Source organism: Halichoeres trimaculatus, unplaced genomic scaffold (genome assembly GCF_033239565.1).
Source record: "Halichoeres trimaculatus isolate MK-OKI-2021-1 unplaced genomic scaffold, fHalTri1.1 fHalTri1_scaffold_51, whole genome shotgun sequence".
Taxonomy (NCBI): domain Eukaryota; kingdom Metazoa; phylum Chordata; class Actinopteri; order Labriformes; family Labridae; genus Halichoeres; species Halichoeres trimaculatus.
Genome location: NW_027437230.1, coordinates 66924 through 139012, shown reverse-complemented (window position 1 = coordinate 139012; position 72089 = coordinate 66924). Strand labels below are relative to the sequence as shown.

The 72089-nt window shown below is 41.8% G+C and overlaps 1 protein-coding gene and 4 long non-coding RNA genes across 5 annotated transcripts; 4 read left to right on the top strand and 1 right to left on the bottom strand.

Annotated features, from left to right (window-relative positions):
• The first annotated feature begins 401 nt into the window (after positions 1-401).
• LOC141786590 (uncharacterized) lies at positions 402-3088 on the top strand. The gene is made up of 4 exons (XR_012597854.1): positions 402-482; positions 734-761; positions 1052-1185; positions 2966-3088. It is a non-coding gene; the product is annotated as an uncharacterized LOC141786590 (long non-coding RNA).
• Positions 3089-8653: 5565 nt separating this feature from the next.
• On the top strand, positions 8654-13738 carry LOC141786588 (zinc finger MYM-type protein 1-like). The gene is made up of 3 exons (XM_074665188.1): positions 8654-8680; positions 11774-13060; positions 13295-13738. The coding sequence occupies exons 1-3, from the start codon at positions 8654-8656 to the stop codon at positions 13736-13738; spliced, it is 1758 nt and encodes a 585-aa protein (XP_074521289.1).
• Positions 13739-38558: 24820 nt separating this feature from the next.
• On the top strand, positions 38559-39547 carry LOC141786586 (uncharacterized). The gene is made up of 3 exons (XR_012597852.1): positions 38559-38603; positions 38818-39206; positions 39445-39547. It is a non-coding gene; the product is annotated as an uncharacterized LOC141786586 (long non-coding RNA).
• A 13461-nt stretch (positions 39548-53008) lies between these two features.
• On the top strand, positions 53009-53753 carry LOC141786587 (uncharacterized). The gene is made up of 3 exons (XR_012597853.1): positions 53009-53095; positions 53331-53442; positions 53558-53753. It is a non-coding gene; the product is annotated as an uncharacterized LOC141786587 (long non-coding RNA).
• Positions 53754-54537: 784 nt separating this feature from the next.
• Positions 54538-55635, bottom strand: LOC141786596 (uncharacterized). The gene is made up of 3 exons (XR_012597858.1): positions 55475-55635; positions 54854-55130; positions 54538-54724 (listed from the first exon to the last, which is right to left on the bottom strand). It is a non-coding gene; the product is annotated as an uncharacterized LOC141786596 (long non-coding RNA).
• Positions 55636-72089: the final 16454 nt, after the last annotated feature.

Genomic DNA, 72089 nt, shown 5'->3' with positions numbered 1-72089 from the left:
TGAGATCTTTGGTGCAAAACAAATCTGAAGTCTCAGTAAAAGATGCCCAGAAATTTGCGTATGTGTAACAAAAAAAATTGCATTCACAAATAAAAGTGCTTTAAGAGTTGTGTAGTTGAAGAATTATTTTTTTGCATACCTGAAGATATTTTTTTTCTGCAAATACATTTCAACAATTACAGGTCTTCAGATTTATTTTTTTGCAAGTGCACAAATCCACTGTTGCGAGTGCTCACACAGCAATTTCTGCACTCTCACTTTTGCTCCGGTTTGTCTGAGATCTTTGATGCAAAAGTAATTTGAGCACTTGCAGGATACAGAGGCGGGGTCTGTTGGAGAATGGCTGCTACTATGACCAATCAGAGCACGGCCCACCTTGGCCAATCAGAGCGGGGCCACCCTGGCAGGTCAGAGCGCTTGCGCGTGGACATGGAGTGAATCTACCAACAAGACCCTTCGCCGCCAGCATCAAGTGATTTAAGGTATTGCAAACCATAGTACTTTTAACTTACAGGATAAGTATGCACACTGGTCGCTCAGTGAGCAATGTAAATAGCTAAACATGACCGCCTTGAAAGGATTAGCTTCTTGTGTTTGCTATAAACTTAGCAAGCTAACAAACAAGTTCATATAAATTAGCCTCCCGTTCCCGTTAAAAACACCCCTGGACATATTGAGCCTCTTTGCTAGCATGAACCATGCCTCACATTTTTTTTTCTATTTTACCATGTAGAAAATGACAGCAGGGTGGGTCCTCTCAGGTGAGTACATTATCATGGCCAATGTTCTGAGACGATAATAGCTAAAGGTTTTGTTAGCCAGTCATATCGAAGTATCTCAGGACTTATCTGGGCATAATCAACAGATTTTTAAGACCAACTGACCTATCAATAAAAATAAAAATGCCATACCATAATTAAAGCTCATAAGAAACCCACAACCACGAGAAAACTCAAAACCCAAACAACCACATTATGAGTTATGCAAGTTAAATGTACTGTACATTGTAATATTAAGTATCAAATAATATACAAAACCCTTATCTTTCTAGAGTACCACTGAAATTGAGGCTGCAGTACGTGCACTTCTGAGCACAATTAACAGTGCACAAGCTCAGCCCTTCACCTCTGGGCTTGTCACTCCCAGGACTGGAAGACCAACCAGTGTCCATCAGGAGATGTAACGGCAAGTGTCCACTATATTTAAATCATGTTATTGTTGTTTTATCTTAAGCTGTGAAGAAATTCTCAGATACACACTTTTATTAGGGGAGATTGGGGACAGTTGCAACAAGGGACGGTTGCAACAAGCCTTATTTCTCTAATCAGAAACATGCTAGAGTGATGACACTCACACTGCACATGCTCAGTTAGACCCTCTACCCACCAAGAAGAGAGAGGCCATATTGAGCATCTGGTCCTGCTTTTCTCAAGTAAAGTTGTTTTGGAGGTATGAAAATAGCTTTTTTCATGAGCTGTTTAGTCATACTGACCTTATGTATGAATGAATCCAAACCTATCTAGTTTGAATCACTGTTTGTTGACTATTAAATGACATGGTGAGCATGTGTCAATGTCAATGTGGCTAGCTAGCACATGGTGTTTTGTCATGACTGGTACCATGGGGACAGTTGCAACTGTTGCAACTGTCCCCATGCTATTAGGTTAGTCATATTAGAAAAGACCACACAACCATATTTTTTTAACATTTTTAGTTCAAAATAGGCAAAATTAATACATTTTATTGCTCATGATGAACAGAACAGGCGATCATATGAAGAAAGTAACACTAATGATAAACATAATAATTTCCCAAATAACTTGTAAAGCAAAAATTAGCACTTAGTTATTGTTGTATGTTGTATGTGTCATATAAACTTGTCATAGAGTGAATGAATCATCTAAATAGAGAAATTGTATTCTGTTTATTTTCAGTATGCAAAGAGTGAGGAAGAGAGTCACTAAGAGAGGGGTTCCCCTCAGTATTTTGGAACAAGCCTTAGATATTATTACAGTTGAGGGCAAATCAGTGAGGGCAGTGACCAAGGCCTTTGACATATGCCACACCACATTGTTCAGGTTCCACAAGAAAAAAAAGAATCTTGCAAGCACGGCATCAAAACATAATATTGCAAGTTATTCCATTCTTTTTGTCCCAAAAATGCAATATTGAGTTTTTATAGCTTCAGTAATATCTGCACATTGACTCAAGGTAGGCCCATGTTTTAAACAAAACAAAACAAATTAAATACCTTAAAGCTGTACAAAAAAGAAAATTGAATTTGAGCCCACATTAGTATTTGTCCTATTTAGACAAAACCCTGAGGATAATTAGTGAAAAGTTAATGTTTTTTTATATGTTGCAACCGTCCCTGATCTGTGTTGCAACTGTCCCCAGGTTTGGGGTCAGTTGCAACGTCTGAATTCCTCTATTCAAATAAATATTCTGATTAATATGTTATAAGTAGCCATCTTTAAATGGTATGGCCATTTGGCAGACAGATGTAGGTTTAATATGTAAAGATTTGGTGAGACTAGTCCAAATATTCTCTGAGTAACTGAGAGTAATGTAAAAAGTGTTGCAACTGTCCCCAGTCTCCCCTATTAGATCAAAATTGCTGTGATGAATAAGTTTACATAATTAACTCCTTATAACTGTGTCTGTGAAATAAATTGGGGGAAAAAGTCCACAGGTTGAATGTATCCATGCCTCAAGTTTTTGCCTACTAGTGTTCAAGGCTAAGTGCTATTGAACATCTGTATGTCAGTGGAGGATGCTTATTAATTACTTCCTATGGAGATAATATGGTTATTAAGAGCTGGACAGGGCATAACAAAGCCTTAACACAGAATTTTACAAATACAACAATATGGTGCAATGCATCTTAAAATTACATTTATTGAAGAAATCAATCATTTTATTTTTCAAATTTCACTTATTGATTATTGTCAAACTTTTACTCAAGATGTTTCCCAGCAATGTATTCAAGGGGACAAAAACGCAAAAAAAGACCAGCAGATGTGCAGACGAGGGTGGTGAATGGAGCTGCAGTTCTACCTGCAGCCTGCCAACACAGACAGAACACCCCATGACAAAACAGTGCTTCTCCAGGCAGGTCTTGGAAGAAGGACTATAAATATTGCAGATGATGCAGATCACACAGAGGTGAGCCTCAAAGACTGACAAATAACAAGATCATACGGCACTGAAAAGATGGTTGTGCAGATATTTCATGAGGAGAGACAAAGATGGGCTGATTGTATTCTGATGTACAAACATATTCCTACTGTAAATTTTTTAATCATGCGTTATCCACTTTTTATATAGTGCATAGGGGCATATAACAGCCAGGCTGAATTTCCTATCAGCCAAGTTACTTTACTTTATATGTTCAGCCACAATATCTTATTCCAGATATGCAGGGTGCTGCTAGAAGAATATCCCAAAATGTGAGATTTGCGTGTTGGCTGGCTGCTTGAAAAAGCTCTTAGTGAGTTTCTCCTGTCACTTATGTAGAGTTTTAGTTTATATTATGTGACTAGTACTCATAATAACAATAATATTGATAATGCATTGTATTTTTGTAAAACCTTTCTCTTTTACTGAATACATTATTCATTCACTCTCACATTATCACAGTGGTGTTGGTAAGCTATACATTTGTTGCTACAGCTGCTCTGAGGCTGCCATACTGGGTCTATGGTCTCTCCAATCACTGCCAGACATTCAGTCACATTTGTACACAGGCAACATGGGTGAAGTGTCTTGCAACTTATACTTGTCTTGTCTTGTCTTGTCTTGTCTAATCTAATCTATAGGAGGTAGTGGTCAAAGAAAAAAACACTCCATTGCCTCAGGGGTCTGAGGGGTATACTGCTAAAATTCTGAAGAGCTCATCAAACAATGGAAAGAACATCCTTTACATTGTCCCACTGCAAGACAAACTAACAACCAGTCTACTGCCATTCGATGCAGCTGAGTTTCAGAGGATGCCAAAAAATACTCGTATCACCTGTGGAATGTTGATTCCCCTTCCACTTATTCCAGTTCACATTCAGTCCTGTCAGGAACATGTAAGTTGGATTATGAATGATTTATATAGGGTTCCCGCGGATCCTTGAAAAGTCTTAAAAGGCATTAAACTCATTATTTTAAAAGTAAAGCCTTAATTGGCATTAAAATGTCTTAAATCCAATTTTCAAAAGTCTTAAAATTTTGAACACATCAGTAAGATTTATGTTGGATTGAACTAAAAAATATTTACTAACATTTATCTATTTTTCAAAAATAATTCACCGGTTTACTCTCACAGCAACATCGCATGATCACAATAGCAGAACTAACAAAACGGTGATGTGGTTGCACCAGGATCTTTTAGAGCAGACGCATGTATTGGTTCTACCTACAGTGCCAGGAGATAGAAATAAATGGGGAAAAATTGACAAAAAAAATCCATAAGTGGCCTGAGAAAATTGATTGTGGCAGCAGTATTGGGAATTAAATTTTTTTAATTAAATTTCAAAAACCATGTAAAAATTGCAAAAATGGCTCTGACAGTGGCCAAAAAAGATGAATTGCTGCAAAATAGGCATAAAGTTCTAAAATTGGGTTTAAAAAATGTAAAACAATGGTCCAAAAGTGGGAAAAAAGTGTTTATATTGAGGTTAATAGGCATGAAATTGTAAAAAATGGGTAAAAATGGTATGAAAGTAGAAAAAGGTTAATAAATAGATGCAAAGTAGGTATAAAATCGCAAAAAATGGCAAAATTGGTCCAAAAGTGGCTTAGGAAAAATGATTATGGCAGCAAAATTGGGAATTAAATTTGATATTAAATTTCAAAAGACATGTGAAAATAGGCATACATTTGTAAACATGGGGTTAAAAAGAAGGTAAAAAGTGATGTTTTATTAAAAAACAAACATTGGGTTAAAATTGCCAGGTAATTCATGTGATGTTTTTATTTGTTTTCTTTGTTTCAATTGTTGTTCGTTGTTGACTTGGTCTTAAATTTTATTTCAAACGACCTTAAAAAAGTCTTACGAAGTCTTGAATTTAACCTGGGTTGAGCTGTAGGAACCCTGTTATAACTAAATTAGCTAATCTACCCTGGCACATTTGTTAATTTTTTAACCATCACAGGATTGAATACTGTACCTTGGTTGACAATGTAACTGCCGGAAAAGTATTTTTTTTCATATTTTTTATATTCTACTAACAAGAGGAGTGATGCCACTGAGGACCAAACATCAGAGCAGGATGCTGGTTTGGTAAGATGCCACTCATATGCCACTTTAAGGCAAAATCAGTGACAAATTACCAAAACTGATATTGAAAACAAAGTTTTATTTCATTCTTTGTAAGTTCTTTGTAGTTCAATAACCACTGTGTGTGTATCCCCGTATAAGGATGTGCCCTTAGGACTCCTGTCCAATATGAGTAATTCCCAGCTGAGAGCCTGGCATTCCATGCAAGTTCATGTGGGGAAAGGCATAGACATATATACATAGACACTTCATTACGTACTGAACCGCGTAGCGTGTCGCCGCCATATTGGATGGGTCTCCTCACTACATTCCAGCAGCAGACACAAATGGATTGAGCGCAAAGTGATTAATTATGCCGGTATTTTGTGCCACCTACGGTTGCTATAACCAGCGCAATTTTGAGAGTAGATCATGTGGGATTACCATTCACAAGTAAGACTTCACAATAATTTTGTTTTATTGACCATTTATCGTTTTATGTCACTATAACTAACGTTTTCATGTGAAAATCGGGTAAAAATTCGCTGAGTTATGCTCATAATAGTTGTGCATTCTACACCTTTCTCAGTATAATGAACGTGCTGGGGCAGTGTGTGAGACCCATCCAAGATGGCGGCCGGCAGCTATGTCAGCTCCAATAGGCATCGCCAGTCAATGAGGCGTCTACGTGTATAATGTCTATGGGGAAAGGTATAGCAGACATAAATTGGATACCTATGAGTGTGCAGTTGCCATGGGGGTCCTGCAAAAACTTATTGGTAGTAGGAATACTTGTTGTTTCAAATATCAAAATGAGGTGTATATTTTTGCTTGTCCTTGTGTGTTTTCGTTTATTTATTTGAATTTTTTTAATGTTTAGATTTCCTGGGATTATCTGCAATTCTTCACAAGCGGATAACCCACTGGAGCCCACACCCATGGAATGTAATGTTCAAGGTAGTTGGAATTATAGTATAATGAAATGAAAGATTTGCATTGTTAGGAATGTTCTCTTAAATCATAGATCTGCACCTTAAAAATTGCTATAAAGACTCTAATATTTGGTTTGTTCAGTATTTACTACAGTGCATAGAGTATGCAAGGTATACTGCCCACTTTGTTTCAGGTACCTTGTAAACTACTTTTGAATTTTCAGCATGGGAAGCGATTGCTGATCCAGAACTAGCAGCGGACCATTACAAAAGGACATTAATTCAGAGCAGTGAAGATGAGCCCACCCTCAAGATCAAGATAGACATAGGGGAAGACCTAGAGGAGCAAGAAGGGAGAATTTTGAGCTTTTACAAAGCTCCCAGGATTGACTGGGCAAGACCCTTTCAAGCAAAGCTACAAGGTACTGATACCTGACCAAAAAAGATGTACTGTGTTGTTTTAAAAGTCTGTAAGCATGTTGGTTTTTCACTTTCTTTCTCTCTTCTATCTTAAGACCAGAGAAGCATACTTTCGGGTTAATTTGGAGCTTGAAATGTATATAAACAATGCTTTTTATTTAAATATCATTTGCATATGAAACAGCTTCTGGATGTACGTTATGCCCAATACTGAATCACAAACTGCCCTTCACTTTTCCATTAATCCTTTGATGAGAAAGTTCTGATTTGTTGAAGGTGGTTGGATGAGATATTCATCCTGTCCTTATCCATTATTGTTGGCTGTTGGCACACCCCCAGTTTAGAAAAGAAGCACACAGAAATTCCAGTACAGCAGCTGACATATTATTGTAATAGTGTTTTCATCCATCATCTTACTCACTTATCTCTGATGGGGAAGTGAGAGGCCAGGGCTGATCCCAGCTGACTTTTGATGAGTGACCTTGACAGGTCTCCATTTTGTCATAGAGGGCAAACTCAGAGACGAACAACCACTCACTCTCACACCCACTCTCAGGACAGTAGATCCATTGATTCTTTGGTGGGACTTCTATTTACTTCTCAAAACCTTGATTTGAACACCTCTATCCACTGCATGTGGTACACTGACTATGCATTGGTACCTCACACAATAAAGTGGATAGAAAAAGAACAGTCAAGTTTGGTACAATACAGGAGGTCACTCTTTGCATTTATGTACTATTACTTGTGTCTCCAGGAGATGTGGCTATTGGAGATGGTGTAAATCGTCACTTCTTCAGTATGGTAATGCACAAATTGCATCATGGTTTCCAAGTTGATCTAGGTAAGTCCTCAAGACAAATGTGTTGTACAAAGTGATATAAGAAAAAGAACACGTTTGCTTAATGCAACTCCTGGACCATGGATTTTTACATAAGTTGAGACAACATTCTTAATGTTTTTCAAAGCTCTTAAAGAAATGGTTTTTTTCCCCATCTAAACATTAATAGTTCTGGGAAAAAAACTTTTTATTTTAAGAGATGAGAATAATTCAAATGAATTATTCAAATGAATTATTCTCAAACAAATATTTTTTTTTCAGTCTGTAGAATGTGATGTAGGCCTGTACAATTTGGCAGCACCAATGTAGTTTCCTCTTTTTTACAGTGGTATGTGAATCTATTATGGGCGTTGACATAAAATTTGTAAATTGCTGTAGGCCACATTTTGACTTTGCATGACTTGTTGAGTTTTCTCTCAACCTAGACTCATAGTATATCCTCAAGAAATAAACCAACAAAACCAAATCCTGTGTAAATGCACAATACACGTGAACTTTTTATGTAGTATTTTGTGTATTTCGGATGGCGCAACAGTTAGTGCTGCAGCCTCACAGCAAGAAGGTTGCGGGTTCGATTTCCAGCTTGGCAGGTGGGCCTTTCTGTGTGGTTTGCATGTTCTTCCTGTGCATGCGTAGGTTCTCTCTGGGCACTGCTGCTTCCTCCCACAGTCCAAATACATGCTCATCAGGGTTAATTGAACACTAAATTGTAGAGAAAAACTTGTAGGTGCGAGTGTGTGTGTGTGAAAGGCTGTGTACCTGTCTGTGTCAGTCCTGTGATTGACTGGCGAACAGTCCAGGGTGTACCCTGCTTGCCCAATGAAAGCTGGGATAGACTCCAGCCTCCTGAGACCCTGAACAGGATAAGCGGTTCAGAAAATGAATGAATTTTGTGTATTTCTTTATTATCTGCTGAACTGTCTGACAGATGTAATAACTGAAATGTCATTTTTGTAACACCCTTAATGCTCAATATTTACCTTCATAGGAAATGCAACTGGGGCTCTGCTGTTTGAGGGCCAAGCTGACCATCTAATCCCATCAACCTCTCAAGTGCTGGTTTAGAGTGAAATGTTTGTTGTGGCAGGAAGGATGATTGGTCATTCTCTTCTACACGGTGGCTCTCGTCTGCCTGGGTTCAGTCCAGCAGTGCTTCATGTGCTGTTAGGTGATGATCCACAGACGGCTACAATTACCCTTGAAGATGTGGCAGACATGGATGTCAGGGAGACTCTAAAACCTGTAAGTCTATACAGGAGAAATTCATACTTTTGGTGGTACAGTTTTCTTTGTTCTTACCACTTTTTGATTAATGTTAAATGTTAAAGTTCTTTTTCACATCCTGATAGACAACAGAGTTGTGTTTAAGCTTAGTGTTATGTTGAAAAATGTTTACAAGGTAATTTAGCACAAGTATGTAAATGTCCCCAAATCAAAGTATATACCACATTGCTCTGATTTTTGAAATCAAAATTATATTAAGTGTGATGCTTCCAATACACAAGCTAACATTTGCATGTTTGATAATACTTGACTACACTATAGTTCTATCTAATACATCTTAACTTACTATTTGAGAGTGATCTTGCTTTTTCTTGTCTTTCTTCAAAAGCTCTATGAGGATCAAGGCTCAGACAAGAAAGGAGGAGAATGCAGCAAACACAGTACACTCACAGAGGATCAGAGAGCAGCCATAATTGACTTAGCACTGGCATGGGATCTTCCTGTGTTGACAGAAACCAACAAGCACACTAACATTAACAAGAATGGCTGCAAGTGATGACACACCTTTTGTAAAGTTACCACGATCGCTCTGTTTTCTTCCTTAGATCTTTCTTGACCATATCAGATGGCCAGAGGATGCAGAGTTGGGGGATGACACAGATGATGGGTAGCCACTTGATTGCAAACATAGAACAATTGGGTACCTGCATTAATTTGTGAGAACAGGTATGCTGCATTCAAAACCCATCTGCTTTGAAGTGTGCCTTTTAAATAGTTTTTTTTTATTGATTTTAAGGACAGAGTTGAGCTCTTCTGATGAGATGTAAATAAGGGACTTCAGCTTGCCCACTGTTTAGTGAAATAGTGCAAAGTGTATGCAGGGTGGAGCATAGTGCTGCATTGAATAGTGGCATGTCTTACAAATACAAAGACCACCTTTCTCCCTCCTTCTCCAGGTGCAAGGCACAAGCACCTTATACAACTGACATCAGAAGAGCCATACTATCCCCTAAAGCTGTAGCTTAATTTTTATTGTTCTATTGATTGTCTCAGTTTCCGATCTTATCTGACATATCTGTGTTGTGCTTTGCTTCTGTGTACTTTCAGCATCCCAAGAAAAAATGAAGCAGCTTTTTAAGTTCTAGGTTGGATGGGAAATACCCATGACTGACATGAAGGTGGAGGTTGTCCGAGGACAGCATCCAACTTCATCCACATGCTTCCGCACCCTCAGGTTGCCTGGTCATATCTGCTCTTATGGAGATCTTTTTTTTCAGTTGGAGAGCTGCATCTCAACAAATGACAGTGGTTTTGGACTTTTGTAGGCAAGCTGTGTTAAAGGGTTCATTTGACTCAACAACGACAGGATTCTGAGGTCATTATTAAAAAGTCACGATTTCAGTTGACCTCTTCTGGAGTGTCGTCTCTTCTTTCTAATTTCAAAATTAATGATGATTAATTTTTTTTTACAGTTAAAGAACAATGTGATCCTGTGTTATGTTATGTCAACACTAATCACTTTCACTTGAAATGCTAGGGTTAAATAGCTGCCTGTTACCATTTTCACTGAAATTAACATTCTAGTTATTACAATCAAGACAACCCTAAACAAGGCAGACAAAATCATATCCTCAGTGAAACAAACAAGAACTTTGAAACCTTGTTTTGGCGGAAAAGCACCATTTTCTTTGTTTGACCCTTGTGGACTGTTGGGGTTGAAAACAGCCACTTTGAGTAAAATTTTCTGTTATTTGGGGTGCTGGTTTGGCTGAGTGGTGTAGCGTGAATTGGTGTCAAATAACGACCAGTGGCGTTTTCTCCCGGAGGCCAAGGGAATAGAATAGAAGAAAGAATAGAAATAGAAAAATACTTTATTTATCCCCGAGGGGAAATTCAGGAGTCACCGCAGCATTTAAGAAAACATAAGTAAGAAAGAGTATAGAAAGTGCAAAAATGTCCATAAGAAATTAGATGACGACATCCCGTCCACCACTCGTCCACCACTCGTCCACCACTCTCCAGCCCAGCCAGTCTCCACCTCCACAGGGTCCAGGACTGAGCCTCCCCAGCAGTCTGTTCAGTCTCTGTCTCCTGGATCCTGTCTGCTCACAGCAGGCGAAGCTCCTCCGATGTGTCGCGGCGTCCGATGTCTGCTCCGTCAGCCACGTCCGTGAACAGCATGATGCCGCTGGATTGGCACAGCTAGCTCATCCACCCCCCGGAGCGAGATTCCACGTTCCCAACAACGATGGATGGAAGGACAGGTCCACGTCGTCACCTCCCAGCTCACATCCGAGAACCAGCATTTCGTCCTCACCGCCTCCTCCTCAGCTCGAGGGAAATCATCAAGCCCTACACTAGTTAGCATTGACATGCTACAGGCTGCTAACCAGTGGCGGTTTTTCACGGAGGCCAAGGGAAGCCTGGCTTCCCCAAAAAATATAACAAGAAAGAAAAAAAATAGCCTATAAACAAGCTTAACCACAATGTATTTTATATTGTCATTTCCTTGTCAAAACACTACATTGGCGCACCTCTGCTTTGGCTTAGCGTGAGAAGCAAAACAGCGCCCTCCTGTCAAGCTCTCATTGTGTATTACACTACGTGTCTCATGCCCTCTGCCCTGTCAGTCAGCACGGAGGCCCGCTTCACTTTGCCTCCCTTAGAAAAAAAAACAGCCTGTATTAGCCAATCAGGTTGAAGCAAGGCTCATCGCTTACTGGTTGATGCATCATTAAAAAAGATATGAGGGAGGCCAGATCGAATCTGGCTTCCAGCCAATAACACACCGTTACGAAAAAATAAACACACTGATTCAACTGTGCCGGCGCCAGTGTGAGTGTCAGTGTTAGCCCACACAGAAAGTTCAGCTATGGATGGTGACAAAGATCTTGATTTTTTTGTAAAAAATGACTTCAAAAAACTTCCTTTTGAGGTTCAACTAAAGGTCAAGCGGGACGGTAGGCCGACTCCAATGCTCCACTTAACGAAGGGCAGAGCCGATGGAAAAGTCCGCTCTTTTTGTGAAGCTAACTATGCTAGAAACGAGTGGCTAACAGGGAGTGCCAGGCTTAACCGGCTTTTCTGCTGGCCATGTCTGCTGTTTGACAGATCAGGCTCCTTGAACAACCCCTGAGCACCACAGGATTCGTGGATCTGGCCAACCTCGCGAGGGCCATGGAGAGGCATTCAAAGTCCAGAGGCCGTATAACATCTGAGCTCAAACTTAAACTTTTCGGACAAGTACGGATTGATGAAGCACTGGATCAAGCGGCTGCAATAAGCGTAACGAGGCACAACCAACAGGTGGAGAAAAACTGTGCCATTTTGAAGAGGTTGATTGCTGCTGTATTATATCTCGGAGGCCAGGAGCAGGCATTCCGGGGCCACAGTGAATCGACCAGCAGCTCCGGCAACAGGGGAAACTTCATGGAGCTTGTGCAGACTTTTGCTGAATTTGACACCACCATGGCGGAGCATTTATCATCAGCAACCGCATTTACCGGCACATCAAAGACAATTCAGAATGACATCATCAAAAGCACTGCTCATGTCATCCAGGAAGAAATTGATAAAGAAATAAATGCTGCTCCATTCATAGCCATTGAGGTGGATGATACCACTGACATATCGTGCAGGTGCCAGCTGACAGTCATAGTCCGCTATGTAAACGAGAGCGGCATCATATGTGAGAGGTTTCTTGGTTTCCATGATATTAGTCTGGAGAGAGATGCTGAAACCATTGCTGCAGTGGTGACGAAAACAATTGGCAGCTACAATCCCGAGACAAAGCTGATTTGTCAAACTTATGATGGCGCCAGCTGTATGAGTGGCCAGAGAGGAGGCGTTCAGGCGCTCGTAAAAGTAAAATGTCGGCACGCATTGTTTGTTCATTGCTATGCACACAAACTTAATTTAGTTTTGGCTCAGGGGACAAGCAATATTCGGGAATCAAGACTGTTTTTTGCTTCTCTCGACTCCTTCCACAACTTCTTCAGCCGCTCACCTAAGCGCACAGCACTGCTCAAAGAAGTGGACAGCATCCGCGTGCCCGGCGGCAGCACCACTCGGTGGAACTTTAAAAGCCGCGCAGTGCACGCAGTGCATGAGGGCCGAGGATCACTGATCACTGCATTGGATCGGATCACAGCTGAACCTGGTTGGGACAAGGATGCAATAGCACAGAGCTCGGCATTGAGACAGAAGCTGGATGACTTTGATTTCATGTTCATGCTTGGGGTTTTCAAGACGATTTTTGGTCTGACTGAGCCCCTTTTCCAGGTGCTTCAGAGCAGAGCGTTGGCCATTAGAAAATGTGAGGAAAGAGTCAATGGCACTTTGACTGCTTTAAAAGCAACCCGGAGCACCGAAACCTTCAATCAGCTGTACGAGGAGACAGTACAGGCTGTTGGGATGCCAAACTAGCTGCGACGCAAGCAGCGCTGCCGGGCCTGGGCAGATTTTGAGCTGGGAGTCACGCCGGATGGGGAACATGAGGACACAGGGCCTGTGGATGCCTACCGACGCCTCTTTTTCCAGCTGCTTGATGGTATTGTGCAGCACATGACACACAGGTTTGAGGACATGAAGTGTCTAAGTTTTTTTTGTGTCCTGGATAATGCGTCATTTAAGACGTATTCCCAGCCTGCAGGATTCCCGGGGGTTGAGATCTCTCAGTTGGTTAAAACCTACCCAGTTTTTGATGAACTGAGACTGAGAAATGAGCTGCAAGTCATCTATGCAGATACCCTCTTTCACAAGCCACCAGCTGAGCTCCTGAAGATGCTCATTAAAGATGAACTGACCTCTGCCTTGCCCGAAGTTTGCAAACTACTGAGGCTGATGCTCACCATACCTGTGTCAAGCACGTCTGCAGAGAGGTCCTTTTCCTGCTTGAAAAGGATCAAAACCTACTTGAGAAACAGCTATGGACAAGACAGACTGGGACATTTGGCCAAGATCTCCATGGAGTCTTCTGTCACACAAGACCTCAAGTCCCGCGGGGAGCTATATGACAGAATCACTACTCGGTTTGCCACGATGAAGGATAGAAGAATGCCATTGCTCTTCAAGTAGCGGTGAGTTACATTAAAAAAATGTATGCATCTTGTGACAAATGGGCTGCCATGCCCCTGTACCTGTCCAGCTTCAGCACCGTGGACAGCACCATGGCCCGCCGTGGCCTTTTTGATGACAGAGTTGTCACATTTTTTCTTATGCATAATGTACCGTATTTTCCGCACTACAAGGCGCTTCGGAAATAGGGCGCACCTTCGATGACTGGCCTATTTGACAACTGTTTTCATATATTGGGCGCACCGCATTATAGGGCGCATAGATTAGAAGCTATAGTAGTGGCTGGGGTTGCGTTATGCATACACTAGATGGAGCTGCGCTAAAGGGAATGTCAACAAAACAGTCAATAAGTCAGTCAAACTCAGGCTACATCCACACGAAGCCGCACATTTTCCTGTCCAACTATTTTCTGTGCCGTTTTCAAGAAAAGTGCGCTGTAAAGACGAAGTCGTTTCTGCCGCCAACAAAAGCCGTTTCCAGAGATCAGTTCGGTTCAGGTATTCTCCAGAACGTCCGCCCCCGCAGGCTTACTGTCTCTCACACATGCTGTCCTCTTTTTTTTCACTGGAATGAATGAGAAGTGGGTAGAATAAAAGTACTGTAACAGTAGGCTACATTGTTTGCATGGAAATAACAGGTGAATACTGAATTAAATTCGTTGTCCAAGCTGGCTTCCTCGGTAATTTTTATCACGGGCCGCCACTGCTGCTAACAGCTAATTGCGCATGTAAACAATGCAGCCATGGTTACATGTAGGATCTCCAGACAAACACAGGAGAAAAGTAGTAAAAAATACCGCCGAAGCCACAAAAAGTTTGGTGTCCGTGACCGACAATGAACCATACAAAGTGATGATCCACTCCAAATACAAAGATGACGAAAAAGAGACGAAAAAATTACAAGAAACGGACAAAGACGAGAGAGCTGCTGCAACAGGCAGCTACTCGGGTAGCGCCTAGCAACCGTAAAAGCCATGGGAAGCCATGCTTCATCACTTTTTTCAGACTGTAGCTGTGTTTTAATGAAAATACTCCTTTATAACAGTTTCGATAATTCTTCTGTGTTTCGTCACTGTCATCTCCTCCTTATTTCTCTCCTCTACTTATTGAGCATTTTACAATGTGTAAAACAGCGCCCTCCTAAATGTTATGCTGTGAATAAGTGGTGAAAATATGATACTGCACACTGTTGCCTGCAAGGAAGCCAAGCAGAGTTGGCGTCCCTTGGTGAAAAAAAAAAAAAAAAAAACCAATCAGATGAGGCTGCGGTCATGACACTACTCACCTGTGATTGGCCAAGACCGTGTCAAGGGAAGCCACCCTGTCTTTGGCCTCAAACCAATCAAATGACAGAATCATCATCATCATCATCAAGCCACTGAATGAAATCAGCGAGGTTAGCACATTAGCAGTGTGCATGAAGCGGCCGGTTGTGCGTTTGAGTGGGCGGTTGAGTAAATTAATAATACATTTAAGCTAAGTCAAGAGGACAATGTACGCGTGTGAATGAGTGACTGAGGGTGGGGGAGTGAAAGGTGTGTGTCGGTGTTCAAAGTAAGTAAAATGAGCGCTCTCTGGGCGCTCTAACAGGTCATTCCATTACATGAAAAAGCGATATACAAGCTGCAACAAAGTATTTTATGTACCCCACTCCCTAAAAATCATACAGATTAGAGGCTTTGTCTCACTTGGCTTCCTCAAAAAAAAAAAATCCCCACACCACGCCACTGATAATGACTAATTAATTATTAACAGCATTCCACTGGAGCGAAAGTATAGCTAACTTTCAAAAGACATCTAAACTTACAATATGTGAGTTTAAATTTAAGTCGGGGCACCACCCAGTTTTGGAGAAAACAGGGAAACTCTAGAAAGGTTTACTGTAAGAATTTGTCATTTAATAATTCATAGAATTATTAATTATCAAGTCTCAATAACAAAAGGACGCTACATCAATTGTGAATTCTTTTGAACGGTGTACAGACGTCGTTAATTTCAACCACACAAAGACAGAAACCAATTTCTTTATATATGAAAAGTTTATTTATTAACTAAAAGAAGAAATATGTGCATGAATAAATGAACAGGTAAAAGATATAAAAGGATAAATACATTGATGAATGGAAAGTGAAACTGATCATAAATAATGGAATAAATGGAATAAAAGGACATAAACCAACCCACATAAATCTCACTAACCCACCCAAGATCTCTGGGGCATTGACCACGATATACCAATAAATGCAAGATAGTCTTACGCAAGTTCTGAGGCCGATTGTGAGAGCGGAGGCGGCGACAGAGGTGACTGGGTCCCGCTGCAGATGTCTGCGGATGTCCGTTGAGGGGTGATGGACAGGCTAGAGGCCTACTGCAGGTCATCTGAGCGTCACGGAGGTGATGTCCAATGAGTTGAGTCCGTAGAGTCGATTCTAACAACGACAGTAGCGGCTGGAACAGCGGCGATGATGCCGGGCGTCGGGTTGAAACTTTGGCAGAGAACCACTGCAGGGAAAGCAGTGAGCAGCGCTCGTCTCCTGACGTCAGCACATGAGGGAGAGACCCAGGCACCAATAGATGACGCAGTCGGGCTGAGGTGACTCAGTCTCAGCCTAGAGAGTCTGGAGCAGGTGCTGAGTTGTGTACGTGTGAAGATTCAGGTGCAGAAGGAGAAGAGCCTTCTGGATGAAGGATGAAGAAAGAGCCTTCGCGAAGAAGGAGGAAGGAAGAGAGCCTTCGTGTAGAAGGATGAAGAGAGAGAGCCTTCGTGTAGAAGGATGAAGAGAGAGAGCCTTCAGGAGGAAGGATTAAAAGAGAGAGCCCAGCCTTCGCGAAGAAGGATGAAGAGAAAGAGCCAATGTTCTTGTCCTGGAGTGGAGTTTTACTCAGCTTTTCCCGCCGAGTCAGTAAGGTCACTTAATGCTGACGCCCCTCCACGTCTCATCTTTCTGCACGTGGATCAGATTGTCCCAGAGATTATTAACTAACTATAACTTTAAACTGTAAAGAGATTCCCACATGTAATAGTCAAAATCACATTTCTTATGATTTAAGCTTCACATCAAGACTAAACATGACAGGTTTTCCTCTTTAAGAACCCAATAAAATAAAAATCAAGATGTTACAATGGGATATGTTTCCAAGATGTTTCATGTTTTCACACACACACATTATCAATGATTTTCATTACACAGTACATGTTTGCAAAGGTGAAGATGTACATGTAAGTCTTTGTGTAAAAACATTATTTTTGTGCTGTTCTCAACTGTGTTAATCAAAGAGTCTTTGTTTTTAGGAGAAGGAGGGAAGCAGATCTTCCCCTTGGCATTCCTTCTCTCTTGTTCCCAGAGAGAAAGGTCGAGGGTCACAAAATACGAGATGGAGGCTGGGAGGTCTCTCCAAGAGCAGGATGTCTGTACAGTTTCACATGTCCGTCAGGTGTCAACGAAAAGTCTTTGAATTGACAGCGATGTCTTAATGTTTTACAGTCTTGCAAACATCAGAGAAGGGATGAGGCAGACTTCGGGAGAAAACCACTTTAGCGCAGAGGTCTGTTTTTTCAAAACTTGCTGTATTACCTCTCCTTCCTTAGGGGGGGGGGGTTTAATTTGGAGACCAGGTCAGAGCTGCGAAACCAGGTCCCAGCCTGACCTACGTTACAGTGGTTAGCAACCAGGCACTTACAAACTTCTGCTGGTCCAGGTTCAAATCCTGCCTGTGACCAGTTTGCAGAGTGTCTTCCCCTACTCTCTCACCCCCTTTAACAAGCCTATCCACTGTCTCTCTCCTATCAATAAAGGCACAGAATGCCCAAAAAATACATTAAAAATAATCTCAGTTATTTGACCATAACTTTTCTTGTATTGCAGCAACTTGAATACATTTTGGGCAGAAAGCTTAATTTACATAATTTATGCAAATACGATTTCAAATTCTTCAAAATGTAAAAAGATCACTGTGGACAAATTTACCGTATACTCGTACTGTTATGGATGTTTTCAGCCACTATACTTTTAACTGCTCTAAAACATATCAAATCGATTTTTTTCTTTACTTTATCTTCACTTATATATCTTAATTCTCTTCTGCCCTGCTCAGAACTACCAAGCATTGGAAAATGAATAATAAATTTAACCTTTTAATGGCCATTTGAAGAAATATTGCACAGATTATGGGAAGGGTAGCATCGAATGACCTATTTTTCAATTAAAAAAAAACATGACCAGAGACAATTTTTTTTTTTACGTGGCATTATAGTCTTAGATATGTCAAAGGTTAGAAGTATCATTGATTTTTAATCATCTTTCATTTAATTTGTAATATCATTTTTTTTTCAAGAAGTTAGGCATGTACTGTGATGGCTGTTTTCAAGTCACTATACTTTTAATTGCTCTAAAAACATATCAGATCAATTTTTTTTCTACTTTTTTTTTTCTTTCTCTGATCTCTTAATCCATTTCTGCTTTTTTCAAAATCACCAAGCATTGAAAAAAAAAAACAAAAAAAAAACATTTAACCTGTTAATGGCCATTAAAAGAAATATTGGATGGATTATGGTAAGGGTGCAGCATCAAATGACATATTTTTCAATATGAAATATGATCAGAGACAGAATTTTTTTTTACATGGCATTATAGTCTTCAATATGTCAAAGATTAGTAGCGTCATTGATTTTTAACCCTCTATTACATCAATTATTTCTTAAAAATGGTAGAAAATGTTTTGAATGCTTTTATTACTTAAAATGGCCTAAATATAGATAAATGAAAAAAATACTACTATACTTTTAACTGCTCTAAAAACACATCAGATCAATATTTTTTCTACTTTTTTGCTTAAATTTCCATTCCAATACTGCCCTGCAAGCATTTAACAAAAAAAAAAAAAGTAACCCTTTGAGGGCAGTTTCAAGAAATAAGATCTCTTATCATGGATAAAACATGAATCAACTGATCTTCAAATGATTTAAAGCATATATAAGTAGGTTTTACATTCTGGATTTGACAAGTACATAAGGAAAAATGAGGCTTTTGTCATTCAATAGTCAATGTCTTTCTTGAGAATCCATCAATCCCTCCAAAAAGTACTATATTGTACTTTAAATAAGAGGGGACAAAAAGGCATTATCATCTATTACTGTTTTTCACATTGTTGGAAAATCTATCAAGAGGTGAGGAGTTAAAAATCATGATTACCTTATGAGTTTGTGGTTTGTGTCAATGTGCATCAATGATCTGGGGCCTGGGACAGAGTATGCTCTCTGCACAACACACCGCAACTCTGACATTCTCAATACTACATTCTGCAGTGTCAACCCTGTGCATTGTTGCACGGACCCTCTGCCACTGCACTCTGTGCCCCTGTGCCCGCAGCAGTCCCAGCATCATGCTATATCCTGCATGTGGGTTAGTAGAGTGGAGGGCTGACACCAGGTTGTCAAGTTCAACGTCAGTAAGCTCACTATACAGAGCCCTTACAGACAACCCCCAATCATTCATACGCCTGCGCAGAGTCCGCTGAGAAACCCTGACAAGCTTTGCAATGCACTGAACTGACAGGCCCATGTTGAGAAGCTGAGTTACATACCGGTCGTCGTCATTGAGCACAACTCTGGGGCACCCCCCAGTTTGCCTCTCCAGGACAACAGTTGCACAGGTCTCCTTGTTATTCTGACCAGTCACTAGGTGATGCAAAGCTGTAAGTGCATGATTAACAGCTCGTGCGGTGTCAAGCTGGCTTGACAATGCACTGAATAAAATTAACTCTTGATAGTCTAGGGCCCTCCTCACAGGAGGGCGGCCCCGTATCATCTTGGAGTCGGCATCAAAACATGTATCACTGTTTACACATCGTATTGTGCATAGGCTTGTGCATTTACATAACGCAAAACTGTCGTCGGGTTGCCCGTCTGGTTCTGCTCCGAGGCGGATTCCACGTCAACAAGTGCTCATGCACGCGTAACATGCTGCGTCTCTGCATGAGCACTTGTTGTTGTTGCCATAGCTGGTGTTGTTCATGCTCTCTGAGAAAATGTTGATATAATAGTGGAAGCAATATTTGTAGCTGCTGGAACAATATCAGGGGCCTGTACTACGAAGCTGGATTAAGTCATCCAGGATAACTCTGTGACAACTCGCTGAACTTCACCGGATCTCCGTTATCCAGATCTGCTGTACTACAAAGCTCGTTATCAACTCAATAAGTAAATCTGGCTGGGAGCTGTGCGCGCACACATTAAATGGGCGTGGTTAGCGGCCCCAGAGCATTTTCCACAATGGAGAAGAGAGCAGCCTACTTTAAGGCTGAGGAGCAGCTAATAATCCTGCAAAAAATACGAGGAGTACTGCAGTATTATCCAGGCTGGAGGGATTGCTGCAAAAAATCACCGACTCTGTGAATGCGTAAATTTCCAAAATGCTGATATTAATAGACCTATCTCATCACGTGACGACACGGGCAGTTAGGTCCTTATTCATTAATGTTGTCAGTCAGTGTGTGTGTGATCAGCATCATATCCGACCTCATAATTAGAAAGAGTCAACTTTCCTACAAATTCCAAGGAAAACGCTCATTATAGGCAATTTGTATTGCAGATGCAATAGCAGTGGGGGAAAAAATGACGTGGGAGCCCATAAAAAATAGATATAAAAGCATCCTTCCAAGTGGTCAGTATGAATTTCCTGAATTTCTCTTTGGTATTTTTCATTTAGTTTCATGTCATGAAAGATTCCATTTGCACACACTTCTACTTTTCCCTGACAATGTCTCAGTTATGATAATCAGTAAGATATCGTTTGCTCACAGCCCATAAGAAAAAATGGTGGGCCAAAAAGACAGGGGGCGGTCCCGCACCGGAGGACTTCACTCCGGCTGAGCAAATTGGTGACTGAGTGGTCTTTCATGCCCGCCCGAGAGAACCAATTGGTCAGCGGGCGGTCTGTCACACCCTGTGAGCTCTTATCCTGGAACTTAACCTGCTCTGGACCAGGGCTGTTTCCCAAAGCCCAGGTACCTTGCCTTGCCTTGCCTTGGTAGGCGGTGCCTCCGAAGCCACTTCCTTCCAATCCAAGGCAAGTGTCCTGCCTCTGCTCAAAAGGAGATGCTAATGGAACAGCCTACAAAGGCATATTGTGGGAGGAGCTCAGACGGCTTCAAATATTGTCATAACTTGCCACTTTTCTACACTTTCTGCTTTTTTATTGTCACATCATTGACACTCTGCAGGTGCAGCTTCTCAGTAATTATAGTTATGTGAGTGACACACAAAAGAGTTAAGTGGTGGACATGGTATAAGTTGTTATTTTCAGAGGTGTATTTTGTTACTTACATTTAATTTGGAATTTACCACGCGCCTCCGCTGGTGCGTCTTTTCCTTCCTTTTTTTTTTTCCTTTTTTGTAGATTCACGCGTTGCATGTTGGGTATTTATAGCCATGGCAAGGCAGCGAAGGATAAACCTGTGTATCCTTGGTCAATTAGCCACATGCTAACCAAATGGAGGACATATGCCTCCGGAGTTCATGAACATTGGAACAGCACTTGGGCAGCGACTGATGATGTGGATGCCTGCCCACGCCCACCCCACGCCCACATCAGACCAAGGCAAGGCAAGGTACCTTGGCTTTGGGAAACAGCCCAGGTTTGGCGTTCAGCATCAGTTACCGGGGCAACGTGTCTGGATAATCCACAGTCGTAGTACGGAAAACCCGAAACTTATCCTGGAAGTTGTCTCTCTAAGAGCTATTCCAGCTTCGTAGTACAGGCTCCAGAATCAGTCCGCCTGTCGCCATCGATGTTGTTGTTGTGTGTGACATCGTGGGTTGGGGGGCGGGGAGTAGGAGGGGTACTATGAGGTCACCGTCTTTTCCGGACTTATCGGTTTATACCAAGTACAGCATGAAGACGAATACACAGATATGCACCTGTAGACCCGTTTTCAAAAAAGATGCTGAGTCATGGACAAATACGGGTCTCTGTGTGTCAATATCACTGGATCGATACTTTATTTTACCGGAGTCATAGAAATTCGTACTCATGTAAGACCCACATAGGTCCAGTGGGGCTCGGTCAAGGAGACTTGAAAGTATTATGGACAGCCTGTCCAGTAAGTGATTCAAGAGCATGTCCTAAAAGAGAAAGAGACAGGGAAGGGGTTGCAATAGTACATACAATAGTACGATAGTACAATAGTACATAAATAGTATGTACAATATGTGAGGAAACCATGAAACAAAACATTTTATAGTATTTTGTTTTAATATTACTGTTGCATAGATGTGTATGTTGCCTTTTACTGCTGTTTTTATTCAGGGCTATGCTCACTTAAGTGTTAAGAACTTGAGCACAGAAATACAAACACAAATGCAAGACACAAAACAGTGGGCAAAAAAGAGTATAATCAGAGTCCAGGCAGAGTTCGCTACACAAAGAGCCTTCTTTACGCCTCCTCACCTGCACCCGCTCCCGTGACCACATCACCCCCGTCCTCCAACATCTCCATTGGCTTCCTGTCACCTTCCGCATACAGTTTAAAATTCTCCTCCTCGCCCATAAAGCCCTCCACCACAGGTCCCCTCCTACCTCACTGACCTCCTCCACCCCCACATTCCCTCCCATAACCTCCGTTCCTCACACACCAACCTCATGTCTCCCCCTCACAGAACCAAGCCCCGAACCTGGGGAGACGGAGCATTTTCCATAGCTGCCCCCACTCCCTTGAACTCTCTCCCCACGCAAATCCAAAACTGCTCCGACTTCTCTTTATTTTAAATCTCTGTTAAAAAATCACCATTTTAGATTAGCTTTTAACTTGTGATTGTACTGTTTTTTTGTTTTGTTTTGTTTTGTTTTGTTTTGTTCTGTTTGACTTCTGTTTGACTTCTGTTCATTGCTTGTATTGATTTTAACAGTTGTTAAGTGTCTTTGAGTTCCTGAAGAGCGCTATATAAATAAAATTTATTATTATTATTATTATTATTATTATTACAAAAGGCGGTCCAAAACAGGCAGAAGAAACAGGCAGACATGGGGCTAAAAGTAAGGTCAAAAAAGGCAGGCAAGGATCAGAACACTGCAAAACTCGAGGTGCGTTTCAAAGCAATAAAGTTCCATCCTTCCTTCCTCCATTTGCATCGTTCAATTGCATCTTAGTCCCTCCCACCAGAGATGCACTGAGAGAGGCGAGGATATGAAGAGAGGAGCGAGGATGGAGGAGATTCGTTTTTAGAGCAATGGGACATCCTCTCCTCCAGAGCGTCACATGAAGCAACGTGTTTCATTGATGATGGCATCAGCTGATCACCTCTGGATCATCCGTCGTTCAGCTCTAACAGCTGTTTGTGTGTCTGCACATGTGTGCTGTAACAACTCTGATAAAACATAAACAGTAACAGAGCTTTGTCTGTTCCTGAAACCAGTTTAAGAAACACATTGCCATGAAAAAAACCTGCTCTCTGTTTATTCTGTGTGCAGTTAAGAAGCTCGAGGATCACTTTACCGGTAAAATGTGTAATTGTTAGATTTGTGAATTATTTATCCTTTACCTAGATCACATCTGATCGTGAACTCTGAAACGTATTAATAAAACCAAGTTTATTGTGTCGCAGGAAGATGTTATTTACTAAATTTTAGTATTCAGTATTAATCATCCGTCATGTTGATTCAATGATGGTTGTGTTCAGTATTTTGTGCTTTAAACTTACAACATTTTATTACCAGCTTTATGATCAGTTTCGGAACGATCCTCAGTGCCTGTTTTCAGCTCTTTTTTTTTCCTCATCAAACTCTGTTGTGTTTGTGAAGTTTCATGTAGAGAAGTCTGAACTGCTGCAGCGTTCAATCAGAGAGTGATATTCCATATGGGGGCATGTTTGTCACTGAAAAGACTTCCGCAAAGCCAGCTCTCCTGTTTTCTCGATGATGGCTCCTCCAATAAGTCTCCTCCCTCCTCTCCCCTCCGCTTTGGGGCAGCCTTAAAAATGGCGACTCAAAGTACTTCCGGTGCCTCAGAGGAGAGAAGAGAGAGGCGGCATGAAATTATCGCTGAGACGCACCCTGACTGCGACTGTGAGTGAAGGCTGGGATAAAGACTGTAAAGTACAACAAACTGGCAACAAGACAGTGAGACGCATAAGACACACAAGAGGTAATGAGGGTGATGCATACCCAGCCATCAATATGTCTTAGGACGTCTTAAGATGTCTTGATAACGAGATCAAGACGTCTCAAGACATGTTTGTATGTCAAGACGTCTTAAGGCATCTTAAGACAAAACTTTGAAGACGTCTTAAGACATGTCAGAGCAGAACATGAGATGCACCTGGACCAATTTGTGTCTTGAAGACACTGAGTGTCTCAAGATGTCTTAAGACATGAGACATTGAGTGTCTTAAGACATCTTGAGACACTCAGTGTCTTCAAGACATTGAATGTCTTAAGATGTCTGAAGACACTCAGTGTCTTCAAGACATTGAATGTCTTAAGACATGCTTCCTTTGTCTTGAAGGCATTCACATCTTAAGATTGCTTAAGACATGGTATGTAGTGTGGACCAATTATAGACACTTTTAAAGTGTTGGTTTTAACTCCCTAGGAGTTGAATCAACACTTCTGAATTTGCTGTGCAGGATCTTCAGACATTTCCGCAGTTGATGAACGTCTCTGCTGCATATTTTACTTCAACAAAAACACAAATAAATGGACTCCCACCGAAAAAATCTGATATCGGTCTGCATTCACGCTTTATTTAGAGAATTTTCAGCGTGTTACTGTCACGCAAAAACACAGCTAAATAGGGCTCTAGTTGTCACCGTGTCTCTTCATCCTGGCAGACTACCTGCATTTGTTTATTTCTGGCACGCTGCACGCGGACTGATACACTAAGCGGCGAGCATCTCGTAGCCAGCTGTGGCTCTGCAGCTGAGGTAGCGCCGTTTTACAACATGATGAGAACTAGTGCCTTATTTAGCTGTGTTTTTGTGTGAAAGTAATGCGCTGAAAATTCCCTAAATAAAGCGTGAATGCAGACCGAGAGATTTTTTCGGTGTGAGTCTGTTTATTTGTGTTTTTGTTGAAGTAAAATATGGCCCCGTCTGAATGCATAGGAAACCGGCTGACGAGCAGGGAGGGGGTGTTTGGTGCGAGTGCTCTGGGCTTCTGCTGCACAAAAACACTGCTGTAGGGGTAATTTCTGCCCTAAACCTTGTGATAGGACCCAACTTGTTCCATTCCAGAGTATCACTCTAAATGTGTTTTATGATTCATTATGCGACTGATCACTGTCGGCCTGTCTTCAAAAATGTATTCATTCATTCAATTCATTCAACACAGTGCTTTTTTATCAGTGCATCCAGCACACTGATATGCTCTGTGTTGTGATCAATGCCACATTTGTGCTCTCTACTTGCTCCAAAAAGCTTTCAAAATTAAACATCAAACTCCTGAGGTACCCACAAAAAGCTGACAGAAGCGATAAAGATATCTTCAGTATCTTAAATCATAAATTGAATCATGTCGTGGTGTTTTTTTTTTGCTCTACAAAGACTTCTATGCATTAAACTGTAATGTTCTCTTTGTTGTGCTAAGTATTTAACACATTATCCCTTTTAAGCTCATATCACATAGCTTTAAGTAATACTTTTTGAATGAGTTGTTGCTGTTGAGTTGATGTGCTAGTTCACTCTGTAGAGTAGAAACTCAGCTATGGCTTCTAAAAACATAAAGGGGTTGTTGCTTTTTAGTGAGAAACTTACTAATCAACGCTCACAATATTTTCATTTGCTTCATAATACAATATCAGCAAGTTGTACTGTCTTTAAGGTACTTGGAACTAAAACGTGAATAGAAAACAAACCTTTACATTGTGACCACAAGATGGCAGCATGTGACTACGAGAGAAATCACTGCAAAAAATGTCATCCTCGTATTCAGGCTGAACAATATTGAATTAAAGATACAACACCCACCAAACCCAATTTATGAAATTAACGGTACAGGTGTGATTTTGGTATGTCTTGTTTGATGTGCGCGCTGCACAGGATCTCATGTGTTCACCTCTACTTTATTGTTTGAACGGTGGCACAGCAGCAGCGTTTGGTTTTCTCTTCAAGCCCCTCAAACCTTTTCTGTGCATTTTCTGATTGATGGGAGTTCCCAACTAGATCATCAATTTTTCCCTGCCTTGCATTTTTGTTAATCTAATCTCTAACGCTGTGATAACTTAAATCACTGACAGTATTACACACAGGAATTTACGAAAAGTGACGATTAATTCATTTCAAAATACAAACAGAAAACTAAACTATACCAAAAAGTATTGGGTGTATGAAATCAGTAATGTCAGTGGTGTACATGTGGGTGTGTGTGAAGGCATTAGAGTGTATGCGGTGTTGAAGAGTGCGTTAACAAAATCCAAACTAAAACAACGGGTAACTCCAGCTCCTGGCCTAGGCAGAACAGAAGAGAAAAAGGAAGGGGGGAAGAGCAAGAAATGCCCCCTTTTATGCTGGGTAGAGCAATGAGCCCAGGTGCTCCAAATCACCCCAGCACCTTGAAAGACACAGTAACAACTGTTAGTCAAAGACGACCAGTAGGGGTCATCACAGTTATCTTATCTTATCTTATCTTATCTTATCTTATCTTATCTTCAGGGACCATGAGTATTTTTCTTGAAAAAAGTGTGGGTTTTTTATTTGACCCAAAAGGATAATGATAATCGCTGAAATTAACCTAGTGTGGCAGATTGCACTGCCAATCACTTATTTTAGACAACACAAGGCATAATCACCCAGAGAATTACTTTCAGATGATCTGCAGCATGAAAAGGAGACACACATTCCTCAGCTTAATAAACGGAACACTATTGACAATTGCCCTCATCTTGGTCCATCATAAAGGAGCACTTTTTTTTTTTTTTGAATGATCATTGCTGCTTTTGCCAGATTCTTCCATTTACATTTTGAGTCCAGAAAAGAAGCAACAAATCCAATATAAAAGTCAGTTAAGTTCGGGGGTAGTGTTTTACTCTGTGCTCCACTAGAGGGCAACGATACTTCAGTGTTCAATGTCTATTGCTCTGTCATCTCTGTCAGTCTACTCTGTGTTGGAATAAATATCACTCTTCTTTTAAGGATTATTTATCCCCTAAAATGCCCCAGCTTTTAAATCTCACCCCTACAGAAAGCTTTATCATTTATTTTGTTATGCATAAGCTAACCAGGAGGAGCCTACATCAAGTCCCATCTGATGCTTACGATAAAGTGCTTGGTTAGTTGCATTAGGTGTGCTTGGGACAACACCTGACTTTCCTATGTGTCCTCTTAGATGCAGTTCTATTCATGGAGTTGAATTATTAGAAAAGAGAACAGCTATTACAAATTGAATTTGGTTTTGCAATTGGGTATTTAATTATTAGTTATGTTGAATTATAATATATATATATGTAATGTAAATAGAAACATTAAGTATTACTTACGTATCTAGTTCAAACTATTTATAGATGTGGGCAGCTATGAGCCAGAGCAAATGTGCCCAAACTTACTTTTGAAAAAGGACAAGGTCAGGCAGCTTTTGCTGATGTATTGTTTCACCCTGAAAGTATAATCTGAATGCTTTGTGTGAACTCTTTCTTTGAGTGATTTCTGTAAAATCAGTCCCTCAGTGAACTCAAACCTCCTTGTTCCATCTCACAGACTAATGACATCAAAGCTCACCTGTCCCTCAGGTGTCTCTGATCCCAGATGATCAGTGGTCAGTTTTCTGCAGTATTACGTGATTGCTTATACATCGGTAAACTCTGCTTCTGAACCAGGAACACATTTTCCATTAGGGGGCAATATGAGCAATACAAATCAGGATGTTTTTATGTCATGATCAGGATCTGGATTTGATCAGGATTGATTTTCATGTTCATACTATTCCGACCTCAAACAAGACTTCTAGACCAAAATACAGGTACATCTCAAAAAATTAGAATATCTTGAAAAAGTTAAATACATTTCATCACTCATTTTAGAATGTGTAACCCATACAGTATACAGATTTATTACAGATAGCGTGAAACATTTCAAACATTTATTGCTTGAAATTTTGGTAATTGTGGCTTATAGATAATGAAAACTTAAAGTCAATCAATCAATCAATCTTTATTTATATAGCGCCAAATCATAACAAATGTTATTTCAAGACACTTAACAAAAGTGTCTCAGGATATTAGAATATTACTTAAGATTAATAAAAAAAGATATTTTAAACAAAATGTCAGGCTACTGAAAAGTATGTTCATTTCCATGCACTCAGTACTTGGTTGGGCCTCCTTTTGCATGAATTACCGCATCAATGCGGCGTGGGAGCAATTAGTGTGTGGCACTGCTCAGGTGTAATGGAAGCCCAAGTTGCTTTGATAGCAGCCTTCAGGTCATCTGCATTGTTGAGTCTGGTGTCTCTCATCTTCCTCTTGACAATAATTGAGTTTGCTGGCCAATCAAGCACAGTAACACCATGGTCCAACCAGCTTTTGGTACCTTTGGCAGAGTGGGCAGGTGCCAAATCCTGCTGGAAAATGAAATCGGCATCTCCATAAAGCTGGTCAGCAAAAGGAAGCATGAAGTGCTCTAAAATTTCCTGGTAGATGGCTGTGCTGTCACTTCAGAAAACACAGTGGACCAACACCAGCAGATGACATGGCTCTGCAAATCATCTCTAACTGTGGAAACTTCACACTGGACTTCACAACATGGATTCTGTGCATCTCCACTCCTTCTCCAGACCCTGGGACCTTGATTTCCAAATGAAATGGGAAATTTGCTTACATCTGAAAAGAGGGCTTTGGACCACTGAGCAACAGTCCAGCCCTTTTTCTCCTAAGCCCAGGTAAGATGCTTCAGACGTCTCTGATTCTGTCCACTAAAAACAGCCTTGAGACCTACTTATGGGCCTCCATCAACAGGTTCAGAACCACCGCACTTGTAGATTGAATTTGAAGCTCGATCCTTCAAACATTGCTCTTTTATCATGAAGAATATGAGACCCGGGTAACCTCAGGATGAAGTAATCATTTTGAAAACAGTCAGTCAGTGAAACAGAGGATCAGAGCTGGGAGTGGCTTGACACGAAGAATACAACATTTGAAGCCCATTTCTAAAATTTGTCTGTGTGAAGTGGCTCTTGATGCACTCAGGATACCTTTGCATGTGTTTTGAGTTAATTAGTTGATTAGGGTGTGACACCATGACTTTACAGGAGAACTTTTTCACAATATTCTAATGTTCTAAGACACTGCAATTTTGGTTTTCATTATCTATAAGACACAACTATCAAAATTTCAAGGAATAAATGTTTGAAATTTTTTACTGTATCTGTAATGAATCTATGTAATATATGGGCTTCACATTCTGAAATAAGTGATAGAAAATATTGAACTTTTTCATGATATTTTATTTTTTTGAGATGTACCTGTATTTCTGATTTATTCATTCTGAACATTTTTTTTCTGCCCCATTTCTAACTTTAATCTGCTTGTGTTTTCTGATGTGTTTTTTTGAAGTCTCACATTTTCACATCCCGATGAATCCAAATTTTTAAAGACATCAGCTGAAGAGTTGTTGAGTTCTGCTGAATGTACAGAGCTTTAGCTTCAGACCAGCAGCCTTTGCACATTCCAGATGGAGTTTAGTGAGATCTTACAGATAGACTTTGGTTTGGTTTGTGACTCTGACATAAAATGTAAATGTAAACATGATTTAAAACATGATTGGTAGCAGTGACATAATTAATACATTGCAAGATGAAATGGAATTTCAAGCCTGACTTTGGACATGCCTGAGTAGAGGGCAAAAAAAGACACTTCATCCAACAAAAGCATTCCTTTAACAGAGTTATTCTAAAACATCAAGAAATGAGTGCTGTGCATAGATGTTACTTTGATTACTTTTGAGTTGGTAATTGTAAACTCGTTTCATACAGAGATAATCAAAGGGATCCCACACATGCAGCAGATGGTCTTGGGTCTGTCACCACAGGGCACTGCAATGTGTAATTTGATTTAACCCCTATACTTTAGCATGAGAACACGTGCTCGCTGTTAAACCACAGCTCTCCTGTTGGTGACATTTCACCCATGATGCCTTTATTAAATACTAGATAATAGCAACATAAATATTGCAGTCTAACATGGAATTGCTGTGTCTCTATATGCCAAAACATGACCAAAAGAACTCAAACCAGACCAAAACAAAAGAAAAACGTTTAAAACTCTCCCGATGTACATGCTTCAGTCTACTACCAAATGGACTGCAGGTGTTAGATAAAACCCGAAATTACAGGCACTCATAAAAACAAGCAATGAAGTATGTGCATGTGTGCTGTTCATACTTTTGTGTGTGTGTGTGTGTGTGTGTGTGTGTGTGTGTGTGTGTGTGTGTGTGTGTGTGTGTGTGTGTGTGTGTGTGTGTGTGTGTGTGTGAGTGAGTGAGTGAGTGAGTGAGTGTGTGTCTCCACTCAGTCACTCAGTGTCCTATTCTGTGGTGAAGCTATAGCCACAATTTGTGCGGGATTCCTGACACTCCCACCACTCCTTCTGCCAACCAGAGGGAGGACTGTCACCACCAAGTTAGGGCTTCACTCTATCCACTCTCTCCTCACTGTGGCATTCATCACGACATACTGAAAGAGAAAGGTAAGCCCTGTCATGTCTTTTCTGTTGTGTAACTTGTCTTAGCAGCTTTTTAAAGAGGATTCCTCTCATTGTAAACAGATATTTGGAATACCAGTGTCTTAAGACATGGAAATGAACTTATGAAGTGAAAGTGATGTTTGTCTCCAAAAGAAAGCATTCCATCAATACTTGTGATTAGTAAGTGGCCCCTTTTGTTTAATCTGCTTTTTTTGGTTAATAGGATGGTTGTTTTTCATTTAGCAACTATGTATAAATGCATGTTTGTTTCTTGCTGTTACTTTTTAGCTTCTCCTTAACTTCATGTCACTGTTGCATGAGTTTGGTTTAACCACAAGTGACCAGCTATCAGGACAGAGAAGACAAGCTAAATATACAGTATAACTGCATACATGCACCTCTGTGATTATAGGTCAGCCAGGTCTCCTCTGCCTGAGCAGATGGCACAACTTCCCCTCTGTCTTTCGAGCTCAGTTGGCATTTCAAGTTGCATTTTTAGCATAGCCTAAAATAATTTGTTGTTCCAACCAAATTACCGAATATAACTTCTCTAATGTAATTGGAAGAAATGGAGAAGGTGAGTGGGATTGTATGCAAGACAGTCAATGGATGACTCTTAGTTTTGGATGTGTTCCCACACATGCAGCATTAAAGAGCTCACTTATCATGTATTACCACAAGTTTTTTTAAGGCAGGAAAGAAATCCTTTTTGTAGCTTTTCACTTTGAATGGAGTTGTACAAAGATTATTTATAGATTTTACACTACATTGTTTCTTCTTCTCTAAGCAGAAAGTATATGTCTACAAGCAATGAAACATGCACCAGCCCATGTTCAGATTAGACATGACTTATCTTGATTGAAAACAGCCTGCAGAAGCTAGCTGAAGGGAATGTCAATCAGTGTTAACAAGCATAAGACTTGACCTGCATGTGTCACCCTTTGATTTGGTCACATACTCTCTAAACATACTGTGATTAAATATAAATTCAGATCACAAAGCTAACTATGAAAATAGACTAAAGTGGCAAGTGGCACAAATACATTTGATAATATCAAAATTTTTCTGTGACTGTTTAGATCCTGAATAAGTGTGTCAGGTGAGCAGCAGCTAATTTTTACCCTTATATATACGTAGAGTTGGGTGTAGACCTCTGGTGGTTGTGGTTATAATGAATGGTTCAATCTCAAGCCCTCTTACAGTGGGGGGGGGGGGGGGGGGGGGGCTGACACACTTAACCAGGAGCCACATGAGACACCTAAATTGTGTCAGAGAGCCATCAACTTTCTTTCATTGTAAAATGAATTATTTTGAATGGCTGATACTGATAATCAGAAGAATAAAGCACTCTGTAAATATTTATATTGGGTTAAGTGAAATTGTGGTTTATAGGTCAAATAAGAAAACAAAAACAATTATTGAATCCTTAAATGATAGAGAAAATGTCTTTTCGTCTTTGTCAATCTGCATCATACATGAACTCACTTTTACCAATCGAGAGTGCTGGCAGGCTGCCAACACTCCTGAATATGGAGGCACTCTCCTATTTTTTTTTTTTTAACCCTTTTCCCCGCTGGTCTGCTGGCTTGTGGTTTCTCCTGATTGTCCCCCAACTTTAAGTATATTTCAGTGAGCTCTAATATTTTTCCAAGTCAATCAAGACCCGTACTTGGGCGTTATATTGAAAACTGAAAAAACATCCACCACTCTCTCTCTTAGTTGGTTTGATCCAAAGACGCTGCAGGACACCTCAGAGACAGAGACAGATAACTATGCCGCACTTGTTGATGCAGAGTTGATCAGAGCCTCAACTGTTTTCTTTCTTTCTTTTTTGGTGTTGACATGGCATGTCGTGAGTTAAACTAACCTAGCTCTGCTCTAACGCAGCATCCTCTCCAATAAGGAGAGTTTAGAGCAGCGTGAATCTTATAGTGAGAAGGCTGACTCTAAAATAGTGAAACGCTTGCCTTTGTTAAGCTCTGTCTGTCTTTGATGTGTGATGCGCATACGCGCTGCGCGTGTACACGACAGCACTCTTTCTTCAGAACAGGAGAGAGTGCAGTTGGAGGAGACTGACTGAGCCAGTGAAAGAGGGCAAATTCAAACCACAATGTCTTGGACAGTGCCTGTGATAGATGAAGTATTAAAACATAGAATAGAATAGAATAGAATAGAATAGAATAGAATAGAACTTTATTGTCATTGTAACGAGTACAATGAAATTGAAGTCACAGCAGCAATCAAGAAAACAAAAGTAAGAAAGTGTGTAGAAAGTGCAAAAAGGTCCATAAGAAAAAGTGATGACAGCGTGTCCATCATTCTCCAGTCAGCCAGCCTCCACCTCCACAGGGTCCAGGACTGAGCTTCTTCAGTCATGCTCCATCTCTGTCTTCTGTATCCTGTCTGCTTACAGTAGGTGAAGCTCTTCCAACATGGCGTTGGTGTCTGATGTTAGCTCTGTTAGCCATGTCTGTGAAAAGCATGATGCTACTCCGCCCCCTGGTTTTCCCTCTGTTGCTGGGTTAGCATGGCTAGCTCTTCCATCTTATTGGAGATAGATCTTACATTCTAAAGAACGATGGATGGAACATCGTTGATGACATGGACAGGTCCATGTCATCACTTCTATCATTGATATATGCTTACTGGTGCTAGAATATCATTGCAATTTCCTGTATACGAGCAACAAGATCACAAAGCTAAAGCAAATACTAAGTAAGCACTGTGTTTTCTGTACTGCTTTTTTGTATTTGCTTTTTATTAGATGCAACATGTTGAATATGTTGAAAAGGAATCTGGTGTCAGAGGGTAATGTAAATTTCTTTTTGTGTTCAGTTCTTTAGTCAAACTTCAAGTAGAAAATCCTGAATCAGAGTTTTCTTAGAAACTGTCATCTGCTAAGCTAAGATAGCTGGGGCAGAATAGCCAATGTAAGGCTGGCTCCTCCAGGGTGATGTAAAGAATCAACAAGGGAATGTTTAAAATTAAATGGTAAATGGACTTGAGCTTATATAGCGCTTTTCTAGTCATGGACCACTCAAAGTTGCTGTACACCACAGGTCACACTTACCCATCCACACCCATTTGCTCTCACATTCACACACTGATGGATCCAATCTTTACTATGACAGCTATCCATCAGTACATCTAACACAGTCACGCCCTTTCATACCCATTCACACACCACTGGCGCAGCAGTGGGAGCAAGTAGGGGTTAAGTGTCCTGCCCAAGGACACATCACCATGTGTCGCCCAGAGCTGGGCTTGAACCTGCAACCTTCCGAATACCAACCAAGCGCATTCTCCAGCTGCGCCACCGACGCTGATGATGTTGATGGATTGAACCATTTCTAATTGACCCTTATCAATACCCACCCCAAAACACCAGTGAATCTTTTCACATCAACAAAATATATAAGCATACCTATAAAATACTTATAGGCTCACGGAAGAAATTTTGCTATTAATCTAAGTCCCACTTTCTGAATCTGAAGACCAGTGAGGCTAAAAAACAGACCCAAGAAAACAAGTCGCACTACTCAATACCCTCAAAAGCAGTATGCAGTACCTCCTGCTACCATCACTTCATTTTCTAAAGGGGCAAGCAAAGTAGCCCTTCAGTCAAGAATCGCACCACTTGATACACCTAAATATTCCCCATAGTGCACCCTTAAACATTGAAGCAAAAATGTTTGTACTGCATTATGAGATATATTCTCTGATGCATCTTGTTAAGTTAAAGTAAGGATGGGTTCATTATGAGAAGTCTGAGCTTTACTGGATGTTATTTTTAATGAGAAGTTTGCTTACTCCAGTCATCTTTGTAGAGAGGTCAAAGACGCTGAGCAATCCAACATCATCTGCACATAAAGAATGCTCTGTGATGCTGAAGCCAGTGGAGTGTTTTGATGTGGTCAGTCTGCAGCACTGCTGGTTTTCCAAATGAAGAGTGAAGTTTGGAGGAATTTAGGTTTACTACCCACCTATCCACACTGTTTGTCTGTAATGACTAAGAGGCTTTAACATGAAAGAGGGATGTATAGATGAATCTGAGGAAGGTAGAAAGTGGAGCTTCTTTTTTTAGGATTCCAGACGAAAGACTTTTAGAAAAGTGACACATTTGATTAATTCTCCAGTAGTATGCTGAGAGTGTTGTTTACTGCAGGCACGAGGCCTCAACATTAGACTCCATGGGCTTCTTCGGGCTGAAAATTCATCACCGTGAAGGGCAGATTGATAGAATGAATGGATATTTGGAAAATAAAGTTGAAGGTTCAACAGCAGGGAAAATAAACAAAAACAACCTAGCAAACACAAATTCATTAAAATCAAACAATTTCTGTTGGGTGTTGACCTGAGGATTTCTATGGGTTTCATGGAGTCTTTGAGCAGTGGTGATTTTAGGGAGTGGCCTGGTGCCACCCCTAAAAACTCATTGGCCACCCCTTTGGCCACCTCAGATCTGATAGGTAGTTGGCCAAGTTCGTTAACACAAGAAACAAGAGAAATGCTGTCAATCAATGGTGATGGCTGACTGACTGATCTAGAGTCAGTTTTACACTTTTAACTACCACAATATGGTCGGACTGAGGCTGCAGAGAGCTGATTTCTGATCACTGGAAAAACAGTGACCATGCAGATCTGGGATCAGTAGAGCCATGAGATGAGCACGCTGCATCTCCGTGTCACCTGTAGCTCCAGCAGAACAGGACAGAGACAACATTCATTGTAACTTGATAAAAACGGATTCAGACATTTGAGAGGTACAGTGTTGGGCAGTAACATCAAATAGCATCTAGTTAGTAATTTAACTACATTTTTCAGTAACGACGTAGTAGCATCGTTGTTTACAAAAAGAAAGAACTTTTCAGGCTTGGGTGAAAGTCGCTGAGGAGACAGGAAGAGGCAGCAGGCCTTGATTGTGATCTCCAAGGCTTTCACACACTCTCCTGTCATGCTTTTGAAACCATAGCTGATTGTTTTTCAGATGCTCATTTGGGCTCTTGGTCTATAAGTGAGCGGGCTCTCTATTCTGCCTGCACTGTCAAAATAGTCCAGCGTTGAGACCCTGGTGTTCATGCAACGCATTACAGGCATGACGCACGTTTAAATTCGCAAATTCACATTTGGTGTGGCCGCGGTATTAGAGTTACCTTCACCTTGGGCGTCGGTGGCGCAGTTGGAGAATGCGCTTGGTCGGTGATCGGAAGGTTGCAGGTTCAAGCCCAGCTCTGGGCGACACATGGCGATGTGTCCTTGGGCAAGACACTTAACCCCTAGTTGCTCCCACTGCTGCGTCAGTGGTGTGTGAATGGGTATGAAAGGGTGTGATTGTGTTAGATATACTGATGGATAGCTGTCATAGTAAAGATTGGATCCATCAGTGTGTGAATGTGAGAGCGAATGGGTGTGGATGGGTAAGTGTGACCTGTGGTGTACAGCAGCTTTGAGTGGTCCATGACTAGAAAAGCGCTATATAAGCTCAAGTCCATTTACCATTTACCATTTACCCTCAGGAACGGAGGTTATTCTTAAGTTATATTTACGTTTGCATAGTTCACATCTGGAACAGCGCAGTGCAGTTTGACACCATCTTTTGAACTAACACAAATAACAACCATAACAAAGATTCCTGATCCTGACTCAGGTTTTGGTTTTTAGAATAGGGGAGACCAGGTATGGTTGTAACATGGGGAGAGTTGTAATACTACCAATTCCACCAATCAGGGATAAGATAGGAGTTATTTTTTCATTTTCTAAACTGCTTATCCTGTTCAGGGTTGAGGGTGGCTGGAGCCTTTCCCAGCTGTCATTGGGGGAGAGGCGGGGTACACCCTGGACTGGTCGCCAGCCAACCACAGGGCTGACACATAGACAGAAAACCTTTCACGCTCATACTTACACCTACAGGCAATATAGCTGTTGAGCATGCTTTTGCAACACAGTCTCACTCCCAGCGTGTCAAAAACCGACGCTTGGTCAGGGTCCTTTGGCGTCAGAAGCTGCCGCAAAAGTTCTCCCTCTGCGTCCTCATGAGACGCTGCGGGTCTCCAGTTCACTCCAATGTAAACCGAGTGTGGCGTTTTACAACGTTGTGAGCTCACATCTGATTGGTTAACGGGGGAAAGAACATCCGGAAGTACTATCCTGTCTGACAGTTTTCACGTTCGTCGCTATTTTACTATGTTATACGCGATATTTCTCTACAAAAAAACATATATTTGTCATTGTTAATTGCTCAATAAGATGTGTCAATGTTTAAGTCCATCAGTTGTCTTTATGTTCCTTTCGATTCAGAGAAATAATGAATTCGATCTCACTTTTGGATGGCCGAAGGTACTACACTACCCACAATCCCGTGGGTTGTTTCCATAGTGACGACACCCAAAAGCTTTGCTTCACCAAATCTTTTTAAAACTATTTATTTAAAAATAATTTAAAATGTTGATGTGAAGTGAATTTACTTATCATTGAAACGCTTTCTTAAATAGTTTGTTTCAATAAATGTTTTAGGGACGTGTTATGACGCCATGGTATAGCCTACATAGCCTACGACCAGCGACGATTGCGAGTGCTTCCCGCTTGCGTATTTTTTTTTTGTAGGATAGATGCGGGAATCTCATACTGTTACGTCTTCTTATAGGCAGATGCTTTCATGATTGGCTGTTGCTATTGCACGTATTACCCAACGGACAAATTGGATCAAGTCGCAGCATGAATATTTATGAAATACCCGGATGGATCCTACGAGAAAAAAAGCTCACCTCCCGCTGTCCCCATTTCTCCCCTGCTTCCTGTAAGTATTAAATGACTGAGGAAATTTAAAACATTAATTTCAGTATCTGTCTATTCAGTTGTTTGTAGGTAATAGTTTACTTTTTAATTTCATGAAGATAAAACAGACTTTATGAGTGTTTTATGAGTCAATCATGTAATGATTTTATTTTGAATGTTGTTTTGAACGTTTCCAAAAATGTACTTGCCGATCATGCAGGCATTATTTTACAAACTATCCTGCTTTAGGCAAACCCCTTCAAAATATTACCTTTAATTTATATTAATAAAATTGCTCTGAGGAAGTATATAGGCTAATCTCCATAAATGATATATTTTTATTCACTGCGTAACACCATCTCAAGATAGTTGGTCAGTAGCCAGTAATAAACACAAGTGGCTGATGCAGGTTGTTTAGTTTTTGGTAACTTGTGTCTGTTATTTCCCCTCAACAGATCCTTCAAATTTGTCATCTCATATATTTTGGTTTGAAAAATCCACAACAACCCAAAGGCACTTTTAAGAGCCCTGTCTGTCTCTCTTGTTAACTTGTCCTTGCTGTTGACTTGTCTCACCTGTTAGCCTGTGTCTGACTCTATTTCTGTTTATATTTGTCTTACCTGTCCATAAGTCTATTGTTTCCAAGTTTGTTTCTGTGATCGTGTTCTGTCTTACTTTTTGTCCCTTGTCCGTATCCTTGTGTTGTGTTCTGTTCTTCGTTTGTATCTGCACAGTCACCATGAGTGATTCTGAACTTCAGGAATTGCTTATGGCTGTAGATAGCCTGACTGATCAGTCACAGGTCAGTGGTGATTTAGCAAGTGCAGATGACTTGCTCAGGGAGCTGCAGAGAGAACAAGCTGCAGCAGCACCAGAAGCACCAAGACCTACAGTGAAGTGGAGAAAGAGAACCTGTGAAGGAGACTTAATTCATGGACGGCCAAGATCAATAAGGAATCAGTCTAATCAAGGTCAGTATTGTTTTTACATTATTAATATTAAAAAAAAATCCAGATTTTAACTTGCAAAATAAATGCAGTATCACTGGTCTTGGATCATTTTTGAAAGAGACACAGTAAGGCCACTTTGACTTCTGTGTCAAAGGGAGTATTAAGTTCTGTATGAGCTTACAAAAGTTAGCACTGCTGTCAGATTTATTACATTGTCTTGAAGTCTTGCGAAATGTCTTGGCTTTAGACCTAAATGGGGTAGCATTGTTGCTTTCATATCAAATGTTTCACAATGTTTAAGATCTTTTTCTTTTTATACAGCCTGAGATTTTGAAAAAAAAAAAACAATCATTATAATGTCACAATTTTTTTTCTCTATATTTTTTTCGAGTGTAGCCCGGCTGACTCGGAAGACTGATCCTCCTGCTGATGCTCCTGAGATTGTATTTGCCCCAGCCATTTCTCCAGAGACACTTGGTATTTACTTAATTTATTCTCCATTATCCCACAGCATAAAGTTGAGTAATATGTACTTGTTTCTGATAGAACTGCAATTTATAATACATCTTTGTATTACATCACAAATACAAATAGAATTGAATAATGGACAGTTACACCATTCAAAGCTACTTCATATGGTACATTTTAAAATTGAAAAGATCTTTGTTATTTTTTTGTACCATTTTAATAGAGGGGTTCTTACAAGATCTGCAGCAATCCCTCAGTGATACCACTGGAGATGAGGTGGATGAGCCAACCCCAAGAGCTTCTCTTCTGGCTTTATCAAACTGGAGCACAAGAAAACTCTCTTTTCAGAGAGTTGGAGGGCAGAGAGACCACGTCTTGTGAACACAACCATAGCACAAGAAAATGCAGCAAACCGTGTCTGCCAACAGTGTGGAAGGAATTCAGCTGTTGTCCGATGTCGTGATTGCCAGCCATCCCCCTTCTTCTGCTCTGAATGTGATGTCAGCATGCACACCAGACATGTGCTTCACAACAGAGATGCCTGTACAGCAGGATTCTTCCAGCCTTTGCCTCCAACAACTTTTATAAAGTGTAACACCCTTTGCCCATGTGGTATGTTCTGGTTTGTAAGTTTCAAAAATATATTTTCTTACTGGATTTGTTGAGCACTTTAGGGTTCAATTGCAGCTTCTTCTGGGTGACTTTAATACTTTTCAGTCATGTGCTTCATGTCACATTTTTGTCATGTAGGTAAACTGTAGTTGAATTGGGTCAGAAATTTGTCACAACGCAATATAGTAATTAATTCTTCTCTCATGTCATTCATATGGTGTTTTCTTGTGCTTTTCAGTGCGTTTTGTACCCATGGAAATCCCTGACAAAGTCTGTGATTGTCAAACACCGTCATTAAGTGTCAAACCAGGGAAGACTGTGGCAGTGATCACAATGAATGGTAAGAATGTAATGAACTTTGGTCCTGATTGAAATGTTTGTTTAATAAGATCTGTCTCTTCTCAACAACTCCCACATGTTGCCATACATTGTTAGAAGGAAAAAAAATCACATGAACATCGAGTGATGCATTCTGCGTTAGAGGGAAAAAATGATTATCTAGGGCAGTTAACATTACAGTGGATTTCCATTTTTTTTTTCCAGGACGCCATGAGCTCAGCATGCCTGAGTTGGTATGTGAAACAGGCCAGGTCAGTTGGATTGCTGGAGTTGATGACCTTCTTCGAAGTGACTACTGGCCAGCTACCCTTCACTTCTCCACCATTTTTGCCATTGTTACTTTTATTTCATTTGAAGAAAGTAAAATGGTTGCACCAGGACTGTCCTGTCAGGCATTTTTAAGAATGCTGGATCGGCGAACTGTCCGCTTTGGCCGTGTGAGTATTGAAGGTCTTTGTCCCATGTTATTTATTTGTATATCTTTGTTGAAAACTGGTGTCCTTAAAATGCATTTGTTTTAGTATCATTGTTTGTAATTTCCCTGTTGATGTTTTTTTTATGATAGAGTGGACAGATCTCAGCTGATAGCTTTTTAAAGAGTTTTTTTGAGTGGGAGGCTGTTCAATTTGAGGTCAACAGCATCTGCAAGGAGGAGCCCTTCGCCTGTCCTGCTTGCAGCCCGGACATGCTTGCAGTTTCTGTTGATGGAAACCGCAAGCATTACTGCTTCAAAAATGCAGCTAGGTACTTCAAAGTATATATATAACTTCACAGTGTTTAAATTAATAACAATGTAAGTCTTTTAACCCGAGAGTGTGAGATATCATCACCTGTCCCTTTGTTTTATTTAGATCTGAGGAACAGGCCATCTTTGAAGGCGTCTTCATAGCAAAGGATGAAGACGTCTCAAAATCTGTCGACTACATACAGAGCACAACCAAACATGTAATATTGCAGACTGTAATTATATATGTTCAGGAATACAATTGTGTTTTATGGAAGTGTTTTTTGAGGTCCGTCTTTCGACCGTTTTAATGAATAAATTTTCATATTGTAGGTCTCTGGGAGAGGTATTTGTGGAGGGGAGTGGTCAGCAGCCAGAGAGACCTCCCAAAGATCTGCCAGCAAGCTAGATGAGGAGGGACTGGAACTTGCAGTCTGTTGGCATGGAGTGCTCCTGTGTGCCCTCAATATGTACAGAGGAGAAATTTTTGCCTATCCCCTGTACTTACAAAATAAGCTAGAAAATAGGCAAATAACATTTTTTTGCATGGATGTGACCTGCAAGTACTGGCCCTACCTGCAAAGAGTCACAAAAAGCTGCCCAGAGCTCCAGTATCTTTTAAACATGAAGCCCTTCCTCTCAGTGTTTCATGCCAAAGCCCATGACTTCAAGTGTGAAGTAAGTAACAATTAGCATCAGACAAAATGACTGTCTACATCTCAATATCAGCACTGAGAAGTTATAATTGGCATTGTTTTTGGAATATATTTTAAAAAGGTGAAATGGAGTGGGGCATATCAGGAGGGGGCTGGGTTGACACTTGACGAGGAGGTGGAACAGTGCAATGCCTTCCTCTCGCGGATAGCAGTGACCACCAAACATATGTCAAAAGGAGGTGAGGTGAAAACCGTAGAAACTCAGGTATACCAAATGGTACAGGATAGAGGTAACACATTTTCTGTTACAGGACGCACAGACATGCTGACACACATGGCCATGCGCTGGAATCAGCAAAAGTTTCACAACCTGGCCACCTCACTGTCCCGCAATCTGAAAGTAATAACGTTATATCCTTTATTATTACATAAGTATTATTTGTCCTTTCAAGTATGAAATATTATTTGATAGGAATAGTTGGGGATGTGAACTGAGTGTTTATTTCATTATTTTTATTACCTGTGATTGTTTGTGACTGTAGACCTCAAAAGCTCTGGAAAACCAGCTGCAGAACCTGGAGTCCATGAAAGCCCAGTTGGCAGTGACTGAGAGCCAATTGGAAGAGTGGATCAGCGATGTGAAGGAGTGGGCAGAAAGTAAGAAAACTGTTCATGAAGCTTTCAGGGTTTAGTCTGATACTTTGTAATTGATACCTGTTCATGTTGAAATACACAATAATGTTATGTTGACACATGACATCCGGTTTAATCTCTTAAAATAAGGTATGGTCTCTGTAGGCTTTCATTTGAGAGCAAGCATTGAACACTCAGTTTTGCAAGCCATTAACTTATAATGCCATTCGAGAATTAAATAAAATTAAGATTGAATTGCACTGATATTGTAAGTCACTGAAGTGCAAAACAAATATACCCTCTCTACAGCAAAGACCAACACCTTGACTGATGCGGATGCCTTGGCAAGCAGGATTGAGTTGCTGGTGGCAAGTATCAGGAAACGTTCCCAGCGTCTCTACAAAGATACAGACAGCAACAAAGGTCGTGCCAGGATCCGCCGCAAAATCAGGGAGGAGAAGGGGATCCTGAGTTCTGTGGTTGAAAAATACAACAAAATGGGACCAAGTACAGGAACTCTGTGTTTGGAGACCATTCTGTCTCAGGAGACAGCTTGGCCATGGCAACGACCACAGAGTGGTGTGTACACTAATAAGTTGACTACCTTCAGTAAATGTAACAAGTACAGAATACCTACATTGCCTTAAATTGTTCTGTAAAGCCATAAAACTTTGTGAAGCCTTTGAATTCCTCATTATGAATTGACCTTTTTATGGAAGTATAACTGTGCCATCAGGATTTGAACATGAATTTCTAACTCTGAATTTTTTCAGCATCGAAATTGGACTTTGAATATTAAAAAACATCGAATTTTAAGCGCTGATTGGTTATTCTCCCCCTTTTATATTTGTCCATGTTGAAATAAATTCAGTGTAAAAAAAATCAACATCTTAAAAAATCCAGTCGAAAAAAAATTAGTGTTAAAAAGAATTCAACATAAAGAAATATCTATGTCTCGAGAATTTCGGTGCCAGAAAATTCAGTGTCAGGAAATTCAGTGTCAAAAATAATCCAGTCTCAACATCCGGGTAACCAAGGGGAAGCAATCGATCCCTTGGTCAAGTCGTACAACGCTCAGCCAATCAGGTTGCGCTCCACTGGTCTTATGACACCATGACAGTTTCGAGTGAACTATGTCGACCAACTCCAATGACGCAGCTTTGGTAAGCCTGTTTATGCTATTTGTCATTTGTGTTTTGAAAATTGCATTATAGCTATGACTTAACATGCTGCACGTTAACCGGCTATTTTGAACGATAACAATACTCAACTTTTATTACGTGGCGTTCGCCAAAACTGCGTCAGCAGCTTGCTAACGGTACGTACATTGTGTTTTGGGGCAACACGGATGAACGTTTTTGATTTGAGGAACAACGATGTCGTTATCTGATTGTTGTAAACAATCGCTGGGTTATCTGGCAAGTAATGACAATCTCGGCCTGCTAAAACTTCTTCGCCGTGGTGTGGGGCCGCTGCGGTAGCTCACCTCGTAGACCCGGTGTGTGTTAGCCTCCTGAGCCTCGCAGATTCGAGTTCGTTCTCACTTAACGGGACTGGTTTATCGTGTTGTTTATCTGACACAGAAGTGTTTTTTACTGAAATATCATACCATGTGATGTTTCTTCTGCTGAGAGTTGAATGAAGATAATTTTGGGCATAGTTAAGCATGTCTAATAACCCTGAATTAGTGTCTTTTCCCAAAGAAATACATAATATTGTTTTCAGAATCAGAATCAGAATCAGAATCAGAATCACCTTTATTGGCCAAGTATTTTCAAGAATACAAGGAACTTGACTCCGGTTTAAACTGCACTCTCTCAGGACAAATGTGGATAGAATTACAAGAGTAGAAAAATAGAGTTTAAGTAGTAGAAAAAGAATAATAATTATTACAATATTAAATAAAGAACTCTGCACAGAGTAAATACAAAAATATATACACAATTTAAGTTAGGAAAAATAGTGCACTGAATAAATGTCATAAAAAAATGTGCAACTTGCAACAGGGAATGGAAGATGGATGTGCAATAGAAACAGAAACAGAGAGACTGTGGCTGTACATGAGGTATATGAGTTTTTTTAAAGCAGGTTAAGTGTTCATCAGAGTGACGGCCTGGGGGAAGAAACTGTTCCTGTGTCTGGACGTCTTGACGCACAGAGCTCTGTAACGCCGACCAGAGGGGAGCAGTTTAAACAGTTTGTGTCCGGGGTGTGAAGGGTCTGCAGAGATGTTGCCAGCCCGCTTCCTGGTCCTGGACCTGTACAAGTCCTGGATGGAGGGCAGGCTGACTCCGATGATTTTTTCTGCAGCCCTGACAGTTCGTTGCAGTCTGTGCCTGTCGTGTTTGGAGGCTGAGGAAAACCAAACCGAGATGGAGGAGCACAGGACAGACTGAATGATGGAGGTGTAGAAGATGATGAGCAGGTCCTGGGGCAGGTTGAACTTCCTGAGCTGTCTGAGGAAGTACAACCTCTGCTGTGCCTTCTTCCTGATGGAGTCTATGTGGGAGGTCCACTTCAGATCCCGGGAGATGGTGGATCCCAGGAACCGGAAGGAGTCCACAGTAGACACAGTGTTGTTCAGAATGGTGAGGGGGGGCGGAGGAGGGGGGTTTCTCCTAAAGTCCACTGTCATCTCCACAGTCTTGAGCGGGTTCAGCTCCAGGTGGTTCTGACCACACCAGAGGACCAGCTGTTCCACCTCCTGTCTGTAAGCGGCCTCGTCACCATCCTGGATGAGACCAATGATGGTGGTGTCGTCCGCAAACTTCAGGAGTTTCACAGAGGGGTCCCTTGAGGTGCAGTCATTAGTGTAGAGGGAGAAGAGCAGTGGGGAGAGCACACACCCCTGGGGGGCGCCGGTGTTGACTGTCCGTGTGCTGGATGTGATGGACCCCAGCCTCACCTGCTGGGTCCTGCCAGTCAGGAAGCTGGAGATCCACTGACAGGTGGGGGGTGGCACAGAGAGGTGGGAGAGCTTGTGGTGGAGGATGTCAGGGATGATGGTGTTGAATGCCGAGCTGAAGTCCACAAACAGGATCCTCACGTACGTCCCTGCAGAGTCCAGGTGCTGTAGGATGTAATGCAGTCCCATGTTGACTGCATCCTCAGCTGACCTGTTTGCCCGGTAGGCAAACTGCAGGGGGTCCAGCAGGGGTCCTGTGATGTCCTTCAGGTAACTCAGCACCAGGCGTTCAAAAGACTTCATGACTACAGAAGTCAGGGCGACGGGCCTGTAGTCATTCAGTCCTGTTATGGAGGGTTTCTTTGGGACTGGGATGATGGTGGAGCGTTTGAAGCAGGAGGGCACCTCACACAGCTCCAGAGATCTGTTGAAGATCCGGGTGAAGATGGGGGCCAGCTGGTCCGCGCAGGCCCTCAGACATGAGGGGGAGACACCATCAGGTCCTGGAGCCTTCTTGATCTTTTGTCTCTGGAACTGCTGGCACACATCCTCTTCACGGATCGTCAGTACGGGTGGGGTTGCAGAGGGGGGGGAGCTGTCCAGGGGGGCAGGTAGTCTTTTGTTGATGGGATGAGGGGGGGGTGTGAAGGAGTCTGTTTCAAACCTGGTGTAAAACAGATTCAGCTCCTCAGCCAGATGAGGGTTCTCCACAGGGTGGGGGGATGGTCTCTTGTAGTTGACGGCCTCCAGAAGGCCCCTCCACACCGACACAGGATCGCTGAGAATTGTCTTCTCAGCTTCTCAGAGTAGCTCCTCTTAAGCCGCGTTTCCACCATGCAGTCCGGGTCGGTTCGTCTCGGTACGGTGCGCTTTTAGCGGCGTTTCCACAGACTCATCCCGGGACGGATCCCTAAAAACCGAGACGAGCCGTCCCACTTTTTTGGGACCCTTTCGTATGGGTGCCAGACTGAACCGATCCGCTCTCGGGAGGTGGAGCAACACACTGCAGACGGATGATTGGTCAAAAGAATCGTCACTTACCCCGACAGCGGCTGCATTTCTCCTGGCAGCTCACAGACTTCTCTGAAACAAAGCTTGATTGCACTTTGTAACAGAGAGTTACATGAAAATCACAGAGAGAACGAAATGCTGCATGTCTTCCATCTGTGCTCTTTGTTTACTGTGTCGCGTTTTCTTCTTTGTTGGATTTAATCGGGGGGTAAGCTGCTACGGCGTCGCGCTATTGTTTACCAGCTGTGGCTTCCGGCATGCGGCTTACACGCCGCCCACCACGAGAGGGCACGGTTTGCTGTGGAAACGCACACGGGATCAGACTTAACTGTCCCAAACCGTCCCAAACCGTACTGAACCGACCCGTACTGCTTGGTGGAAACGCGGCTTAAGCTGCTCTGATCTCCTTTGTCAGTGTGTTCCTGGCCTGCTTGTACAGGAGCCTGTCCCCACTTCTGTAGGCCTCCTCCTTGGCCTGGCGAAGCTGCCTCAGTTTCCCAGTAAACCAAGTTTTATTGTTGCTGTATGTGCGAAAGGTCTTGGTTTGCACACACAGGTCCTCACAAAAACTGATGTAAGTCCATGAATGTCTGTGGCTGCAGCTTCAAAGACGCTCCAATCTGTGCAGTCAAAACAGGCCTGGAGCTCCTGCCTTGACTCATCCGTCCACTTCTTCACTGACTTCACTACAGGCTTTGCAGATTTTAATTTCTGCCTGTAGGTAGGAATAAGGTGGATCAGACAGTGATCAGAGAGTCCTAAAGCTGCACGGGAAACAGAGCGATATGAGTCCTTTATTGTGGTGTAGCAATGGTCGAGAATGTTCGCGTCCCTGGTGGGACACGTGACGTGCTGTCTGTATTTTCGGAGTTCATGGCTGAGGTTTGCTCTGTTAAAATCCCCTAAAATGATGAGCAGGGAGTCTGGATGCTTCCTCTCCACGTCTGTGATCTGGTCGGCGAGCTGCTGCTGCGCCTCTGTTACGCACGCCTGAGGTGGAATGTAAACACTGACCAGCACAAACGAGGAGAACTCCCGCGGTGAATAAAACGGGCGACAATTTATGAAAAAGGATTCCAACTGGGGGCTACATGTCCTCTTCAACACTGTGACATCTGTACACCAACCTTTGTTAATATAAAAGCATGTTCCGCCTCCCCTCGTCTTCCCTGAGAGCTCCGTTACGCGGTCCGCGCGCAGGAGCTGGAAGCCGGGCAGATGTAGAGCGCTGTCGGGGATGTGTTCACTGAGCCAAGTTTCAGTGAAACACAGGGCGGCGGATCTGCCAAAGTCTGAGTTTTTCCTGTTGAGGAGCAGCAGTTCATCCATCTTGTTTGACAGAGAGCGGACGTTGGCCAGGTGGATAGACGGGAGCGCAGTGCGTAATCCCCGCTGCCTCAGTTTCACGAGCGCGCCTGCTCGCTTCCCGCGCCGGCGTCTTCTGTAAACTCCATACAGAGCTGCTGCTCCTCCGACCAAAACATCTGTAAAGTTCCCTGGTTCAGTGAAAACCGGTGGAAAAATTGTACCAGATGTCAGGCCAATGTTTATGAGCTCTTCCCTGGTGAAAGTGACCAGAGAAGGAGAGCAGAGTGCACTGAAAAAACACAAAAACACACAAAGTACGAGAGAGCGCAGTACCGAGGCGACCATCCGCGGCGCCATCTAGATAATAGTTTTATAGCTTGTTTCAAATTGTTGTATAATGTAGGACGCATATCTTAAGTGTTCACCCTTTGGAAACCACAGTAGGGTCACCATAATTATAGTGCAGTAACGAGTAACTTTGTAAAATGTATTCATGTTCTCGTTCTGCCAATTTTTAATGCTCCTCTTGCTTTTTCTGCATTGTTGCAGGGCAGTCATGCTGATAATATTTTACAGTCAGCCAACCGCCTTTTACAACTACTCAACTCATCAGGTCAGCAGGGTTCAGCAAGTGTTGGAGTCACAAATCAACAAATGAGGTTTAGTATTGAAATTTACTTTGTGTACATATGGCTTATACTACTCATACATTTTAGATGTATTGATTATTAATAGATTTTCTTGGATACAATTCTGCAGAGAACAGAGACGAACAGAACCAGTTCAAATGGAAATGACCAGGTGAAGAAAAGTTTGTTTAAGTTTAAAACATAAACTTCTCACTTAAGGCTAATATTAAAGTAATTATGAAATGAGCGAAGTTATAGCAGGACTTGATAATACATAATCTTCTAATAATGTCACATATGGTTGTAGTTAGTGTTTTTTGTTTGTTTGTTTTCTGTAGGTCCTTTCCAGGTATTTTCACCAGGGGCAGGGGAAAAAGGCGATTTCCCACAGCAAGTCCTGTTCCTGCCAGGAGGCCTAGGCCACTGGATGTGGCTTTCTATTTGTTGCCAAAGCGATGTGAAAAAACTCCAAAAGAGGAGGAGCAAATAGTCCATATGCATTCAGGACTGGGCCGTAGGACTGCTCATCTAGATGAAAGCACAACACATGAGGAGGTAAAAACATGCAATTGTTAACTTAGTATTGTAGGTTTTGAAGTTATATGGATTTTTTAGAATTCCATGCAGTGTTATTGATGCTCTTCATGATTTCAAGTTTTGACACTATTTTTGGGAAAGATTATATGTGTATACATTTTTTGCTTACAGTTATGTGATGCCCTCAAAGTTTTATTCCCAAAATTGGGGTCAGTTACTGGTGGGTGGCTGCTCTACAAACCTTCAGGTAGGCCAACACTAGTTTGTGTGATACTGGTACTTTTTCATAAAACAAAATACTTAAAATGTATTCTTCACAGTAACCTCTATACTTTGAACTCTGCATGTTTAATATCAAGCATATCTGAGCTGAGGTCAGAGAGCGCAGACCTCCACCAGCACCACAGTCCTCACTCAGATTGTAATTTTCACCATTAATGTTAGTCCTACCTTTATTTCATCTAACTATTTAAAATCATTGACTATGAAAACATACCATTAGCAAGTGGATTCATAATCATATCTAATTTAGTTCAGTGGTTATTCAAATAAATTGCATTTTTCATCATGCTGGATCCAGACGGTGATCAGGATCACTCCCAAAATGTAATCATTTGTTTCTTGTCCCAATCCTGACATTTCCTGAAAATTTCATTGAAATCCGTCCATTTTTTTTTTTTAGATATGTAACGAACAGAGAAACAAACAAACAGATGCTGATTATTGCATAACTTCCTTGGCAGAAGTGGGAAAAAACAAAAAAAAACAAAAAAAAAACACCTGGTTTGTTTTAGGTTACTTCTTCAGCCTGGTCTGTTCTGATGACATATTTAGGTGCTTTGACTAAATGTTTGGATTATCTAATAACTTTTGATTGTAATGTAATCTTCCACTCCTGCTATCTGTAGGTGGATGGGGGAGCCGACAACTCAATCTTGTGACTCCCAGTGATACTGGCTATACTGGCGTGATGCTGAAATCTTTAAGTCGTGGGTGTAAAAACCTTTACATTGCCCCAATCCAAGAAGAACTCAGCACAAACCCCCTGCCACTAACTGATGTAGCATTCAGCAACATGCCAAAAGCCACATGTCAGAAGTGTGGATTAGAAGTTCCCCTTCCACTCCTGACAGAGCACATCAAATCTTGTGACGTCATGGATTTCTGTAGCGACGATAACCTGGCCAATGGGGAAACCAGTCGGCTTGAAGAGAGACAGTGTAAGAACTCTTAATGTTCAGCTTTTGTGAGTATTGGTATTGAAAAAACAGAAACCCCTTTTTTGAAAATAACACTCTTCTCAACCTCTAATCAGCAGGTGTGCAGGAATGTCCTGTCTGCACGAAGATTATTCCTACTGATATCATTGAGGTACATACTTCCTCGTGTGTGGAAAGGTATCTATGTACTTTTTATTCTCATTGTCTTTTCAGTCTTTGTCCTGCCTATTCTACAGTTGTAACAAAAATAATTTTGTGAGGGTAGAAGGGCAGGGAAAGAGGTGACACATGAAAGCGTTACATTTGAGGGAGACCAAGAAGCAATGCCTGGACCATCCAGATCTTCTACAGCTATTACAGATGGTAGGTGCTGTTCAGGCTTAGCAGTAGCATAGGAAAGTTAAGGAAGATATAATGTTACATCTGAAATTTTGAATTCTTTTTGCTGTCTCAACAACAAATATTGGTAATGAAACAACCTTATTTCCTTTGTTTTCATATTAGACTGGTTAACCATCACTGACCCCAGCAAGGCCATTTCTCAGTGTGCTGGCAGTTCTCTGCGTAATCATGATACAGAGAGTCCCTTACTTCTCAGCATGGACATCAGAAAAAGCCTTGAAGAACAGGACATGGCACTGATCTCCTTCTACAAGCGGCCTAATGTGGAATGGGGACGACCCCTCAATTGCAAACTTGAAGGTAGCTTCAGTTAAAAGCTACAATTGTCAAAATCTAACTCACTTATTTACCTTGTGCTTTTGCTTCCAAAATTGACATTGTTTTACAGGAGATACTGCTATTGGAGAGGGCGTAACCCATTTTTTCTTCTCAACATGCATAGAAAAACTGAAGTCAGGGTTTTGCATAAATTTTGGTATGTATTTTTTTTTTTAGCATTTTCAGCATTGTCAAATTTCTAAAAGCTCCTCTTAATGTTGGCCAGACTATCACCAAAATAAAATGCAGTTTCTGAGGAATCACTCTCATACACACCCAGGGGAAACACAAATGCGGACAGAGCCATGTTCATTTCAGTGTATCGCCACATTTATTCTGTGGTCTCAACATCAACAAAGTAACAACACCACAAAGCTACAGTGCCACCTATGGACCAAACTTAGTATAGCACTTCTGGTAATCCAATATACTACAAGGCCTATTTCTTCTTATTGTTCTTGATTAATGTTTTTTATTTCTTAACAGCAGGTAAAAAGCTTACACGTCTTTTTGAGGGGGAGCCTGGGCATTTAGTCCCCTCAGCTTCTCACTTTCTAGTGGAGAGTGAGATGTTCATGATGGCGGGGAGAATGATAGGCCACTCCTTTCTTCATGGAGGACCATGGGTGCGTCTCAAAGCTCCAAAGTTCCATCCTTCCTTCCTCCACTTGCGTCGTTCTCTTGCGTCTTAGTCCCTCCCACCAGAGATGCATGGGAGAGACGCGAGGAAATAAAGAGAGGAGAGAGGAACGGAGGAGATTCGTTTTATAGAGCAATGGGACATCCTCTCCTTCGGAGCGTCGCATGAAGCGACGAGTTTCAGTGATGACGGCATCAGCTGATCACCTCTGGATCATCTGTCAGTCAGCTCTAACAGCTGTTTGTGCGTCTGGGCACGTGCGCTGTAATAACTCTGATCAAACAGAAACAGTAACAGAGATTTGTCTGTTCTTTTAACCAGTTAAACACACACGTAACCATAAAGAAAACTTGCTCTCTGTTTATTCTGTGTGCTGTTTAGAAGCTCACGGATCACTTTTCCGGTAAAATGCGTAATTGTGAGATTATTTATGAATTATTTATCCTTTATCTTGAGCCCATCTGATCGTGAACTCTGAAGCTTCAGAGTTCACGATCAGATAAAGTGGGTTATATTACTATCAATATGACCCACCTTATTGTGTCTCAGGAAGATATTATTGATCAGTCAGTTTTTTGTATTAATCTTCTGATTATATTGATTTGATGATGGTTGTGTTCAGTGTTTTGTGATCTAAACTCACAGCAAACCCTTTAATACCAGATTTATGATCAGTTTCTGAACGATCCTCTGTGCCCGTCTTCAGCTCGTCTTTTCTCTCATTAAACTCCGTTGTGTTTGTGAAGTTTCATGTGAAGTCTGAGCTGCTGCAGCGTCCAATCAGAGAGTGATATTCCATATGGGGGCGTGTCGGTCAGTGAAAAGACTTCCGCAAAGCCGGCTCTCGTGTCTCGTCGATCATAGCTCCTCCGATCAGTCTCCTCTCTCCTCTCTCCTCTGAGCGCAATTATCGCTTTGGGACAGTCTTCAAAATGGCGACTGGGAAAGTACTTCCGGTGTCGTGGAGGAGATAGGACGGAGGAAGCACGAAGTTAACGCATTGAGACGCACCCCAAGTCTTCAGGGACTCAGCCCTGCTTTTGTACATATTCTGCTTGGTGGGAGTCCTGACACTGCCACCGTTACATTGGAGGACTGTCCAGACCTGGACATCAGGGAAACAATTAGGCTTGTATGTTTAATTAAAAAACAGTTTTCTGTCTTTCGGTAATACGTTGTACAATGTGGATACCTTTTTATTTGATCAATCTTTATTTGTATAGCGACAATTCATAACAAGTGTTATCCCAAGACACTTAACAGTAGAGCATAAAACTCTTCATTTTGTGGATACACATATAAACATATATAAAAACTAGTGCTGTCAGACGATTAAAAAAAATAATCTAATTAATTAGCGGATTTATTATTAATAAATCTAATTAATCACATTTTAATCTCATATCTGCTTAAAGTACCCTAATAAAGAATTTGAATTCTAGGATATTATAAAATTTTTGTGCATGACTAATCAAATGAATACACTAAGAAGTGAAGATTTATAAATCCACATTTTTATTGGTGATTAAATAAAACAAAAGTCAGGGCAACTTGTCCAGAAAATTCTTAGCTCAATCAGGCAACTCAAATTTCACTTTCAGTGTGTTTCATAAATCAAATTCAAAATAAGAAAAAGGTTGAGGACATCCAGCAAACCAGTTAGGCCTGATGCATTATTAAAGAATGTAGTAAAAATATAGATAAACCAATTCAATAATAAAACAAGACTAAGTCTTAAATATGCCATTCCTGTTGTCACCTGGGCTTTGTTTTGTTTGACTAGAGACGCATGTGTGAAGTGACGTGCCACTGCCATGTACGAGTCCTCCTGCTGGCCAATATTAAAATGTTTGTGTGCTATGATTAATTGCGATACATTTTTATGACGCACTAATTTGTGGTGTAATTAATCTAATTAATGCACTAAAGTAACTGCCCTATAAAAAACAAAAACACATATGTATACAAATATATACTCCCAACACCAAAATGAATCCGTATATCCCTTTTATTGTGTATCCATTAGGAATGTGTGTTAATATCAGCAGAGTATTTGTATCAGCCCACAACATGCCATCACTAACTGCCATCTCTGGTATCCATTGTCCTTGACGAGATATTTTACATCCCTTATTGTCTTAAAGCTTGAAGGGGGATCCATACTGTCTGATAAAGATAAACAAAGCATCCAGGACTTGGCCTTTGCATGGGACCTCCCTTCCCTAACTGAGAACAACAGGAGGTGGCTTTTTGAGAAGCTGTTGATCCATGCTGTGAGTGAAACTTAGTTTGATAAATGTCTATCCAAACAGACTGTACATTTGTTTTTGAGTCTTTTGAGTTACTTTTTGGTAAAATAAAAAAATAAAAAATACTGCACTTTTTCCTGATGGTTTCTGTTCTTACTCTCTTTTTACTTTTAACAGGTAATAGGACGTGTGACACGGCAAATAAAACAGCTGAGACGAGGTCTTGAAGAGACACCATTGTGGACACTGATGACCAAAAGACCTGACACAGTGGCCCTACTCTTTCCTAAAGATGTGGCAGGAAATGTCTGCGCGGAGGTTGAATTTATTTTAATATTATCTTTTAGTGCTGTAGAAAATGTTTTTTATACCTTGTAGGCATCCATTACTGTCCATTTTTGTCTTGTTCTTGTTACTGATGTATTCCTATACATTACTTACAATTGACATCATTGGTATCAACCAGTTATGTTTGACCAAAGAGTGTAATGAGTATTGATTTAAGAATCAAAATTATTGTCTTAGTCATTCTATTTTCTTTTTTTCAACATAGGTACTTCTTCAGCGAATCACATGGCCTCGTGAGGATGACAGTGATGATGAAGACTGTTCCATCGAAACTAAGTGCCGCATGTCAGGCTATCTGCGACAGTTCATAACCAATGGTAAGTTTACTCGTCTTAAGAGTTTGTCTAATCTTCTGTTAAGTTAAGCTGTTTGTGCAATAGTTGGCTATTTATTCTAATGACTAATCATCACCCATTTGAATCTACTTCGTAGCAACACCAGCTGAACTCACCAACTTGGTGAAATTCTGGACCGGATGGGAGGTCGTACCACAGAGTCTCTCTGTGGAAATCATTGGGGGCAGATACCCCACATCATCTACCTGTTTTGAGACCTTGCGCATTCCAGGGCATTATAAGGACTACCCATCTTTCAAAAATGACATCCTGGCCTGTATTTGCACTTGTCATACTGGATTTGGTCTTGTGTGAGCTACATCTGGGCCTCAGTTTATGCTTATCAGACATAGTGGCTGAAGTTAAATGTTGTTTTCAAGCTTAGGTGTTCATTATGTCTTGAAGTTGTACAGATATAGTTCTCTTTCTTTTATCTCAGACATGTAGATTCTTCACGTACCTTGACATGTTTCGGCGGAAACTTCCGCCTTCCTCAGAAGTGTCAACAGATGATAGATATGACGTGTTAAATCAGCTGGTGTTATGGAGGTGTGACTCTCCTGTTAATTTTTCTGACGGGGTCACGCTGTCCATTCCCCTGAGCAGGACGCTGCTCCAGGTGTGTGAGAGCATGTATGCCCCCACCTCCCTGTGCATCGTCCCTGGGTCCCGTTTCCTGAATTACGAATAGGGAAGCCATTGAGATCAGGAAACAGGGCCCAGGGATGATGAACAGGGAGGTGGGGGCATACATGCTCTCACACACCTGGAGCAGCGTCCTGCACAGGAGAACAGACAGCGGGACGCGTGACCCTCCTGTCAGAAAATTTGACAGGAGGGTAACACCAGCAGATTTAACACGTCACACCTATCATCTGGTGACATTTCTGAGGAAGGCGGAAGTTTCCGCCGAAACATGTCAAGGTAGGTGAAAAATCTACATGTCTGAGATAAAGGAAAGAGAACTATATCTATGTTTTCAAGCTTGTTCAGATTGATCTGACAGTACATTAAAGGTTCAACACAAAACAAGTCTTCCTGATCATTTTATTTAGGTATCTTGAAATTGCTCACAAAATTGAACTGCAGATATGTAGATATCACAGCCCAAAGACTGGGATGCAGCTCTTGGGTTGATTGCATCTCTCAAAGATGTCAGTTGTTCATCAGTCAGTGGGCATGCAGTGTGTGGAACAATGACACTCAAGTGATCATCACAAGGAAGTCCACTTTCTTCCCAGTCAATGTTGGGGATATCCATGCCCTACAAATAGAAAGCATTTTAGATTGTATAAAGTAAAAGTGGACACACTTCAAAATATTTTGTGCTTTTAGCAGATCTGATTCAATATCTTTAATTAAATGATTTGTTCTAATTACACATATGCATAACCTCTATGCTGTCTGGTCCCGGAACTGGATTATGTGTGCGACCAAGTTCCCACAGCTGGTTAGGAGTCATGTGGCCCTCTGTTCTTAGTGAATGGTTGTCCCAGCCACTGTGGAAAGTATCGAGGTCATCCTGCAGGCGTGGGAGGAACACAAAGTGGCAGCAGAAGAGGTGCATTTCATTGGCGATGCTGAGGAAGCCCTCTTCTTCAAGGTAGTGGAGAACATCATAGTAGATGCAGGTTACAGCTGTCCACAGGTCTCTCCACAGCCGCTCAATTCTGGAAAATGTAAATACATTTTTAAAAAATAATCAAAAAAGTGTTTCTAATTATCTGTTTAATTTGTTTAAAATATTTTTATCCCCAATGGATGCACAAAAAATAAATGTTAAAATATCAAATATATTTCAAACAATGAATTTCTTTATTTTGTATTTTTGCACAACCCACTTAAGATTTAGAACTTGTTTCATACATACTGCATGTCAATACAGCCTATGCATATGTGAAAAAAAATTGTACATGAAAGTTCCCCAGTAAGTAGTTGTCTGCCAACATACTACCACAGCACAGTATGAAAGAGGTGGCAACCTAGCATCTGGTATCACTATTACTGAACATACCGTTGGTTATGAACACTCTTCCCGGATATAAATGTTTGTATGTCAGTATGTTGCTCTCTTTCCTCCTTTTCTAAATTGATGAGACTGTGAAGCTGTGTCAGTTCGTTTAAAATAGCTGGACAAACAGTCAATTGACCTGACAAAGCATTCAAAAACACAAGTTCTTGTGTGCCCCTCCATGAGTGAGCTACCACCTTATCGTGGTGGAGGGGTTTGCGTGTCCCAATGATCCTAGGAGCTAAGTTGTCGGGGGCTTTATGCCCCTGGTAGGGTCTCCCATGGCAAACAGGTCCTAGGGGAGGGGCCAGACAAAGTGTAGCTCACACAGACCCCTTATGATGAGTACAAACAATGGTTCAGCGTTTCCCTTGCCCGGACGTGGGTCACCGGGGCCCTCTCCTGGAGCCAGGCCTGGGGGTGGGACTCGATGGCGAGCGCCTGGTGGCCGGGCCTGTTCCCATGGGGCCCGGCCGGGCACAGCCCGAAGAGGCAACGTGGGACCCCCTTCCCGTGGACTCACCACCCGCAGGAGGGGCCATAGGGGTCGGGTGCAGTGTGAGTTGGGCGGCAGCCGAAGGCAGGGACCTTGGCGGTCTGATCCTCGGCTGCAGAAGCTAGCTCTAGGGACGTGGAACGTCACCTCTCTGGCGGGGAAGGAGCCTGAGCTGGTGCGCGAGGTTGAGAAGTTCCGGCTAGACATAGTCGGCCTCACCTCAACACACAGCAAGGGCTCTGGATCCAGCCTTCTCGAGAGGGGTTGGACTCTCTTCTACTCTGGAGTTGCCGATGGTGAGAGGCGGCGGGCTGGGGTGGCGATACTCGTTGCCCCCAGGCTCGGTGCCTGTACGTTGGAGTTCACCCCGGTGGACGAGAGGGTAGCCTCCCTCCGCCTTCGGGTGGGGGGACGGATCCTGACTGTTGTTTGTGGCTATGGTCCAAATAGCAGTTCAGAGTATCCACCCTTTCTGGAGTCCTTGGAGGGAGTGCTTGAGAGTGCTCCGTCTGGGGATTCCCTCGTCCTACTGGGGGACTTCAACGCTCACGTCGGCAATGACAGTGAGACCTGGAGGGGCGTGATTGGAAGGAACGGCCCCCCCGATCTGAACCCGAGTGGTGTTTTGTTGTTGGATTTCTGTGCTCGTCACAGGTTGTCCATAACGAACACCATGTTCAAGCATAAGGGTGTCCATATGTGCACCTGGCACCAGGACACCCTAGGTCGCAGTTCGATGATCGACTTTGTAGTCGTGTCATCGGACTTGCGGCCGCATGTCTTGGACACTCGGGTAAAGAGAGGGGCGGAGCTGTCAACCGATCACCACCTGGTGGTGAGTTGGCTCCGATGGTGGGGGAAGATGCCGGTCAGACCTGGTAGACCCAAACGTATCGTGAGGGTCTGCTGGGAACGTCTGGCAGAATCTCCCGTCAGAGAGAGCTTTAACTCCCACCTCCGGGAGAGCTTCAACTGTGTTCCGGGGGATGTAGGGGACATTGAGTCTGAATGGACTTTGTTCCGTGCATCCATTGTTGAGGCGGCTGATCGGAGCTGTGGCCGTAAGGTGGTTGGTGCCTGTCGGGGCGGCAACACCCGAACCCGCTGGTGGACACCAGTGGTGAGGGATGCCGTCCAGCTGAAGAAGGAGTCCTATCGCGCCTTTTTGGCGTGTGGGACTCCTGAGGCAGCAGACAGGTATCGACAGGCCAAGCGGAATGCAGCTTCTGCGGTCACTGAGGCAAAAACCCGGACATGGGAGGAGTTCGGTGAGGCCATGGAGAACGACTTCCGGACAGCTTCGAAGAGGTTCTGGACCACCATCCGGCATCTCAGGAGGGGGAAGCAGTGCACTGTAAACACTGTGCTCAGTGGAGACGGTGCGCTGCTGACCTCGACTCGGGATGTTGTGGATCGGTGGAAGGAATACTTCGAAGACCTCCTCAATCCCACCGGCACGTCTTCCTTGGAGGAAGCAGGGTCTGGGAATGATGGGGTGGGCTCGTCCATCTCTGGGGTCGAAGTCGCCGAGGTGGTTAAAAAGCTCCTCGGTGGCAGGGCCCCGGGGGTGGATGAGATCCGCCCAGAGTTCCTTAAGGCCCTGGATGTTGTGGGTCTGTCGTGGCTGACACGACTTTGCAACATCGCGTGGACATCGGGGGTAGTGCCTCTGGATTGGCAGACTGGGGTGGTGGTCCCCCTTTTTAAGAAGGGGGACCGGAGGGTGTGTTCCAACTACAGGGGGATCACACTCCTCAGCCTCCCTGGTAAGGTCTATTCGGGGGTACTGGAGAGGAGGGTCCGTAAGATCGTCGAACCTCGGATTCAGGAGGAGCAATGTGGTTTTCGTCCTGGCCGTGGAACTGTGGACCAGCTCTATACCCTCAGCAGGGTTCTTGAGGGTGCATGGGAGTTTGCCCAACCTGTCCACATGTGTTTTGTGGACTTGGAGAAGGCATTCGACCGTGTCCCTCGGGGAGTCCTGTGGGGGGTTCTCCGGGAGTATGGGGTGTCGGGCTGCTTGTTACGAGCCGTCCGTTCCCTGTACGACCGGTGCCAGAGCTTGGTCCGCATTGCTGGCAGTAAGTCGGACTCGTTTCCAGTGAGGGTTGGACTCCGCCAGGGCTGCCCTTTGTCACCGATTCTGTTCATAACTTTTATGGACAGAATTTCTAGGCGCAGCCAGGGTGTCGAGGGGGTCCAGTTTGGTGACCTCAGGATTGGATCACTGCTTTTTGCAGATGATGTGGTCCTGTTGGCTTCATCAAGCCGTGACCTTCAACTCTCTCTGGAGCGGTTCGCAGCCCAGTGTGAAGCGGCTGGGATGAGAATCAGCACCTCCAAATCTGAGTCCATGGTCCTCAGCCGGAAAAGGGTGGACTGCCCTCTCCGGGTCGGGGATGAGATCCTGCCCCAAGTGGAGGAGTTTAAGTATCTCGGGGTCTTGTTCACGAGTGAGGGAAGGATGGAGCGAGAGATCGGCAGGCGGATCGGTGCGGCGTCCGCAGTAATGCGGACTCTGCACAGGTCTGTTGTGGCGAAGAGGGAGCTGAGCCGGAAGGCGAAGCTCTCTGTTTACCGGTCGATCTTCGTTCCCACCCTCACCTATGGTCATGAGCTTTGGGTAGTGACCGAAAGAACAAGATCGCGGGTACAAGCGGCCGAAATGAGCTTCCTCCGTAGGGTGGCCGGGCTCTCCCTTAGAGATAGGGTGAGAAGCTCGGCTATCCGGGAGGAGCTCGGAGTAGAGCCGCTACTCCTCCGCGTTGAGAGGAGCCAGATGAGGTGGCTCGGGCATCTGATGAGGATGCCTCCCGGACGCCTCCCTGGTGAGGTGTTCAGGGCACGTCCCACCGGGAGGAGACCCCGGGGCAGACCCAGGACACGCTGGAGAGACTACATCTCTCGGCTGGCCTGGGAACGTCTTGGGATCCCCCCGGAAGAGCTGGCCGAAGTGGCTAGGGAGAGGGAAGTCTGGGCTTCCCTGCTTAGGCTGCTGCCCCCGCGACCCGACCCCGGATAAGCGGAAGAAGATGGATGGATGGAAGTTCTTGTGTGCAAGTAAACTCCAAGAAGTCTAGGTCCAGAGGCATACGTCCCAGAATATTCTCCAATCGAGAGCGAAGCCTTTCCAAAAGATGATTAAGCAGTTGCTCCTAGGAGAGAAAAAATTAAATTAAAAAAATTACCCATAGAAAAGCAGACCCATGATAAGTTCTACTATTTAGAGAGTGCAACTTGTAATAGTAATTGCTTCAGATACTTGAACAGTTTAAAATTAGATGGCTATTGACAATTATTACACAACAACTCGACAGTGACCTTCTGATCCTCACTCTCTACATTTATAACTAGCAGGTATCTGCGTGAAAGAGTCCTTTCTCATGCGCAACCCTAAAGTGGTATATAAAATGAATGTTAAACTATTGTATCACAAAATCAATCTAAAATTCACCGGATGAAAGGCGAATCTGGGCCTCTGCAGGACAATATTAATCATTTACGGCTGTCATGTCCCACCTCGGTGAAGTTCGTTTCAGGTTGGATCTTCCCAGGCACCTGTTGGTCCTTATATCCATACAACTGCTTAACCGTCGAAGACCCAACGCAAAACTAACTTCACAGCGGTGCACAACCAGACTGCTGCGTAAAGCAGGTAGGTCCGTGGAGATATGCCCGCTGTTCCCCCACCCCCATGCACCCAAGGGCGGCGGCCAAAAGAAAACTGACTAATGTAAATTACGTTATACTGCAACCGTGTATCACAGTTTAAATGTCGGTGTTTAAAGAGCAACTCGGGTTTTTTGACACCTGGACCTTATTTGTAGGTGTTTGCATGCTCTATACTCATTCAGACAAACATCGTGCAGCTCGGAGTCCTTCAGAAGTTATTTAGATCCAACCGATTTTAGCCGCACTTCGCGGAGGCCATGGCAAGGGAGCTTCGGCGCGGCACATAATCTCTGCAAAATTACGGAAGCGTATTGCATTCACTGGATAAAAAAAAAAAATAGACACCTTATCTCATAATTACGAGATCCTGATCTCGTAATTACGAGAAAAGATCTCATAATTACGAGAAAAGATCTCATAATTATGAGATAAGATCTCATAATTACGAGATCAGGATCTCGTAATTACGAGAAAAGATCTCGGTAGCACTTTAGATTACAGCCCGTGTCTTACAGTGGTAGTTTCCCGTCTCTTACAGTGTAGTTTCGTCAACTGTAGGGGTAACTCTCACACATGTACCTTGACATTTTGCGGTACCTATCGGGTAGTTACGCTCTCGTCTTACAGTGTACTTTCCCGTCTCTTACAGTGTAGTTTCGTCAACTGTAGGGGTAACTCTCACACATGTACCTTGACATTTTGCGGTACCTATCGGGTAGTTACGCTCTCGTCTTACAGTGTACTTTCCCGTCTCTTACAGTGTAGTTTCGTCAACTGTAGGGGTAACTCTCACACATGTACCTTGACATTTTGCGGTACCTATTTGGTAGTTACGCTCTCGTCTTACAGTGTAGTTTCCCGTCTCTTACAGTGTAGTTTCCTCAACTGTAGGGGTAACTCTCACACATGTACTTTGACATTTTGCAGTACCTATCGGGTAGTTAGGCTCTCGTCTTACAGTGTAGTTTCCCGTCTCTTACCATGAACTTGTCAAAACAGTGTAATTTTCCTGGGCATATGCTTTTGCTGTTAATGTGCCACTTCCTCTTAACAATTAGTATGGTGAATAAAGTAGACCAATGATGAACCTAAACACTGTAATGTATTGATGAGTATGTGTTTCACACAATAATGATAAGACTTGCAGATGTAAAAAAAAAAAAAACTTTATTTTTTTAAACACACAGAGACCCCACATAGTAATTCACCTTTTAAGTAACCCGGCCATTAAGTTAACACTAGCCACTGCTTACTGTCTAACTGTCCAGTACTTCCACTGCGACAACCCACTACTTTACCTGTAACTACTGGTCAACAACTGGAACCGGGCTGGATTTTAAAGTGCACACTTGTTGGCTTTACTTACTGTGTAACTACCCACTACTTTACCTGTAACTACTGGTCAACAACTGGAACCGGGCTGGATTATAAAGTGCACACATGTTGGCTTTACTTACTGTGTACTTACCCACTACTTTACTGTAACTACTGGTCAACAACTGGAACCGGGCTGGATTATAAAGTGCACACATGTTGGCTTTACTTACTGTGTAACTACCCACTACTTTACCTGTAACTACTGGTCAACAACTGGAACCGGGCTGGATTTTAAAGTGCACACATGTTGGCTTTACTTACTGTGTAACTACCCACTACTGTACCTGTAACTACTGGTCAACAACTGGAACCGGGCTGGATTATAAAGTGCACACATGTTGGCTTTACTTACTGTGTACTTACCCACTACTTTACCTGTAACTACTGGTCAACAACTGGAACCGGGCTGGATTTTAAAGTGCACACATGTTGGCTTTACTTACTGTGTACTTACCCACTACTTTACTGTAACTACTGGTCAACAACTGGAACCGGGCTGGATTTTAAAGTGCACACATGTTGGCTTTACTTACTGTGTACTTACCCACTACTTTACCTGTAACTACTGGTCAACAACTGGAACCGGGCTGGATTTTAAAGTGCACACTTGTTCGCTGTACTTAATGTTTAACTACCCTCTACTGATGTACACTTTATACTCAAGTCCAGTTCCAGGTGTTGACCAGTAGTTACAGGTAAAGTGCTGGGTTGTTGCAGTGGAACTGTTGAAGCTACTGACATCTGTGTTTCTATGATGAATAATGCTGGGACACTTTATCCACACAGATACTCCGGTCAGAGAGTAAAGGCAGATACACAGTTCACAGTTCAGTCTTTTATGTATCCTTTTAGAAACAGCATTACAGCAACGGCCGGATGGATGGATGGAGATTGAATGAACGAAGAGGATGAATAATGTGTGTGACATCAACGTCCAACAGCCACTTATCAGTAGTGCATCTCAACAGGGCTGGCAGTGCATGGTATCTGAAACAATAAATAACAGGAGGTGAATCAAATACAGTGTCTACCAGACGTTAATGATGCGCCCACTAGCTGTTTAGCATTAGCAGTGCAACGTAAGGGAAACAAGAGCCAAAATTCCTGCCACACAAACAAACATAAACTAAATGTTCATTCCTCACTCAACACTCCTTAAAGATAACTTCTAAGCTATTAAAGTACTTACTTCCTCAAGAATGCATCACTGATAACTTATAAGATGTTTTGAAGATGCTTTTAAACAATCGCGGAATCTCCGTTTGGGCTATACAACTTTTAGGACCCCAGGCTGCCCGCATAAAGGCATGAACGCAAATACGCAAAATCCTAAGGACCCCGGTCTGCCCTCTAAGTTGCCTGAATAAAATTATATACAAAATGCTTACAACACATCAACGAAGAACAGAGGCAATTTATAACAGAAAATACTGGATAGTTAGCCAGTAAGCAAAGACAAGTGTGATCTTAATGGATCAGTAACTTAAAAGGAGAATTACAATGTGGGGTCTCTGTGTGTATAAAAAAATAAAGATATTTTATACGTCTGAATATCATTATTATGTGAAACCCATACTCATCAATACATTACAGCTTTTAACTTTATCATTGGTCTACATAATCTTTATCCATGCTGATTCTTAAGAGGAAGTGATACATCAAGGTTTCCATAGTTGGAGCATATGTCCAGGAAAATTACACTGTTTTGATAAGTTCATGGTAAGACACGGGAAACTACACTGTAAGACTCCGGGACTTACACTGTAAGACGCGAGCATAACTACCCGATAGGTACCGCAAAATGTCAAGGTACATGTGTGAGAGTTACCCCTACAGTTGAGGAAACTACACTGTAAGAGACGGGAAACTACACTGTAAGACGCGGGCTGTAATCTAAAGTGCTACCAAGATCTCATAATTACGAGATAAGATCTCATAATTACGAGATCAGGATCTCGTAATTATGACATAAGGATCTCATAATTACGAGAAAAGAAGGAAGTGGAAGTTTCTTCTTCGTGGAATATACTCTACGGAAGTACAGACGCGTATCCTACTGTAGTGATGGAGCTGTCCCAGTTGCTATGCTTTTACCACCTTCTCGGTTTGAGACACTGGGAAATGCTTATGTTTCTGAAAAACGAGAACGGTTTGACCATTAGTATGTCTACATTGCGTAGGCATCTCAAAGCTTTGGGATTGTTCCGGCGGAAAGCCCAGTCTGACGTGCTGGATGTTGCTGTTTTTCTGCAGGAGCAGTTGAGCCAGCATGGGATGCTTTATGGCTACAAATTCATGCATCTGAAATGCATCCAGTCGGGGTTGGTAGTGACTCAGACTACTGTACGGCACCTGTTAAAAATCCTTGACCCCCGAAGGAGTACAGCTGAGGCAAAGGAACCGTCTAAGAAGACGTATGTACACAAACCCAGGTCCAAACTTCTTGTGGCATTTGGATTCATACGACAAACTGAAACCTTACGGAATATGTATTAATGGTGCCGTTGATGGTTTTTCGCGGATGGTCATGTGGCTGCATGCTTACACCACAAGTAGCAACCCCAGCGTTATTGCTGGTTACTTCATTGATGAAGTTGAAAAGAGGAGCGGCACTCCCACAAGAATCAGGGCAGACCTGGGCACTGAGAACCGCTCAGTGGAGCAGATGCAGATATTTTTACGAGATACCCATGACGACGAGTTCAGCGAGAGATGCTACATCGCGGGCTCAAGTAATCACAATCAAAGAATTGAACAGTGGTGGGGATTTTTGAGAAAACACCATGCTCAGTACTGGATCAATGTTTTTCAAGATTTAAAGGACCATGACCACTTCTCGGGGGACTTTATTGACAAAAATCTCATACAGTTCACATGCTTGGAAATAATTGAGGTAAGTCTTCCTGCCCTTTTGATTACATTGAATGAGAACTCCGGCCAAGCTTCATGTCAGCCTCCATAGCTTCGGGTCCTACGTTCAAAATATCACAACACCATACACAACACATGCTTCAGAACATCCACCAGCTCCTTTGCTCATGAACACGAGCTTCGACAAACTCCACAAATGAGCGATAGAGCGGCATAAAAGATACACTTTCAATTACCTTGAGCAAAGTGGATGGAGGCTGGCGAAAAGAACACTTCTTATTTCTTTTATGACCTCCTCCTAGTAAACAGAGGTAAGCTGGAAAAACAGCCGCAATGCCGCTCTATCGCTCATTTGTGGAGTTTGTCTAAGCTCGTGTTCATGAGCAAAGGAGCTGGTGGATGTTTTGAAGCATGTGTTGTGTATGGTGTTGTGGTATTTTGAACGTAGTAAAGGTCAGACGCGTCCCATTTGCTTGCTACATAGCGGCAATAAAAGTGCGGTTACCAGCGAGATAGGCGATCAGATTTTTCCAGTGTATACATTCAGGGACCCGAAGCTATGGAGGCTGACATGAAGCTTGGCCGGAGTTCTCATTTAAAGAAACACTTAACTGGGCAAGACTTGTTTTTTATTCTGTCAATAACTAATTAATACAATTCTGGTTATAAGCCCAGAGTGCTAGTCATTTTATCTTAATAATTGTTAGTTTAAACTTGTTCGTGTTTGAATATATTGTATTGTTGAAAATAATTGTTGAAAATATGATTTTCAGCTTAGATTTAGGATGATTATAAGACTGCACTGTCCCTGTAGGAGCCATTTCTATGTGAGTGTGTACCAAATTTGACCAGTAGGTGTCCTCATTGTACTGTGTGTGTGTGTGTGTTTCTATAAAAGTAAACCTACTGGCAGGGTCCAGGAGCACACAGTTTTTCGACCGCTCCGCTACTGTCACGTTCATGGATGTATTGTTTGTTGTTTGAGGGGAACAAAGCTAGACTTTATATGCACAAATGGATTATTGCACGGATCGAAGATCCAGATGGTAAAAATAAAGAAAGCATCAAATGATGCAGCCGGAAGCTGTTTTGTTTTCATCAGACGCCACTCATAGGCGTGTAGTAGCATCATGCGCGTCGGTTAGTCTTAGCCTGTCTATGCAGCCCCTCAGGGGCTTTAAGTTTAGGCTTAGCCGCTACAGTCCCTATAAGAATTTAATACAATCTTTAGCGGGAAGAATGATTGTAGTATCACTCAAAGGTGTCATATGATCTTTTAAGTTAAAGTAAGAGTTTAAGTAAGGTGTTAAAGTAAGTGTAGAGGCCTATAAGTTATAGGTATATTATGTTTGTTAAGTTTCTTATTTGCTTTTCTTTTTTTCAGAGAGAGCTGCAGGATGTTGCTCACCTGTGGAATTGCCACAGAATTCGCCTCAGTAGAGACTCTGTTTCCCCAAGTGGAAAACCACTGCTGATGTACAGCCTTCCCCACCTGTTTGAAACCACGGACTACATCAAGGAGGTGTCCCATCAGCAGATACAGGCTTGTAGAGAGGAATGCCTGCCAAGAGGTCCATATCCATGTGATGAGACTATTTTTGACATTTGTTGTCTTGCAATGTCAGAAAACTATCTGCACCCTCCAAATTCTTCCGAGGAGCCAGTTGAACTCTACCTTTTCTTACGGGCCTATATCCACACCCAGCTTCAATAGTAAGTGTAATGCCAAAGACCAAGTATTGTGGTTCAAAAAGTTTGACCCATAATAAACATGCAAAATCTATCCAGGACCTCACCCCATATCCTTTCGTCCATAAATGGTCAGAAAATTGTATGTCTGTTAAATCTATGTATGTTTTTGTTTAAAAGTCCAAAACCAAAAGATATAGCAAAAACCCTAAATAAATACAGCAGAAATTCTAAGAGTATTATAAGAAAAAACATTATGCTCAGAGTATTTTTTTCATAAACTGTCATATTCTGTCCTGTCATCTTGTGACCATTTGTAATCCATTTCTTTTAATCCACTGATGTCTGGAGGTTCAGACTATCGACACCCAAACCAAGAATCACTGACCTAGTAAGCCTATAACAATACACTGACACCAGCAACAAAACCCTCAAAATGCATGTCAACAATTAACATGAATTACCAATAATTAAGTCATCTACTATGATTCTTGCATGATTCATGACATGTTTTGAATGGTTCTGCCGCTTTAGTTTATGAGATTGGTTGATTGGTTTTAGTAATCTGCATGATGCAACTGATATAGCATTACTTCACAAAACAAACGATCAACAAACATTACAAACACAACAAGTTTGTAACTGTGTTCCTGGCTTTACTCTGCATTCTTTAGTGAATAATCAGCTACAATCTTTGTCATATTTCTGGTCCTTATTTAAACCAATAATACGTTCAGGTTTTCATGGTTCTCATTTTGAGTGTAACAATGCTGTGTCCTTTTCGGTTTCAGTCTGTTTCCAGACAGAGACCTGCCAGATGACACAGTATCCATTGAATGTTATTTTTAAAATAGTCTGTCAGTTGTTTTCGTCTGGTTTTTTTTTTTGTCTATGAATGTCTGAATGTTTTGTAATCAACATGGCAGTACCAATTGTAAATGTACCTGTATTGAATCTGAATGTCATTTTATTATAACGATCATTGACATTTGTAAGGTGTCTTGAAAGCCTTGAATATGCACATAGCATATAACGTAGGCTATATAAACTGTGGACTTTGTGAAAAAATAATTTTGGCTCTAATTGTACTTTATTTCAACCTATTACTTTCCATTGCAATTCATCTTCGGGATTATCAGTCACTTATAAATGCTGCACAATTACATTAGACAACAAGTGAAGAGTGAACACTACTACCAGTATTGTAACATTTTGTTGAATGGAATGAATGAAGTTTCTAAAAAAATAAAAACTTTTTTGTGGTTTATCAATTGAATACATATTTATATGTGGGACTTAACACAAAAGCAGATTCACACAAGAAGAGTTAAAGAACACTTTTAATTAATGGCATAAGTCAATGACCATTTCAGTATAAAGTCAGGACATTGTAACTCAAGTCAGGACATTGTAACAACCAATAACAGGGCTGGTTTTTATCATGAACATAGTAGTTTAACATTTGATTTGTCAAAAAGTTTACTAAGTAAAATCGCAATATGAGCCTTTGCAATTCTCTTAGCAAGCATTGGGATTCTGCAGTGACATCTCTTGGCCAACCTTTCACCTCCTACACCTCCTCCTCTCCTTAACCTCTTCCCACATCTTCTCCTCTGCTTCAATCCTTGTCCTGTCTTTCTCTGCCTCTCTCTATTTTTTTCTCTCTAGTTCCAAGACAAAGACTAACTGATTTTACATCATATTTTACACGTGACCGTTTACACAGGGATCTGCTTTTGTATAGATGAGTTTAAACTCATCAGAACTATACTTAGACACTTCAGTAATGCATATTTCAATTTAAAGTCAATCAACATTTAAGAAGTATTAAGTCAGGACATCCTAACTCATTTTACAACAACCACTGACAGGGCTTGCCTTGAACATAGTAATTTTAACATTTAACTTATCAAAAACTTGATTGTGGCAGCCTACCAACATAGTATAGCTTCCACTCAGAACAACCCTTTTAATTAATTGTACAAAAGACTTCCCTGTCTTACAGTTTGAATAAAACTCAGAATAACTCAGAAATTAGTACAATTGAAACCAATTGAACCAATTTAAACCTCAGGTTTAACTGAAAATAAACATTCAATGTCTGAAGGGCTGTGGCACATCAAAGATGGCTGGTGTGTACACCAATTACATGTCATGTTCAACTACACAATATCCATAGTATAGTAGTTACTCATCAGGACATTCTCCATCTCCACACGTAACTCTGGGTAGGAGTTGTATGTACTGGGTAACTCCAATACAGATCCACAGGTGTGTGCTATTGGTCGACGTTGCAGTCCCTCCAAAGCTGTAAATACAACTTCAATTTTTGTGACACAGATTATATCTGAACCTGTCACAAATCTCAGAAACCTTCTAAGACCCCCTTCATCCAGTCCTCGTATAAACTGTTGTAAAAATCCAAGGGTGTTTCTTTCAGCTGGAGCCTCAGGACTTGATTCGATTAGTTTCAAGATTTTCCTGCACGTTGGTTTTTTGTCTGCATACAAGATGTGCAATTTTGCTGTTGATGTGATGGTGGTTTTCAGGAGTTGTGCTGCAACTGCTGACATGTTATCAAGCGCATATTTGGGCTGCTGTATTATTTGTTTGTGTGCTACTTGAAGGAGGACTGCTTTTAGGTTGGCTTGTGATGGAACAGCTTTCACTCCCAGACGATCCAGCATATCTATTAACTCGTCCTGGCCATCACTATCAAGGTCTCCTTCTAAGGCTGTGGTTATGAGTTCTCTGTCACACTGACTCAGGTACAGCATCAAAGATTCAAACAGTGAATCAGTAGACACAGCATGCTCTCCAAATATCAGTGCTGTGGTAAATGCTGGGGCAAGGCGCAATGGAAAATACCCCTGATCCAAAAATCCCTTTGTCAATATTCTTCCCACAGCTTTCCACTCTTCCTCCTGCCATTTTGGCGACAGGGATGGCACCCTCATTTCTGCCCCTTCTGCTGCAGAATCCAAAAACTCAGTCCAAAAAGCAGCATAGGCATCTCTGGCCACACCATCGGCATCTGCACCCCTTTCATTAATGAAAGTAAACTTTAAAGGGTACTTCAAAATAATCTCATCTTTAAACTGACAAATCATTTCCTCTAAGAGATTTACTCTGTGAAGTTTGAGACTCACATAATGTTGGTCATAGCCTGTGTCAGAACTTGAGCGTTCGTCAGTGTGTTGATCATAGTCCCCTGACACAGGGGTGGATGTGAAGGGGGCATTGTGGATGACTTCCTCAACTGGAGTGAAAACTGGGACATCACCATCCAGCTGAAGCTCTGAAGATGGGTCAAAAGTGGATGTGGGCAGGACATCACTGAAGACTTCATCTGTTGTTTTGATGACTGGAACAACAGCATTCAGCTGGGCCCCTGACAGTTGGTCACAGTGTGCACTTGAATGAACAGCATGGTCATCATCTGTAAAGACTGGAGAGCTTGTAGTAAAGGCAACACTGATAATATCCTCAGCAGGAAACAAAAGTGGAACAGTGTCATCTAACTGGCTTGCAGAGGATACACCTACAAGGCCACCAATGATCACCTCTGAATGATCAGATTCCAAGGTGAGATCAACAACATGTAAGACTTCAGCTGTACCAGATTGTTCTCTTTGCAGTTCATTGTGTCCGACTGGGTTTTCTTTCTGCTGCTCTACTACTGTGACGTCATCCTTGTCCTTTTTCCTTTCCAGTTCTGTATCAGATGACTCTACAAAGCATGTTGTGCCTAGGTAGAAACGTAAGATTCCAAATTTTGAGAGTGTGTACAACTCACCAACAGTACTGCTCTCATCAAGTTGTGATTCCTTAAAGTCATAAACGTCGTGTAGAAAGTCTTCCCATTTTCCTTTTTTTGATTCACCGCCTGGAAAAAAGAGTTCTTTGGCATGTGACAAAATGTCAGTTTTAGTAGAATTCTTGGATATCTCAAGAGTCCTAGTGCCACCACCACAACGCTTTCTCACTTGCTTTCCCTCATGGATCCACCCTAACTCAATTTTTCTTGTGGTCTTAACAGCATTTTTCTTTTTGTTTGTTTTTTTTGCAGTCTTTGCAGGCCAGGGTTCCTCTTCAGACTCCTCATCTTGACTTGGTGTTGCTGTCCTTAGTTTCTTTCGAAGTCTTTCAAGAAGGGACATTCTGGAACTATTGTCTTTCTGTTTTTCTTTGTTCAGACAGTATCGTCTCAGAGCAATCCTGTCCCCATAAATTGGAATATAGCGTGCAAGGAAGGCATCTTCTATTTCTCTGATAAGCGATGAGTCAATCTGTGAAGAAACATAAAAATAAGATAAAGATTTGAGACTTTAAATGAACTGTTTCTTAATTTGTACCATAATATCAGTATACTGTTATATACTTGGGCTGAACAATTCATCAGATTAGATCAGACAGAGCGTAAATTCATATCAGAACCATACTTCAATAATACATATGCCAATTTAAATTGGAATGATATAGTGTCAAATTATGTTTCCCTTGGATTATACAAATATAATTACATTTGGAATATTAGTCAAAATAACAGCAATTAGATTTATTTTGGTTTAAATTGTGCAGCCTATTAATTACTACAAATAACTGCAATAATGAATTTTCCACCTATTTTTCAACATAGTCATTACAAAATTTACTAGCCAGGAACATTTAGCCACAGTAAGACCCAATGAACTTGCCAAACTATTCATTCCTATATTATTAAGTTATTTTATTGTACCAATACTTCTAGGCCTTGAAGCCTTTGTAATCATAAAGGACGATTTGGGATGTTCAGTAAAGCATTTTTTCCTGAAACTTCGGATGTTCTCATATTTAACAACTTCACCTCAGAAAGTTAGTCCACAGACTTTGTCAGCTCATAATTTAAGTGTCCTGAGAACTTGTTAACGGTTAATGACGTTATCATGGCTAATATCTGGTATCTAGTATTCTTGCAAAGAAAAGTGGAATAACTCTTACCTTGTCTTGTTGCATTCGGTGAATGTTTTCCTCTGCAACACCTCGCTTTCGAAGAAAAGCCCATAAACCACTGTCTTGCGACGTTTGCTCTGCCATTTACCCGTTTTTCTGAAAACACATACAGTATGTTTTGTTGTTTCATCAATAGTCAGTCTCCTTATTGCCACTTGTATGCTAACGATAGCCTAACAACAATCATGCATGTCAGTCATGGCAGTTTTCTGTTAGCACGTAACGACGTCACATGGGCAAAACGCAAAACGTAGCAAGGCCACAGTTGTATATGTCTTTTTTCAAAAATATAGGTTTCCTTGGGTTTATAATTTTTTCATAGTAAATATTAATTACTGATGTAGGCTACCTCTTTCTGGATCTGCAGTTAGTGGTCCTAAGAGAGACAATGGTCGATATAGCGCCTTTTCTTTCTCGTAATTATGAGATCCTGATGTCATAATTATGAGAAAAGATCTCGTAATTATGAGATCCTTATGTCATAATTACGAGATCTTTTCTCGTAATTATGAGATCTTTTCTCGTAATTACGAGATCCTGATCTCGTAATTATGAGATCTTATCTCATAATTATGAGATCTTTTCTCGTAATTATGAGATCTTTTCTCGTAATTACGAGATCAGGATCTCATAATTATGAGATAAGGTGTCTATTTTTTTTTTATCCAGTGAATGCAATACGCTTCCGTACAAAATCGCTCATTTCGGCTATATTTTGTCATCCATCGCTATCCATCGTTATCACAAACACGCTCCTCTTCTGTTGCCATAGGCGAACACTGTCCACAAGCGCACCACCAGTTCGCATTGAGTCGTGGACATGCTAAATAAGGTCCAGGTGTCAAAAAACCGGAGTTGCCTTTTAATGTCAGTAATACTCACCGAAGCGATATCTCTTCCGTTGCTCGACATGGCTGAGTAGCCGGTTTCTTCTTGTCTCGTTTGTTTGTATGTTTTTTTTTTTACTTCTTTTGTTCTCTTCCTCCGTATTTTTCTCCTTCTGTTCGCTGCTCCTCTTCTCACGGTACCTCTTCTGCTTTGCAAAACGAATTGACCCTTGGTGACCTGTCATGGTGTCAAATGACCAGTGGAGCGTAACCTGATTGGCTGAGCGTTGTACGACTTGACCAAGGGATCGATTGCTTCTCCTTGGTTACCCGGATGTTGAGACTGGATTATTTTTGACACTGAATTTCCTGACACTGAATTTTCTGGCACCGAATTTCTCGAGACATAGATATTTTTTTATGTTGAATTCTTTTTAACACTGATTTTTTTTCCGACTGGATTTTTTGAAATGTTGAATTTTTTTACACTGAATTTATTTCAACATGGACAAATATAAAAGGAGGAGAATAACCAATCAGCGCTTGAAATTCGATGTTTTTTAATATTCAAAGTCCAATTTCGATGCTGAAAAAATTCAGTGTGAGAAATTCATGTTCAAATCCTGATGGCACAGTTATACTTCCATACCCTTTTACCCTTAATGTTTACAGCCTATGTTGATCTCAGGACCAA

What these genes read in the sequence shown, in the direction of transcription:
- LOC141786588 (XM_074665188.1), top strand. Translation starts at nt 8,654, where the DNA reads ATGGATGTCAGGGAGACTCTAAAACCT. An exon ending in TCAGGGAGACTCTAAAACCT is followed by an intron (nt 8,681 to 11,773) that starts GTAAGTCTATAC and finishes GCTGTTTGACAG; the next exon opens with ATCAGGCTCCTTGAACAACC. An exon ending in ATCAGCTGTACGAGGAGACA is followed by an intron (nt 13,061 to 13,294) that starts GTACAGGCTGTT and finishes GCGTCATTTAAG; the next exon opens with ACGTATTCCCAGCCTGCAGG.